The sequence below is a fragment of the Daktulosphaira vitifoliae genome, unplaced genomic scaffold, assembly GCF_025091365.1.
Source record: "Daktulosphaira vitifoliae isolate Bord-2020 unplaced genomic scaffold, ASM2509136v1 Scaffold_5, whole genome shotgun sequence".
Lineage (NCBI taxonomy): Eukaryota > Metazoa > Arthropoda > Insecta > Hemiptera > Phylloxeridae > Daktulosphaira > Daktulosphaira vitifoliae.
Window position 1 is genome coordinate 17,106,332 of NW_026099576.1, and position 72,089 is coordinate 17,178,420.

The following is a 72,089-nucleotide window of genomic DNA, read 5'->3' on the forward strand; positions in this document are numbered from 1 at the left end:
TTAATTAAGTATTGGTATAGGTATCCAATGGAATAAAAAATAAAATAAAATCCAACAATTTACTTATTCTAAGTTTTCGTCAGTGTAATTTAAGATACTATAAAAAGTAAATATTAAATAGTATCCACTTAAACTAAAAAAAATATAAATCATTAAATAACTATTGAAAAAATACCATGAATGATATTTGATCTTATAATTTTTTATAATAAATTATACTTCAATAAATAATTAAAGATAGGATTTATCATTTTTAGATTATATATGTATTAACAATTAGCAATTATAATTTACAAATTAATATTTTCTTACGTGTTTTAATTATCATAATACGCAAAAAAAAAATAAAAGTAAAATTGAACAACTAGTTCTTTTTACAAATAATAATTAAGTGATATAAAAAGTTAACTAATATTAAGAAATGTATTACTTAAAAAAATTATTTGCTTAAAGGAATAGTAACAAACGATAATTTACTATTATCAGTGTTGGGTAGTAACTTGAATTACAAGATATAGTAACGAAACTACTTATAAAGTAACTTTAGTGTAATTTAATTATTAAAAGTAGTTATATTTTATTTTTAATTAATTATTTAAGGGTTATTTTAAAAAATTACTCGTTACTTTATTTTAAACGATATATTTTAAAAGTTTGCNTATTTAAGGGTTATTTTAAAAAATTACTCGTTACTTTATTTTAAACGATATATTTTAAAAGTTTGCACTGCTCTTTAGTGGTTATTTAGAATTTTATACCGAGGTGTAATTTAAAAAAAGTTCATACCTCTTTTTCATTGTATCAAAATTTAAGAATTATTTAAGTCCTTACTTCTAGGTAAAATTTTTTTTCTAGCAATTTTCCTGTAAATAAAATACAAAAAATAATAACCAAGACTCGAATAATACTATTCAATTAAATGTTGAAAAAAGTTTTGATGGTAACTTGTCACTTAATAATTTTATGTATTCCTAGTGTAAAAATCTAACATAAAATTTCATATCTAATATAAAAATAAAAAAAATATTTTCATTGTAATTAATACTTCTTAACCTTAAGAGTAATGTAACTTTATTATTTTTTTTATTGAGTAATTTTTAAGTATTTTAACTCCTAATCAATTGAGGAATTAGTAATTTAATTTAGTTACTAAAAAAAATTAATTTACCATAGTTCAATTAATTAAACCCTTATATTGTATTTCTTCGAAACTATAAAATTTACGGAATAATAACCTAACATGTTATTCCAGTTGAAGCCTTGGCTCAAATTAAAAAAAAATTAAGAATATAATATACAGAATTATCAAAAAGTAAGGAAACAGGTCAATAGTTTAATCAATAAGAACAATAGTAACCGGTTTCCTTACTTACTGAACACTATATATCACCCTACAAAAAAAAAAAAAATTCAGTCTCTCACTTCTGGATCTTTTTATATCAAAACTATATCTGATGTAATTTTTTGTGAAAAATTTAGATGATGATGATAGGATGAAATTATAGGATACTTCCATTTATCATTGTTTATAGATGGTTGAAAATCAACTTAGTAGGGATCTTATATAGTAAATATTTTGCAAAAATCAAAAACTAACAAAGATTTATATCACTGTCAAAAAATGCTTCAATGCGAATGTACATAAAAAAAATCGACATCTCTCACCAATGTATTAACTAATTCATACGACTTAAATAATTATTTGTTACTTGTATGTAGAAATTTAGAAACATAAACAAATACGACACAAAATCAACTTTTTATAAAATTCCATTTTTACGAAACAAAAATTTTTTTTTTTACCTTTGGTGGTCATTTTGTTAATGAATGCAAAGCCCTGTTAGAAATTTTCTTTTAAATTTTAATTTCAATGCACAAACTTTAAATATTGTGGCTTATAATTAAAAACTAGTAAATTACAAAAGTGAAGTTTTAAGATTATTGGTATGTATAGAGAAGTGTATAATTTATCATACAGCAAAATATATTTTAGATTCCATGTGAAGTTGAGAAGGTATTAGTTTTACTATGATGTGTTTATTTTTGTGTCTGTTACCACTTTTTCTCAGCTCTCACCGAACGGATTTCTTTCAACGATACGTCAAAAGATCAAAAATCAAATCTAGTCGAAGACATTACCCTTAAAAATTGAAAAAAATTCCCTCGTTCCCAGTAAATAGGGGAAATCTTCAAAAAAATTACAAATTTAAAAATCACTAATTTTCGACATTTTTTCAATTTTTTTTACATAAAACTGCCATAACTTTTTCAAAATTGAACAAATCAATATAAATTTTTTTTTAATAGATGCATAATGTTGCAAATAATTACCTATTAACTAATATCTTCGATATTAGTTTTTGATCAGACTATAATAAATGTAACAAAACATAACACTTTTATTGTTCTGATTTTCTTTATTACTACTCGTATAACTTAAAACATATTGGACCACTTCATACTATCTGTTATATTGAGTTGCCGTTCAAAAGGAATGATAACAAATACTACTTATTTATAGTATTTGATAAAAAGATTTTATAATTAATTGTATGTTTACATTTCAGTAAAAAAATAAAATAAAAGGAAGATTGTTTTAACAGAAAATCATCAGTGTTCATTGCACAGTAGTGTGATCAACTGTGTTCTGTTCGCTATTGATTTTTGTTATGTTTATTTATGTTTGTAAGTATTTACTTTATTTGCTGATGTGATCCTTTCAATTTATGTAATTACATTTTCTATATTAACTACGCAACAGTTTAGACATAAATTATTTTTCCATTCTAAGTTTTTCATTGTTATTAGAATATTTAAATTTTACTTTAATTTATTTTAAATATTATGATTTTACGTATATATGTTTATTTGTTTTAATTTAGAATTTCAATTTATTTTAAATAATCTAATAAAAAATGAAGTTGATATTCATAGGCATTTGCCTGTGTTTAGTATTTGCTTCAAGAAATGCATTTTCTAAAATGGTAAGTAAAAAAATAACTAAGTTTTTTACGAGTAGTAAAAACATTATTTTTTAAACAATTACATTTTATTAGATAAATTCCACAATTTTTCTTGTTATAGAATTTTTTTGTAATACAGATAGTAAAGTAGTTTTGAAAAAATCATGTAAAAAAATGTTATTAAATTAAATTATAGTTTTTGAAACAATATTTTTGTTTTGTTCTTCAATAAAATAGAAGTATTGTCCCAAAACTTGTAATTCAATAAAAAATCAAAATTTATACTCATATTTTTGTTGTGAAAGTGCCTAATTGATTGTAATATCTAAAAATTCTACTGTAATAACCAACACTAATGATTATGTAATTATAATGAGTAAAATGTAATTTTTTCAATAAAATATTTTCAATATCTGGTTTTCTATTGGCTAAGCAATTTGTTGTTGTTTGACAATTAGTCTTTATACTTAAAATTAGGTTTACAAAAAAAACAGTCTTTTTATTACTAAAATTTGTTTTAATATTTACGAAAAATCTTAACAATACAATTTTATTTTAGATTCTAGAATTTTATAATTTTTTCAATTTGAGTTACAAAATTAGACCTCTCTTAAAAAAATATAATAACTTTTTTTGTTTTTTTTTCTCAAAAATTATTTTTTATTTCTAATAGATTTGATTATTTAAGAAAAATTCCACTTCTATTTAAGAAGATAGAAGTTATTTTTTTATTAAAAATAGTTATAATGTAATTAAATTGTATTATTATTTTTGTAGATTTCACCAGCTGGAGGTTACAGTTCATTAGATATCAACAGTGATGTAGTTAGGACAAAAGCACTATTTGCTCTTGATTCTATTACTCAGCAAACTATGTCAAAACGTTCTTTAGGTTTGGTTAAAATAGTATCAGCTAAATCCCAAGTAATGATCGAACATGTCTTAGTTATATTTGTTTTTTGATCATAATTTATTTTTCATTTTAATTTATAGATTGTTGCAGGAGTAAATTATAAAATTGGCTTACAAGTTTGTGAAAAAGATTTAACTAATACTGACCAATTAGATTACGAGGTTAATATTTCATATTATTATTTTTTAAATTAAGACATTGAATTTTTATATTTTTATTTATAAAAAATGTTTCTATTTTAGGTTTGCCATGCATGTGATGTAACAATTTGGGAACAATCTTGGTTAAATCGTATAAATGTTACAAAAGTTGCTTGTTCTAAACCTAAAAATTTGGCATCTTTGTCAAAAGTTTCTATAAAAAAAAGAGTATGAATTTTATTGTGTTTTGTTTTCTTATTTTTTATCTTACTCAACTTAAATTTTTTTTAATTAAAAATAATTTTACTCAAAAATAGGTTTTCTATTTACATTAAATAGTTATTATTAATATTATGTTTATGTCTATAAATTTTTGAGTAAATATGAATTGATATTTTTTTATTATATTTTAACTTTGGTCTTACTTAGTTAAATAAAATTTATTGAACATTTAACTTACAATAATATTGATGAGACAATGTTTATTGAAAAGTATAAATTTTAATTTGTTTTTATCAAATTGTACAGAATAAGATACAATTATTTATTTTTAATTTTTGTTTTAATGCTTATGATAGTGTTGAGTATTTAAGTAGTAAATATTTATGCAAATATTTGGTTATCAATAAAACAACTATGAATAAATTATTTTCTATGATATTTCTTAGGAATTTTTTTTTATTACTAGGATATACATGACAGTGAAAATTCACCATTTGGTGAAAGATCAAGTCTAGACCCATATGATATGAAAGTTCAAGAAATGGCATCATATGCACTAACAAATATTGATAATCAAGTTGGATCCGGTAATTCACATTTACTATCTAAAATTTTATCAGCAACAAAACAAGTAAAAATAAAAATTTTTTATTACGTATATAAAATTATTTATTTATTAAATATGTTATTAGTTATTAAAATATGTTTATTTTAAAGATTGTATCAGGAGTTATGTATAATATCAAAATGGAAGTTTGTGAAAATGGATCTATTTTGCCGGTACTGAATATGATTATTTTTATTTTAAAATGCAACCATCCAATTTTCTACTTAATTTAGATAATTATTCTAAATTAATTTATTTTGTAGAAATGTAGGATTTGTTCTGTCAATGTATGGGAACAACCTTGGTTAGAAAGAAAAACTACAACTAGAGTAATTTGTAATGAACCTTATCAAACCACAATAGAAATATCTGTAAGTTGTATAAATATTCAAAAGATATATATTTTGTTGTTTATTGATATAGTTTAAATTAACTTAGTTAAAATTTTTTTTTTAGGAAATATTTTCTTATAAAATATAGCTATTGCTTATTATTCAAAAGTTAACTAATGATATTAGTTATTTTAAAGATTTTTATTTTATGCATAAATTCTAGGGTTACAATGTCAATTGAATCAATACTTTTAAAAAAATGTTAAGTAATCATTTTTAAGATTTTGAGGAAAAACTAAAAACAAACAGGTTTTTTGTAATATTGTTACTGCAATACTTAGTAAAACTACACTTTATGAATGTGTTAAATTTTTCATGGATATGAAAATCTTGTTGCTAGAAGTGTTTAAGGATGTATTCATGTTTACAGTTGAGTTCTGATGTTTCGGATTCAACTGTAAACATGGTTACATCCTTAAGCACTTCAAGCAAAAACTATACTTTTAACTAATTCTTTCTTTTTTTATACTCAACTCATTATTACTTCATTATATCTTTCTATATAACAGAATAAAGAAATAAACGCTCTTCTGGGAAAAATTACTTAGCATGCTCTGATTTAAAAAAAAAAATTTTCAATGAAAGTACTTTGTCACGAAACTGAGAAAATGATTGCCAATAATTTAAAAAAATGTTGTTGCTCATCAGCAAGAGTTTTAAAATATCAACTGTTTTCGAGAAAAATGCTCACTAAAGCTATATAAAATTTAATATTTTAGTAATATTTAAATATAAATTTTATTATTGATAAAAAAAACTAACTGGTTTTAATTATTTTATTAAACATTCAGTATTATTTATATTGTTTACAAAATTATATGTATAGTATTTAAAAGTTTATTTAGTATTGCATATTTCTTTACATGTAGCACACTATTCAAATTGTAGACTGTAAATCTTTTAAACCATAGTAATATATGAGTGAGTATTCAGAGGGTGTATGAAGTAGGGTTTTATTTTTAATTTAATGGGTTTTTATACTGAAAAACGTTGAAAACCAATCAAATTACTTTATTTTATTAAATTTTAAAATAAGTAGTACCTTACCTGGAAGTTATATAAAAAACTCACAATTTTAGAGATAAATAATAAGGCTTTATTTACACCCACCCCTCAAGATATTTATTCATAGTTTACTATGATTTAAAAGTTTTATATCATATAAATAAATATAATTATTAATAATTACTTTAATTACATAATTAATAATAAAAAATTCTGATCAAGTTAATAAGTTTTCTTATTATTGATAAATAATAAAAAAAAATGCTTTAAATCTAATATAAGAAGACAATAATTATTTAAAAAAAAAAATTATTGTATCACAATTTATAAGAGTTGTGTTATTTGTCATTGTCATTGTAAGTTATGATGAAATAAGACACTATACGTACAATATGTAAAATGAGTATAAAACCACTGAACAATTTTTTAATAATTTTGGTTTCGTATAACATAATTCTGATAAATTATTTAAAAATAAAATAAAATTGATAAATGATTCCCAATAAACCCATTATAAATAAGGATGTTAACAAACTAATGTCAAAATTGTATTCAGCAGCCTAAAAAAACTTATAAATCAGCTTCTTTAATACTCTAAAGCACAAATTCTAAATCTTATTAATTTTGTCTAAAAATAAATTTGGTTCTATTTTGTGGGAAAATTAAAAATCATATAAAATGTTTTTTCAATTTTTTATTATGTTCCAATAAACTTTACATCTTTAAACTTACATCAAATTAAAACTAATACAATGTACTTTAAGATAATAAAATAATTACTAGATTTTATTAGTATGGACCTTTGAATTTATTATTTATTATTTCAGAAAACATTGTCTTACAAAAATAATCGTGTTGACGATAGATTAAAACTTAAAAGTGATTTCGAAAATTTTATAAAAACACATAAAAAAATATACACTTCTACTGACGAAAAACAAAAACGTTACCGTATTTTTGCAGCAAATATGAATAAAATAAAATTATTACAAGAAAATGAACAAGGAACAGCAATTTATGGAGCTACTCAATTTGCAGATTTAACTAGTAAATATTTTATCATTATCATATTATAATGAGTAGACATAACTTAGGATATAATTAATTATATCCTACAATTAGGTAAATTGTGAATGTTAATTATTTATGGAATAATATTTGTTTTATATTATGAAAATTATCAATACATATTATAACAACATAAATTAAAGTAAAATAGCATTTAAAATTAGTGTCAAAAATTTTCCATTAAATGTAAAAATTGTTTATATTTGTTTTCCTAAAATATAATAAATATTAAATCTTTTAAATGGTGAATATGTAAAAGATATAATACAGTAGATACTTCAAATCTTAAATAAATGTTTGAGATATTGAGTTTTATGAAAAAATAAAAAGTAGATAACATAAATTCTGAGCAAATTCAATATATGTAATGAAAAATATAACATAAAATGAATTTATTGTAATAGATTATAATTTATAAAAGTAATAAATACATATAGAAAGACATTCATTCATTTACACAATTAATGAATTTCTAATGATGTTATTATGAATAAATTGCAACTCTTAGTTGTGTTATTATACCTAATTTTTATTTTGGTTTATAGGTGAAGAATTCAGTCAGAAATATTTGGGTTTAAATTTATCAAAAAAATCTAGCAAAGTTCTTCCTATGGCTGATATTCCACAATTAAATTTACTTCCTGATGAATTTGATTGGAGAAATCGTAGTGCTGTTACTCCAGTGAAAAATCAGGTGAAAATTGTATTTATGTTTTTGTAAGTTTAATTATTTACTAAATAAATTTGTAAATTACTTAAATTATAAAAGTAAAAGATAAATAGATGGATAGCACATGGTAAGGATGAGACCTGCTCTAATGTTTAAACTGGGAAATTAATTTTGTATGAGCCATAATTCTTTTCATATTATTATCGGTTGTAAATTGATTGTAAATTATATTTTTAATTAAAACTTATGCATCCAAATTATCTGATAATTCCTCAGCTAGTTTTTAATGCTACTTAAGGTAGACTATTTAGAATAACTCCATGTTTTCTATTTTCCATAGTTCACAAAAGTTGATTCAAATAACTTTTCATTGCCCTTTTGTCTTATATCTACATTATTTCTGCAATCTATTGGAAAAATTCCCATCATCCCTATAGGCTACTCTGCACATAGTTTATGATGTTTAAGGGAGTAAGTTTTCATTAAGTCCATTTTAATATCTTGACGACCTCATTTTGTTTATTACCTATATTTTAAGTAGTTTAAATGTGTTACATGAGTCCCAAGCATAACATTTCTAGAAGGTACCATTTCTCATCTTGTCATGTTGTCTCTGTATATAAATATATTTATATTCATAGGCGTAATTTAAAGAAAATGCTTAAGGGATCTAATTCCTTGGTAAGATGAACTACTATCCTCCTATGTATTGACAAACTAACTATTCTTCATTATAATAAAAGTATGTTGAGAAATATGTCAGAAATAACTCTTAATTAAGCGCGTAAGCTAAAATGTTAATTTAATTAGAAATTAATGTGATTTGACAAGTTAGACTTTTTAGAACAGATGTAAAAATTTTTTAATCTTTAAGGATAATAAAAAAAATTGTCATACATTTTTATATTTGTATTATTTCTAAATACTTTAAAAATGATCATAGGGAAACTGTGGATCTTGTTGGGCATTTTCAGCTGTTGCAAATATAGAAGGTCAATATGCAATAAAATCAGGAAATCTTGTATCTCTTTCTGTTCAAGGTATTCTACATTTTTTAAAAATATTTTCAAGATTAGATCTATTAAACATATTAATAAAAATGTCATTCATTAAGTTGTATTTTGATTTTTATCTTTATTTTGTAAAATTCAATATTATTTAAATATATGTTGTAATTTAATTTTACAGAATTAATTGATTGTGATAAAGTTGATGAAGGATGCAATGGTGGTTTAATGACTCAAGCTTTTGAAGCTGTTGAAGAACTTGGTGGCTTAGAAACTGAAGCTGATTATCCATATGAAGGTCATGCTGATAGGAAAGGTTGTCAATTAGTTAAAAGTCAATTAAAAGTTAAAATTGATAGAGCTGTTAATGTATCTTCTAATGAAGAAGATATTGCAAAATTTTTAGTAGAACATGGGCCTCTTTCAGTAGGTGTGAATGCTAATGCTATGCAGGTATGTAATATAATTAATATTTAATTTAAACATATCAACAAGAATAGAAAAAACTCATAATTTTTTACTGAATTTCGTAACAATATGGATTTAATATACTAAATTTTAAGTCAGGAAAGTTTCATTAATTTGCTTGACTATTGTCTACTAGAGATTCATATTCAAAATAATTAGTAATTTTTTTTAATTGTTGGACTTACATTACTAAAGTAATTTTTTATTAAGTTGAATGTGGTTTTGTATTTAATAATATTCTTAATGAATTTTCAATTGATTGAAACTTTGTATTTTTTTTAGTTTTACTTAAGAGGTGTCTCTCACCCATATCGTGTATTATGTGATCCAAAATCTTTGAATCATGGAGTTACAATTGTTGGATATGGAGTGCACAGTAAGATACTATAACATTAAAACAATTATTAAAAATTTTGTATTTTCAGTTCGTTGGTAATTAATTAGTCTTATCCTTAATTTCCTTATTTTTTTCAAGTTTTATATTGTCCAAATATGTTTACTTTTATATTAGCCTATTTACACAAGTTTTAAAGAAAAATATTATCTATATCAANCCCATATCACAATAAAAATTGCATATTGTTTAAGTCAGTGGTCGGCAACCGGCGGCCCGCGGGCCGTATCCGGCCCGCGTGGCTATTGAATACGGCCCGCTTTAAATTCTAAATCGACTAATTTAATTGAATATCATTTAGTATAAATATAATTGAACGTTGCGTTTTTGGTACGGGTATTTTATATAAGTCATATTATTATTTTAAGTTGTAGATAGTATTTTTTTGCATAATAAATAATGTAATTATAAATTTTTTTTTTTTATCTGGCCCGCGAACTCTTTTTAATTTGTAAATGTGGCCCGAGAATTAAAAAAGGTTGCCGACCACTGATCTATATCATACTGTGTATGATATGAAGAATATTTGCATCTGTTAAAGCCATTAAAAAATGTAAATTTAAATCTATTATGTATTGTGCAGTAGGCCATTATAAAGTTGCATATTTAGAGGAAGCTAAAAGGGCCCATTGGTCCAACCAAAAAATGTCAAATATAACTCATATGTTCTCAAGAGAACAGAAAATTAAATAGATGATTTTTAATTTTTCTGTAATTTTTATATGAAATATTTAATTTTAGGAACCAAATATACCAAAAAAAATCTTCCGTATTGGTTAATAAAAAATAGTTGGGGTCCTAGATGGGGTGAAAAGGTAAGCTAAACCATTTAATTAATTTATTTATTTTTCAGGCAATCCTAATTTAAATGATACTGTATTACCATATTGGACCATAAAAAATAGTTGGGGCCATGAATGGGGAGAACAGGTAAAAGTTTTATACCAATATGTAACTGTTTTTGACAAAGTATATTAAACACTAAAGAAATATTCAAGACTTTCTTACTTAACTAAAATAAATTTTTTAAAAATTTGAACAATCAATTTTAAGTTTTGATGCAAAGCTGAGAATGTATTGGTTTTATGCACATTTTTAATATTTTAAAATTATGCCACCATAAAAAATGGCATTTCCAAAATTGTTTTTTCTAAATTTTAAAACTGGTTATAAAGATGGTGTAAATAAGAAAAATTTTCACTATCCTTTCAAATGAAATGATTGTATCATCGTTATGTTGAATTTTTTGTTATGTGGAAATAAGACACCCACATTTTTCATAATTAGTCAAGTGTTTCTGTATACAGAGTACTTCATTAAGGATAAGACACTCATTTTCTTGACAACTATTGAAAAATTTTAATTTTTGTAAAAATATGTAATTCAAAAAACTATTATATATATATAAAAAAAAGTTTTAATTTTGTTCTTATAATTGTTTTTATCTAATCAAGATTTTGTTTTAAAATTGTTTGAAGAATTTGATTTAAAGTACAATTTCAACATTAATTTGGTTTTCGAAATACCGGAAGTAATAATAATCAGTTTTAATTAGTCATAAATTATTTTTATGGTAGTTATCTAAAAAATTTTTCCACACCAGTCTTTCAAAAAAAATAATAACAAAAAAAGGTTTATCGGTTAAAAAAACTAAAAAAAAAATAAAAATATTCAATACTCTTCAAGAAAAGTAATGTCTTACCCTTAAATTATCCTGTATATCGATGACTAATATAATTATAGGTTATTGTAATTTTAAGCATTTTTCAAGAGCTCCATTTAAAAATGCTTACTGCTTTAAGATTTAAAGTAAATTCTAATTTTTAAAATACTATAAAATAGTGAATTTTTAAAATTCAATTCACCAACTATAACAGTTGCTGTTCAAAAATGAACTGTTTTCTATATTTATTCCTTTATCTCATTTTTTTTTTAAATATTACTTATCTCTTTTGTTTGTTAGACCATTAATATGAGAGTTGATTATTATAATCTTAATAATATTGAATAAAAATTTTTTTTTTCTAGGGTTATTATTTGCTCTATAGAGGTGACGGGTCTTGTGGTGTTAATACCATGGTTTCATCTGCTATTATTGAATAAAGGAAAGAAACCATCTAGGAAAATTTAGTTTTAAATCTATATAAAATATTACCATTAAATGTCATCAACATTTTTTATTGTTCATTTAAAATACCTTGTTTATGAAACATTTTATCAATGTTGCTGCTACTTAACCCTTAAAAGCCGATACACTATTTTATGAAGTATCAGATAATGAAAATTTGATAGCACCAACTTTATCTTAAAATAAACTCTTGTCGAGTAACCATTAGGGTGCATTAGTCTTTTAAGGGTTAATGAAATGTTTTTTTAAATTAATATGGAATAAATTAGAATAATATGATTTTAATAAGTAGTTTAGTTATGTATTATTGCAAAATAATTTTTATACTTAATTTATTAGAGTATGTTTTTGATTGAAAATAAACTTTCATCAACATTGTTTTCTAAGTATAAATTTATGAGTTTTCTCTTTTAAAATCATACATGTAATAATTAGGGCTAGGAATTTGTAGCATTTGCATTTTTTTTCACATTATTTTAGCACATATCTTGTGAACAATGAAAATTTTATGTAAATGTACAAAAAATTAAATAACTTTTATTCATAAAAAAATATAGTATAACAAAAATTTGTAATACTTGGATAAGAAGAGTGGTTTGTATAATGTTTACAAATGTATCATAGTAGTAACGATAGTTAAAAAACATTTTATTAGATATTTTTAAAACTATTTATAGTTTTTCATTCCTAGATTAAGTCCTTTAAGACTTTATAATACCATAATTTTTAGGTCTTTTTAAGATTTTTTCAAGTGATTTCTAATTTACCACTTTATAAATGAAGTTCTTTGAAGCCAAATTATTGTGATTGGAATTCAGGTAGTAAAATAAAATTAAATAATAATTTTTAGATTTCTTAAAAATGATTTAAGATATGGTCAGAGAAATAGCCAAGTAGGATTTCAAGGTTACAAACTGCATTTGAATATTTGCTGTGTGATATTTTGAAACAAGTTAAATACTTGGTCATTCATTTTTTCACATAGATATAAAATTTCATTCAAGTATTCTAAATATTAATATTTATAAACTCAAATGTGGTAAGTTAGTAAATTATTTGTCAGTTGTAAAATATTATTTTTGACTAAATATTAAATTTGTAAACTATTTTTCACATTATAAAGATATTTTTAAAAGCATAATTGATAACTTTTTTAATGTATTAAATGTAGGTTTTTAGCGCATCATTTTTAGCCCTAGTATTATTTAAGTACTTCTATAGCCAGGATAAAATTTTTAGCTGAACTTTACATTAAATTAAACCTTCTAATAAATTATTAAATTAAATTAATAGTAATTTTTTTATTATTATGCTAAATTAAAATTTATTTATATATCTACATAGTAAAAAATAAAACTTTTATAATTCAATAATAATAATAACATATCTTAACACTTTAACTCAATACATCACAGTACTAAGTCTGGAAGACATAAACCCTGAATAAATCCACTTAAATCAAGTAACTTTGTACCATTTTAATTATTCTATAATAATTTTAAGAATTTAGAAGTTCATTTAAAGCTTCAGTGTCATCTTCTATTTCAATATCCTCGAGTGAAACTTCATCACGTCCACTATTATCTATAAGTAATGATTAAATATTAGAATTTTATCAGAGAAATTTTCAATAAATTTTTATACTTTTCATAACAGGAATAATGCCAGATATAATATACTGACGCATATCTTGTTGGAATACTTGATTGAAAATTTCTTGTCTTTCTTTAAGTTTAATATTAATTTTTTTTTCCAATTCTTCAACTTTTTCTATATGTTCCGCCTCCAATATATCTAAAATTTCGGTGTATGCAAAATTAAAAAATGATACAATATTGTATAAATTATAAATATAGGCTAAATTAGTAAATTTGGAAAATCAAATATTTTTTAATTTGATATTATTCAGTGTACAGAGGGCAAATATTTGGTATTATTCAATGAAGAATATTTAATAATTTTTATCATATCTATTTATTAAATTTTATAATTACAAAATATCAACTAGATTTAAATAAATCTTTTTCAAAAAAGTCGTCTTTTATCCCTTTTCTTACAAAAAATTCTTATGAGTTGATAACAATTTTAGGACAAGTATTCATTGAGATATTAATATATTAATACATAGAATGGGTATATAGAGAAGGTGAGTGCTACTTGTACTGGTGTATGTATAACATATTCACTCTATATATTAAAACGTTTTTAAGTCATTAAGTACTTGTCTTAAAATTGTTATCGACCAACTATAATTTTTTGCAAAAGAAAGGCTATTTTAAATGTTGAAATAAATAATAACAAATATGTTTTGAAAATTATAATAAGGTTGTAAAAAGGCAATAATTAAAAAAAAAAAATTATAATTTTATCAAAAGTTATGTTGTTAATGGGGTGGTCTGAAACACTGTGTGTAACTGTACATAAGGTCAAGAATGGTCTCTTTATAAAAATGAAAAATTTTTTTCCTTTATTTTTAAATAACTATTATAGAATTCTTAAGTATGTAACAACATGACGACGAATAACCAAATATAAATTACTACTAAAATATTAACCTACTATGGAGAATACTGGATAGTTTCTAAATACAGATCAAATTAACTCCTATAATTTTTGATACAATTGAGATTTTGTTGTATTTTTTTATTTGCATTCTTGACTGATTTAAAATCATATTTTTTATAATTGTTTTTAAAATCAATAAAGTTAATCTATTTTTAATTTTAAATTTTAAAATAGTATATTTTTAATACTTAACTTACAAAAGTGATTAATGGATTATATCAATTCTAGAATGAGTAATTATTGAGTTACCAGCATTTTAGAAAACATTGAGTAGGTAAGTAATACGAGTCGAAGATGCATTATAAACATACACTAGTACGAACTGTACCCACATGTGCAATATATCCTCTATACTTGTAACTCAATAATTACTCGTTCTATAATTGTTATCTGTTAATCATATTTGTAAGAAGTGCTTAAAAATGGTGCTTAAAATTTAAAATTTAAAACTTAAATTTTATTTCATTATTGAAAACACATAATAAAATATATGATTTCAATATAGTTTAAAAATTTATTTTAAAAAAATGTTAATTATAGCAAAAGTTATGAAAGTTGTTAATCAGATTTGTTTTATACTTAATATATAATTGTTATATTTAAAAAAATTTTACTGCTTGTTTCTTCTAGTTCTTTAAGCTTTTTCCCTCTGTACACAGCTAGCTGAAATCTTTCATTTAACATTTGTTCTTGCAACTCCTGTTCTTCAACAATATCTTCAAGTTTTAACAATTGGTGCTCTACATTAATGATTAATTTTTGAATGCAATCTGAAAAAAAAGATAATTGTTAAAATAGATTTTGTAATTAATTACTTAAAAAAAAAATCTTTTCAATGCTGCAAATAAAAAGGAAATTACAGTTTCTAACATAAAATGTATATAAAGCAAAAAGAAAGTTATTTATATGAAGATCTATTGCTAAATTAAAAATATTTATTAAATAATTATATATTAGAGAACTTTTATTAAATCTATATGAGATGCTTGGTGTGGGAACATACAGTTTTTATTTTATTTTAAATTTTTCATTCAAAATAGGTCTTTCACATTATCTTAAAAAATAAAGATATTTCTCTAGATTAAAATATTATTTAGCAAATATTAAATTTAACAAGACAGGCATAAATTAAAATTTTTTCTAGGAGAAGCATGAAATATTTACATTAGACAGGCCAGTTGGGAGCTCTGTCCTACATCCTTCATACCATACCAATACACATATGCTTATATTTAAATGCAATATACCTATAATACTAACTGTTCTACATTATATTAATATTATACATATTTTTTCTTAAACAATAAATAATAAAATATTACAGGTGTCCCACCATGATTTACTAATTTGGCTAATTAGGAAATATTTGAATTAGAAAAAGAGGGTGGGACACCAACATTTAGATAATATATTTAATATTATTATTATTTTATAAATTATAAATGAAATAATTGCTGAAAAGGCATTACAAATTTTAAATATGCTAAATATTTTTAGTAGACCAAGCCTTCCAAGCCCAACAATTTGTGCCTATGTATAACTAATCAATTAAGTCAAATAAGTATCAAATTTACTATACAAAATGTTTGAAATAAGGAATCAAATTGCTTTTATTATTGATAAGATAAATAAATTAGAATTACCCATGTCTTTAATAGCATTTTCAATATTGTTAACTAGAGTAGGTACTGATTTCAAACAAGAAGTCATAATATCCATTTGTTTCCACTGCTTATTCATTTGATGATGTAACACACCAATTAATTCACTAACTTCCTAAAGATATATTTTACAAATTAAAATAACTTTATTTTATTTTGGCTTTTCTAACCTCAGCTTTATGTGAGTTATCTTCAGCTAACAAATGCAGTTGGTTCCATTCTGTTTGATATTTGTGTAATAAATCTGCACCAGCATCAAAATTAACTAAACATTCATCATTGTTAATAGAAACAATGTTAGACTCATTAGTAGACAAGCCCCTTAAACTAAAAATAATTAGAACTTAAATTAATTTTTTTAAATGTAAAATAATACATAAAACTGTTTTATATAAAAATTAAAATTATAAATAAAAATATTTTTCCGTAAAATAGAGGTTTACAATAAATAAAATAAAAAAAATATTTATCTATAAAAGTTATTAACGAATTATTAATAAAATTAAGTTGTTTGCCACATTGACTTATCTATGATTTTTGAAGGGTTATATCACAACAAATTTTTTTACCCCATCCAAATTGTATTCAAGAATTTTTTAGGATAATTACTGAATAAAAATACAGGGCGATTGATTTATTTTTAATCACTTAAGAACTTAAAGGATCAACAGTTATTAAAGTTTTTAGTTAGATCTGAGATATATTAAATAAGCTTTTAATTCCATATCATAGTAATACAAAATAAAAATAATAATTAAATAGCAAATAGTAATTCATTAGTTAAAAATAGTAGTTTTTCTACTAAATTTTATTTTATAATGCACTTTCTAAAAATACAATATACTTAAAGATTATTTACATTTAATAATATTAATTTACTTGTTGTCAAGGATTAGTAAAATGTTTGAAATCTATTGAATAATAAACAAATTCATATAAAAAAATACTTTCAAAATAAATAAAAAAAAGTTTTTTACTAATATTCGAGAATTTAGATAAAATAATTAAAAGTACTCTCTACACATTTTAACAATAATATCATTTCATTCAATAATACTAGAACATTAAATTCTGTCACAAAATTAAGAAAACTGAGACAATAATTGACAACAGGTAAGTAACAAACATCATTAAATTAAAATATTACTATAGAATATAGATTAGTTACAAAATTAAAATATGGAATTATTATTAAGGTACTATGAATTAAATACATATAGTCTTTAAAATCATAAGTTTAAAATAATTAAAATTATGAGCTAAAAAAATAAGTATATTTTTATAAATAGATTTTGTATTAATATATTTTTATCATAGTTTTATTAAAATGTCACATTAAATATTTTAACTGGATATTTTTATTAAAATCAAATAAATACCTTGCAGTTAAGCCTTCTTGAACTACACTTTGAAGCTTTTCTCTAATTGTACCAAACATTTTAAGCCTTCTTTAATACTAAATTAAAAAAAAACTAAATTTTAAAGCTATAAATACAGACTAGTTAAATACGGTTTAAAATAGATAAAGTTACTTTTTTTAATTTAAATTTTTACGATTTTACGTCGAGTATTATATTTATGTAAAAATTAATTTTATAAATTTGGAAATAACAAAAAAAATATGACAATTAGAAAAAAATTTGATTATCAATTTTAATGATAACAGTATTATCTGTTTTGTTACTTATGAAGTCCGTAACACGTACCTTACCGTCACCAACATATTATGATAAGACAATATTTAAACCATAGAATATATAAAAATGTTAAACGTTAAAAAAAGTTTCACAATATGTTTTTTGATTAATTTCATAATTTACGTTTGACGAATCTTAAAGCAATTTATAATAAAATACAATTTGTTACGTATTTAGTATTGAATTATTTAAAGGTTTAGTTTTATTTTTTAACGTGAGTACCTTGGTAGTTAGTATTTGCTTAACATGATTCATAATAATTTGGTATTTGCTATATATTACATCATCGGTTCAATTATAAAAATTTACCTCAGGTTTCATTCATTATATCAAAATTATTGATTGTAACATTTGTTTTATATTTTCAGTATCACTAAATTTTATACCGGAATGGAAAATAATGGTATTCAAATAGAAACGCCAATTTCACTTGGAAGAATTGAAAATAATGTACCTAATGAATTGGATACTTTAAAAAATGGTGATAACTATTCTTCTGTACCTATGCATCCAAAAAATATAAGGTGGTTTTATAAAAATGATTCAAATTCCAAAAGATGGACTAAATTTGATGGTGCAGATTCATTAGGCATTGAAAATAGATATAGAGCAAATTTCTGTGATGAAGAACCTAAAGTACAATTTTTTGTTGGTAAATACACTGTAGTAGTTAGAGGAGGACTTTATGAAGCAGATCTGCGAACAATGAAATGTACATCAATATTTTGGCCTGGTAAACATGAAACTATTCTATTCAAAGTTTGTAGATTGTTTTTTTTAACAATTATCTGTTAATTATAGGAGAAGAAACAGAAATTTTAAGAGGTTCGTGGTTTTATGATGATTATCAACCTCATGAACATGGCAATGAGATAGAAAATATACACATAAAATTATTGAAAAATAAACACATATTTGAAAATAATGATGATGCAAAAAAAACAGGTAATGAAGTATGTTTATATAAATGTATTGATATTTTATGATTATAATAATTTTAAATTTAATTTTATTTAAATTAATATTTGGGAATATATTTAAAAAAATCTTTTTATATTTAGTCATTCATACTGAAGAGTTTGTTGATGCAAATGTAGTTTGGTATTCTGCAGATGATATATATTCGTTTAGCAAAAAAACACATACAAAAATTATGAGAAGTGTTACACAAAAATTAGGATCATACTTCCAAAAATGTGAGTTGAAATTTTTGTATAAGAATTCTAATATAAAATAGTGTTCAAGTTATAAAAAAGTAAATAATAAAAACCAAAAAAAAAAAAAAAAATGTAGCTAATGTGTACAGCTTGTACTAGTGTATTTTATAATGCATACTTAATAAAAATGCTTGTAACTTTATAAATGATCATCTTAAAATTATATTTGAACCATTAAAATTTTTTGTAAGGAAACCTTAAATTTTATTTTGAAATTAAAAAAAAATTACTTTTTAAGAAAAATAATAATAAATATGATTTTAATGTATTCTAAGAATACATAAATTTAAAAAAAAAACAAGTAATGTAAAATATTTAGTTCAAAAGTTATTATTTTTGTCAAAAAATTATAGATCACACTGTGTATTTTCTCATATTAATCAACTAAACTATTAGTAATATAATATAAATATAATTTTTTTGTTTTTATGTTTAATGTATTTTCAACTAAAAAGCTTAATTCTTGTATGAAAAAGGATGGCAAAATCTATAAAGTTTGGAGGTACAATGTGTATTGTACCTCATTACCTGTGTATTGTGTATATCATTACCGAGGCATAACACGTTCCTAACCATGCTAAATAGTTCATCTTAATATATAAAAATTCTTAATTATATATATTTTTTATTTTTAGCTACAGGAGCCAAGTTAAATAGATCATACAAAACAGAAGCCACAGATGATGATAAATTAAATGATATAACTCATTTAATATTTATGGTTCATGGCATTGGCCATAAAACAGATAACATGAAAATTATCAAAAATACTTCACAGTAAATATATTATTTAAAGCACCTAGAATTGAAAGGATCATTTTACTTTTTATTTTTGTATTTATCATAATTTTTCTAAAATGTAATTTTGATCCCTTCAGCTGTTGCCTTGTATATATTAACACACCATTTGATAAAAATATTTTATTCTTTTATATATCTATCATTAGTATTATTATTTAATTTTAGGTCAAATTTTTTTAATTTTATTTAGAATAAAAATATTCTCAAATTCTTTCATGTTATATTAAAAATGGAATTTTTATTCACTTCCTGAATTGTAAAAGTACACTATTCATTATCTACACTTGTTTATAGGGTAACTGATCCAGTTACTTAATACCCCTCAATAAATGAACACCATTAGTGTTACTTGAAAAATTAACTCTAAAGCATAAAAGTTAAGTAATTTTGTTAATTTGTGGAACAAAACTTCAATAATAAAATTTAAAACACTTATGATGATAATTAAATATTCTATGATCAATCAAAATTTTGTTCAATTACAGAGCCTTTTTGGTTTTTTTGAACTCAAATTCCATTTATTAGGTTTGATTTTTATTTAATATTGCTAAAAATATTAAAATTTAAGAGTTGATATAATTATTAATGTTATATCTAGATATAGTTAATTTGTAATAATTAATCTGTCAAATAATTTTGGAGTTCAATAACTAGATGAGTTACCATACATATATATTTATGGAAGCAATCTATCAAGTTTTTTTCTCTTTTCTTCCCTGAACATTAATTGATCAACTAATTATCAATAACTAAGAAAAAATTAAAAACATTAGTTAAAAGAAATAAAATATTTAAACTATGTGTTTTCAATATTTATTTTAGATTTAGAGATTGTGTCAAGTGGATTAAGCAAAAGTATTTCCAAGGATCTCAACAAAGAGCAGAATTTTTTCCAGTTGACTGGCGATCAACCTGTAACTTTGATGGAGGTTAATATATGATATAAATTTAAAAAGTTTAGAACTATATTCTTTCATATTTCTTATATTAGGTCTTGTTGAAAAAATTACACCTCTAAATTTAAAAAATATACGTCAACTGCTTAACTCATCTGCCATGGATATTATGTATTACACTTCACCAATTTATGGGCAAGAAATTCAAAATAGTTTAGCTCAAGAACTTAATAGATTACATTCTAAATTTATGGAACGACATCCACAACATGATATAAAAGTTTCAATAATGGCTCATTCTTTAGGTAGTGTTATTACATATGATATCATAACTGGTTGGGAACCATTTGTAAGTATTACAAAATATTTTGTTGTCTCAGTATATATATATATATATATATATATATTATCATGTATTTTTTTTTAGACATTAAAAAGAAACTATCATAGTCCTAAAATTCATTTAAATTTTGAAGTAAGTATTTTATTGAAAATCATGGTTATTATTTTTATCATTTACCTATTTTAAGTTCATATAACTTCATTATGTTTTAGCTTGAAAATTTATTTTGTATTGGATCACCATTATCAGTGTTTTTAGCCTTACGAAAAACCAAAGATTTTCAAGATAATGATGTATTTCCATTATGGCTGGCAAAGCGTGTGTATAATATTTATCATCCTACTGATCCTGTTGCTTATAGGTAAAGTTTAATATATTTGTATATAAAATCATTGTAATTCAAAGATCTTATGTATTGAGGGTATAATTAAAAAAGAAAAAAAAATTTTAAATACCTTTTAGATTTGAACCATTAGTTGCTAAGGATTATAGTCGAATAAAACCTGTTGGAATTCAAGCTTATGGAGTTAAAACTGATTATTCCAACATACCTATAGAAACAATAGGTGATAATGCTGATTCGCCTATTGATGATACCAATTCAATGGATTCTAAAGTACCTGATAGTAAAAGAGGAAATGAAACTTTCAAGAAATTTGGAATTTGGTTTAGTCGATCTGGAAATATTGAAAGTAAAACCAATTTAAACCTACTGGATAATGGTTCTTGTTTATCCTCCAAAGATAGTTCTCCTATTGAATGTATGATTATTTAATTGATAATTACTGTTAATATAAATTATTTTTACTAATATAATTTAATTATAGCTTTAAATCATAGATTGGATTATATTTTGAGGGATAGTATAGGAGGGTCAGCTAGTAATTATCTTTCAATGTTATATACACATACATCATATTGGTCAAACTATGATGTAGCGTATTTCATTTATACACAGTTATTTCCAGAGTCAGAAAAGATTTTAGAAGATTCTCCAGAATCACTTAACATGACTGTAAACTTCGAAAAATTGTCTGAACCTGAACAAGGTAACAAATAAATCATTTTTCAATTTTCAACACTTCATTTAATATTAATCATTGTTTCTACTATATATTATTTATTTAATAATCAAGATATATAGACACTTTATTACTTAGTAAAATAAATACAAACCTTGGATTTTTAATTTTTGTTAAGACCTAGACTTCGGAGGTCTATAGCCAAATTAATTAATATTTACTATGGTTACATTCAATTTTGTCTTTAATTTGTATTAAATTGATAAATTTTAAGATTTTCACTGTTATGAGTTTAGTTTCTTAAGTTTTAATTTTAATTCTAATAGACAGTTTGAAGTTATTCCTTTTAGTATCATGCAACAGCTTTCTAATATAATATGTTTTACTGAGTTTTCAGTTCCACAAGGTTTGGGATATTTTCTTTGCATTAGATGATTATGTATTGTGTCTGATTTTTAAGGGGGTTAAGATAATATTGTATCTTCTGTTGCTGTTTATTATATGGCTAAACCTGTTTTTTGTTGTTTATTTTATTTCTCGGTTTTATATTTCTTGATGGGTTTCATTTTGATTTCCATCGGTTATTACTTTTATAATGTTATCCTTGTAGAAGTAATCCTTACTATAAATGGTTTAGGTGTTCTGCAATGATTTCTTCTTATGTTTCTTTAGCTACAGCAAAAAAAAAACTTGTTTTGATATCTTTGTTAAAATGTAGTGAGTTATGAGGATATGAAAAATCAAATAAATTTTTATTCAATTATCATTTTGTTGTTATATATTTGAAAATAATTATAAGAATATGTATAAAAAAATTAAAAACTATTAATATACCTTTAATGATTTTTGGTTACTCTGTAACATTAAACTTAATTTTCTTCAAATTTGTCCATAGATCTGCTATAATTAATTAAAAATACATTTTTAATAATTTAATTTTTATCATTTTTAGGTGAAGATGTACTTAAGACAAACTTAAGCTGAAATGAAACAACCTATGGAACTAATATATTTTATTATTCTATGATTTTTAATTTGGTTGAAGTATAAATATGTAAATTGAGTTAAATTTAAAATGGTATTTTTAAATAAAAATATTTTTCCTGATTTTAAAAAATACTTAACTTTTTATACCAATTAAAAGGAACCAAAATTAAGTATAATGTTACCAAATACTACAGGGTAAACCAAATCTTTAAAAAAATTAAATTATTCGTTGATGTATGTTTTTTTAATTTTAAAAAGTTTAAAAATTAAGTAATAATTTATTAATTTTATTAAAAAAATTTGTTTACTTAGTTTTGAATTTATGAAGAGATTTCTAGTTCATACATAATTAAATTAAGTTTGTTGATAGAAAATAATAACTCAATCTGTTGTGATATTAAATTTTAAAAAGTTATCAAATTTTTATTTAAAGTTATATAAATTTTAGAGTATAGTCATATTAGTGTTTAAGTTTATACACAAGTTATATTTATTTTTTCATTATGCATGATAATATTGTTATTTGACTGGAAAGCTGATTTTTTTAATGTATTAAATTGAATTGTAGTACTATATTTTTATTCTTATTACTTGTAATCACAATTTTGAGACATGTTTGGTTGTTACAATTATCTTCTAATTCTCTGAGATTAGTTAGTTACAAATGGAAGAAAACTGATGTTAATTTTTTCTCATTTTAAAAAAGTAATAATTAATAATCAACTGCTAAATAATGCAATATAAATATAGTGAAGTATTAAATCATAATATAACATTAGTTAAAATAGTTCTAAGCTTACATTTATGGTCAGTTTTCTCATAAAATATTTTATAATTTATTAAAAATAATTATATATTTTGTAAATTCATTATGTGTTTTACATATTGTTATATTGTTTATTAATGTCATAATTACATAACATTTTTGGTTGTTACTATCAAGACTTAAATTTTTAAAATCAACTTTTTTATTGTTGTACATTATTGAGTCATTTAAAAATTTTTGTTAAATACTTATTATTAAATTTTTTTTTACAGGTTGTAATACTGTATAGTTGCAGGTTAAAATTATAATTTATATTATTGTGATATTATAGAATTTAATCAATTTTACTAAAATGAAATATGACTTGTATTATATGATCTAAATTTTTCATTGATTGTGTAAAAAAGAACTTTGCATAAAGAAGTTTTGTTTTTCTGTAATGTCCTACTAAACCACCATCATTGTAAATAAATTAATGCTAAAAAAATAACTTAGGTTAATGCAACCAAAACTACCATTTATTATTATATTTTTTTTATCATAGTAAATAATTTAAATATTTAATTTTATGGTTCTTTTATAAAAGCTGTTAAATTACAAAATGGGATGAATTTTGAGATTATTGATGATTTGTATAATGAAGGGTGTTTAGTATCTATGAAAATACCTAGTCAATTTATAAGAAAACATAGGCAAAAAATACAAATTTTTTTTAATGAATCTGAAAAAAATATGGAAGCTAAACTGAAGTTCTTCTACGCTTGAAAAATATTTGAACATAATATAAATGTAATTTTATCTTTGTAGGTAGGGAAGTAAGCTCTTTATTTTAGGTCTGTATATGGATGATTATACATTCCAAAAATGTTAATTATTAATTAGACACTCTGAAAGTTAAGCTTGTAAAATTTGTGGAATTAACAAAATTATCGTTTATGCTGAATGGTTTGGACTTTTGTAAGTCACCACAACTTAAATAACACATCAGCAAAACCAATACCTTCTCTGTTACACATTAATGTTGCTTGTTCATTAAAAGTACAATTTACTATTGAATATAAACAAGAATATATCAAGAAATACATTTCCTATGTATGTAAAATAGATTTTATTTTAGAAGTAAAAAAGACTTAATATGTCATCTATACAAATAATGTTGACTCTGTTTACTTTAGATTTCTAAAAATCAACAATAAATGTAAAAAATAAAAATAAAATAATAAATAAAAATTCATTTTTACTGTACATAAATTTAATACTTTATTTTTTAAACTGAAAATCATCAATATAATATTTATTTTCATTTAAATAATTTATTAATCACATAAACTCTTAAGTATTCATTAATATCAAAAAAAAAAACCGACTGTCTAATTATTAATACGTCCAATAAAATTCTAAATAGGTAGAATAAAAAATGAATTTTGTCAAATATATTTTAAATAATAATAAGATTTGGTTTAAAAATAATTTGGTTATAAAATATTTTACTACCAAATTATTGTAAAGTTTGAACAAGTTATTCATAGTTAATAAAAATTAAAACAATTAATTACAATCATATTATTATATCTGTTGAATAAAGTTATGTTAAATTTTTGTAACAGCCTTTTTTTTTACGAATTAAATCACCCCAGAGCACATGAATTCCACACGTCGGGCAATTACCATCTACAGGAACAATATGATCAGAGCTACCAAGAAAATATTTAGCTAAACAAATAGTGTGAGATACCATTTGACAATCTGGATTTATACAACATAATATATTTTCTATTGTACATTTTTGCATACATTGAACACAAGTCAAAATATCACTATTGTCAAGTATAGAGACATCATTTGATGAAGCAATCTTTTTGCAAACTACTGGTCCATAACATATAGGCATGTGTAAAGGTGGAAGTTTACTAGTCTAAAATAAATTAAATAGCATTTATATTTGTGATAATTTTTATATTGGTTTAAATTAAATTATTTTTGTCTCTTGAACAATTTTTTTAAATATGGAGACAACAGATTACATTAGACCCTTCAATTAATTATATACTAAAAACTAAACAAAAATTATTATATCTAATTTTAGTTTTCTTGGAATTGTACAAAATTAAGGCTACAGGATATCTTATTTTCACAAAATAAAAAATTACACATGAAAAATTTAACTAAAAAAAAATTGTTTTTCATATTATTATTGATTTTGGTAATTTAATATATTAAAAATAAACTATGTGAATTTTTAATCCAAAATATCATGTTTAACCTAATTTCTTGGTTCTTTAAAGTTAATATTTACAAAAGTTTAACTTTTTGAAATAATTTTATTTGACTGAATAAAAGTTTGAAATAGATATTATTAAATATGAAATTTTATGAGGATTTAAAAAATTGCATTAATTAGATTCATATGCCAGATGTCAATAAAATTGTTTTGTGGTAAGGAACTTGTATAAATACTATTAATAGTAAGTTTATGAATAAAGACAATATTTTCAAATCAATTAAAAACTGAATATATTCAATTCCTGCTTCTTTTTTAACATCAACTTCAAAAAATTATCTACTATGAATCTTTATAAAATGATTTATAAGGAAATAATAGTGACTTTTAACGAAATTTTGACTTCACTAATAAATTTACTATTAAAAGTATTTATATATGTTCCTGACCACAAACTAATCATATTAATAGCACACATATTAATATAAATAATAAAATTGTTTAATTTTTCATAAAATTTCCTATTTTATGATGTCAATTTCAAACTATTATGTTCAGTAAAAAAAAAAATTATGTTAAAAAGTTAAACTTGTATTACTATAAATATTTGTAAAAATAAAATTTAAAGAACTAACAAAATAGGTTAAAAAAACAGCTAACCATACAGTTTTTACCATACTTTAATTGATACTTAATTTAGTAATATTTTTACATTAATAACACATTTTAGAAAATTACGTTTTATCAATCAATTAATAAGAGTAAATATGATCTAATAAATTGTTGATATATTTGTTCAATAGGTTATAAAATATGTAATTTGAACACTGTTTATTGATATATATGTCTTATATTTAACAATTTAAAACATTAGATGTTTGAGATATAAGGATAATGAGTAGCCTTAAATGTGAATTAACGAGATTCTTGAAAAAATATAGCTATATTAATCCTATTTAGGAATTTTATGCTCCAGGTAAAAAAGAAAAAAATCCTCCTTTAATCAAAATTTCCTCAGTAATGTATTTTTAAAAATAAAAAATACTTTATGATAAAACCAATGTAGTATTATTACTTTTAGCATCAAAGCATTTGAGAAATACATAAAAATACATTCACTTTTAGACATAAATGTACTAATAATTTTTTGTAAATTTCACAAATCAATAATAATTTTTTTTAAAGCTGATATATAATAGAAACACTCCCAGGTCACATTCCCCTTCCTAAATGTGTCTCTGATATTACGGAATAAATGAAATGCAACAGGTTTTGTTAAAAATTTAATAGTTACTAGAAAAATACTTTTAACATCGCCATTATAGTTTGTGTAATGACAATTTTATTTTTCTAACAGTTGGTCAATAGTAAATAAAATTCACAATGAAGAATTTTAAATAACTTTGTATTTTTATCTTACATTAAAATCTTTTTTATAAATAGTATTGAGCCATCGTATATTCAAAGCAAGTCTATTCCAGGGTCCACTATGCAGCATTTCAGAAAGTAATCTTATGCAATAGTCATAAGCTTTTTCAGTTTTTTTCTTTGGTTCTACATGCTTTAATCTTCTGGATGTTTTAGGATTTTGCCATGCCCACTCAAACTGAAATCAAAATAAAATTAGTTTAAATAGAATAAATGAAGAGTGAATGTGCCAAAAACATATTTGTTCAGAAAACACAAAAAACAATGGTAACATGGGTATGTCTCACACAACGAACACCATCTATGAATGCAATTTTGTACAAGTAAAAAATTTAATTGACATTTGAAACACATACAAGATTGTGGCCTTTGGCACATAGAACATAAATCAGAAATAAAACAATTTTTCACTTTTTTGGCACATAGAACGTTTGACACATTCACTCTTCAAATATTGTAATACATAACTGTATAGTGACAAGTCATAATTTATTATTGTAGTTTTTTAATTTTACAGGACAACGTAAAAACAAAAAATATACAATTTAATCAAAAATAATTTATTTTTACTAAATAGTCACAAACTTACTCTGAGAGCTGATATATCATTTGGAAAACCATGCACAATTAATACCATTTCCCTAAGAAAACAAAATACAATTATTTTGATGATGAATTTATATTAATATTCATATCCACTATCTTGTTCAAGGCTGCAACAACTTAAAAAAATAAATAAACAAAAAATTGTTGGATATAAAATTTTACCCAAATGTGAGCCTATTAATATATAAAAATGATCTTATAAAGTATAATTTATATATGCTGATAGCATTTTTGATCTAGCAACTTTTGAAAATGGTGTACAATAAAATATTTATAATTCAAACTCTTTTATAGGTTTTTCAATCTTGAACATTCAGATTCAAGTCAATAATTATGGTTTCAAAATTACTTTATATTGAAACAATTAGGGATGAAAAATCCATTTCAACATGTAAAATAAAAATTGCAATAGTATGTAACAATCATGTTAGTTGTATAAATTTGAAATAATTTCTTAGAAGTGGATATATACTTATACCATATACTAAAGATTATTACCATGGTCCTCGTAAACTGGTTTTTCGTGCACCTCCACTTTTAACACCTTTATTGTGTTGTTTTATACGTCTATTGGGATCAACTGTGAAGCCAATATAAGTTTTACCCTTATATTTTTCATTTAGACAAAATAACAAATAGACACCAAAAAAATCTTCTATTTCTTCAGCCATAATTGAAACTGTACAGTAATTAATTTCATTGAAAATTTTATCATTTAACTAATAAAATTAAAAATGGTTTTAATAAAAAAAATGTTATAACTCACAATAATGAATCTGTAAAAAATTCTAAATCTATGATAAAACAGTTAATTTAAAATAGTTTACCGTGTTTATATCTTATTTACTAGATAGCGTGAGTAGAAGGATGAATGATTGTTTGATAACATTAATTTAATAATCGTATTGACATTCAATTAAAAATTATACAGCATAAAAATTTGTGAAGTAAAATTCATAACTTGAACCATTATACTAGTCAATATGTATTTAGTGCTGAGAAATATGAAAATGCGAATTTGCGGATTTTATCATTAATAATTTAGTGGCTTTTAGAGTTATTTAGCTTTGATGCTAACGTAATAAGGTAGAGGGGTAAATAGGAGGATGATAATCAGTCGGTAGTCATAGTTTCCTTGTTTTTACAAATATACAATAACTAAAAATCTGCTAATTATGAAAAATAATTAATTTTGTCATCAAATCTTGAGATTAACCTTGACAACTTAATTTCTGGATATATTCTGGAAATACTCCGAGCTTCAAACAAATGTTAAATCAAGATTTATTTTACATACTATAAGCTAAAAAATTATCCCGACAACTTACTTTTTGTGGTAAAATGGCCGCCGAAATTAAAAACATGCTAATTTTATATTTTATTATGTTGAACTTAAAATTATTTAATTTATTATTATTTAATAACTTTTTCAAAAATGTATGAATTAATACAATTTTTTTTTATATATTTATACTTTATACATTTCCTTTCATTCAATATACTCTATTTATAGAGTAAATAATAATCGGACCATTTCCCTTTATATTAGAGGAGGGGATTCAAACCTTACAACAACGTTTAAAAAATAGTACTTTTTCAACTAAACTTTTAAAAATGTTTCATAAATACTTCAAGCTTTAAACATATATTAAATTAAAGTTTATGTTGCTTACTATAAGTTAACAAATTTGGTGGAAGTAGCTTAGAGGGACTTAACCCCTTCAATATTTTAGAAAAACAATATAAAATTCTATAAAAAATACATTTTAGAGAAAAGGAAGTTAGATNAATATAAAATTCTATAAAAAATACATTTTAGAGAAAAGGAAGTTAGATATATTAAGCCTCTCTATTTTTTTTTTTTTTTGAAATTGCGCCTATGAAACTATTTTATAACTTATTTTATTCTTTATAAATCCTTGAATAACAATTCCTTACTAAATTTAATTACTATAATAAGTATTTATTCATATTTTATACTTATAAATCATAAAATTTGTAATCAGAATATAATTAATGAAATAGAATTCGATATTGCTTTTGGAATGGATTAACTATTCCTTTTAAAAATTATGCACCCTCTACAGATAGCATCAAAGTGATTTTTATAGTAGTGATTCTAATCACTCTCAAATACAATCTATACTTGTCTTAACTATGCTACATTTCCATTATTACCGCGATATCACTGTTCTGAGTTTTTAAGTCTGGTATTGTTTAATGTACGCTTAATATATTTTTTTGAATTATTAAAGTTATTCAAAATATTAATTTGATTTATTTTTAAATCGTCATTTTTTCATCTTGTTTTGTATACAAATTTATACATCGGTTATCTATATACATGCTAAGCCAAACTACATCATCAAAAAATTTTGTACACTTCATTGTACTGCATAGCGCTTACTTATTTGTTCAAGATTAAAGCCATACAAATTTCTTATTAAGTAACTATAGAACAAGACAAATCTTGAATATTTTTTTATTCGGTTTCGATACATGACGCGGAAACATTTTATACTCTCTTATAAACTTAAATGGATGGCTATAAAAACAATGTATAATTTATCTGGAGGCATAATATTCGTGTTGGGTTTAGCTAGTGGCCACTTTCACCGAGTGTCCTTTTATCATCTTTTACTGGTGTAGCGGCGCATCTCTATTTCATGCTGTGAAAGCGCATGACCCTAACTATTACCCATCAAGATCAACATCCTTGAAATGATGTAAATAAGCTTGAAATAGTCATTATCAAGCATAATTTTTAAATAGTTTGATATACCAATTTCCATAAAATGGTTAAAACTCGTACATAACTCTACCTTAATGTACAATGTCGATGTATAAAATACTAGTTGTACATATTTTCTCAAATATTTAGAGCTTAGCTGAGACTCGATTTAATAAAAATAAAAATTAATCAACAATTGTAAAGAAATAAAGTATAGTAAAAGCATTTTGGTATTTAATAAATTGTATAATTACCGTTAAATCTTTAAAAACAATTTTGCATTTTCAACGCTAAAAAATTAATGGGACAAACATGTTGTGGCAAAAATCATTGTTTTGTCTCATATTAATTGCAGAATTCATCACGAAGAGGAAAGTATAATAATCCATCCGCGTGCTTTAATCAGTTTATCATTCAAATAGTTCGTGACGTTTTCACTTTACGCAAAAAACTGAACGCACAAGTCCGTCGTTCAGTTTGACTTACACGGTGTAGGCTGGATACTAAGTAGTTAGTAAGTATTTCTCAGAAGAATTGAACTTATTGACAATGATTGAATGTCTAAAAGCACCAAAAGTATACATCAATGGCTTGTTTCAAAAATAATTTCAGTAAAAAATAATCATATTACTGTTGTACTGATCTAAATGTACAATTTTATATTTACCATATATGTGATTAAACTTTTATAAAAGTCTTCTTAGAACAATCATTATTTTTTTTTAAGATTTTTAAAGCCAAAATGATATTAGATTAGCCCATGTCTGTGGGCTAGAGGTTTAATTTCAACAAACAACCTATTCGTCTGTCTTTGCATCAAAATGGCAAAAGTAAATTGGCCACCTCTAGAATTTTTCAACCGACAAGGTTTAGTTTATCAAGAACCTTTTTTTGATTATTATATAATAATTTTAAAAAAGGTCATTTACGTTTAAATGCTGCTTGTTATTTTCGGCTTATGGCTCATAACAAAAATAATGTTTAATTAGATTTCAAACTTAATTTTTTGGTATTTATTAATCAAAAAATTATAGGTTAGTTAAAATGTTTTATTTTCTTATACAATTGTTTTGTTGTTTATTTTAAAAAGTAATTTAATATGCTAAAGAATAATTGTTCAGTATTACACCTTATCAGTGGTTTTAATTATATATTGATTTTTACTAATCGATCCTAAAAAATCAATTCCTCATTATGTGTCAACATTTGTTATTGTTTTGATTATAAGCTTACATAATAATATGATGAACTTGAAAATGTATACTATCTTTTACATTAAACCAGTTTATTTTTAGAAGCTATAAAATGTATAGCATGACATGATTTTCGACCTACGATACTATAAACGTTGACATTTTTGCATAAATAAGGTGTAGTTCAGTATAAATCCAAAAACCGGAATATAATCATTCAAGGTTACAGTTATCATAATTATGCAATAAGCTATACGCAAAGATGAATAATTTCTACTTTTTAAATGGCGGTCAACTCAATGTGTCGAGGATTAGAATATTTGTTTACAAGGGCATTATTTCTACAGTACGTGGAAACGTTTGAATGCGCTTTTTACCGATATAATTATCTGTAATCTTTTTTTCAAAATGTTAGAAAATTATCGTATGATGACAACAAGTGTTCGATGGTTAGCCAAGTTAAAATTGAGTACAATTATTTATTTTTTTTGCGTGATTCTATCATTGATCTATCATATTATTATAGGATATTCCTTGTTAGGAGATATGATAATAATTGCACTTATGCACTATTACTTTTATAACATGTTTTACATAACGTTTTTACAATATTTTTATAATAAACTTAATTTTACTACTATTTGTTTTTTCATGTCAATTACAGATGCTTATTCAAGTATTAATAATTTTCATGGAAAAGAAATCGCATTATCTAAAAAGATAATGTTTAATTCCGTCCTTTACATAATATGAACTAATATTTGATACCATAGGAAAATCGTAAAAAAAATCAAAATTTAACAAACTACAAAATGCTGTATAAATGTAACTACTCAATTAAAATAAGTGTTTTTGGTATCAATGTTTTTCTTTAAAACTTACCTATATAATGGCTGTCTTTAAATCTTAAAATAAATTTAAATTATTTTTAAATACATTTTTTGTAATTGCGAAAATAACATGAAACATATTTTAAATATAGTCCTATATTGTAAAAATTGATTTAAAAAAAGTATAAAATGTTTTATACTAACTACTTTTTAAACAAGCGGAGATATTTAGACTTATGTTAACTTAATTTTAACCTTACTTGTCTTTTGTTCAATAATTAGATATGACCAACTTAACTTTTAACTTAATTGATTAAAAAAAAAAAAAAACTGACTAACGTTAACTCTTAACTTTTTTAAATTTTACATAATTTTAACGAGTTAAAAAAATCATTAACATAATCAGTTTTGAAATAGCTCAGTAACCAATTGCCATACGACAAATCTCATTATATTATTGTCTAAGTGTAAAAATATATATAAGGCTCTTAAATATTTTTTTTTAACTAATCAGCAATATTTTCCATACGTTAACTATGATCAAAAGACATGCATGTCTTTATTTAAACATAATATATTTTTCCTCTTTCCTTTCGTTTTCTAATAATATTTTTATTAAACGGCAAAGCTCACCCAACAGAGGCTTCCGGGTACAAGAATAACGCGTTCGAATAATAAATCCACTCACCAGTTTTTCCATTAAAAAAAAAGTGGTCGCCACGGTAATTCTGAATTTATCGCCGCAAGACCGTGTGCCCGAGCCCTTTCGGTTCACGCTTTCCGGGCAATTTCATTTTAATTTACTACCGCACCCTAGCCAGATGTAATGTTCTTATCTTAATCTACAACAGGCTTAGGCATTTTTTTACCACTTTTATTACTGTTTCATTACACATCAACTAAATGTAGTGGATGATTTTCACTGTGATGGAAGAGGTGTTGAAAGAAAAATAACTAAAACTTACAAAAGTGGAAAACATACCATTTTAAAATATTATTAAATAGAATGTTATTTTTTGATTGTGTAAAATGTTTACAAAATTTTAAAATGAATCAAAATTTTTTACAGCCCTACCCATTGAATTTTTTTCATCATAAAATAGTAATTATTTGAGTATTCTTTAGGTATAATTGTCTATATTTTTATATTACGATATGATCATAAAAAAAGTTTTACATTATTAATTAATTTGTAACGTCATGTCTAATGTCATAAACAATGTTTAGCTGTCATAGAAAAAATACTAAATACATCACTACTAAAAATTCATTATTACTGTCAATTTATTGAAATTAATTAAAAATAAATAAATTAATTAAGATCTTTATTTTAAATTTTTTTACAATTTAACATAATACAAAACGTAATATGCATAAAAAATACACATAGTTTAGTATTTAAAATAAGTCATTAAAATAAAACTAAATTTGTAGGCCTTAGGTACTTATTAAAGAAACAGTATTATTAATTATTGAACTATATTGGTATTTTAATATGAACGTTAAGAAAAATAAGTCTTTAAAAAAAATTTGTAGAACTTAGGCACAGTACTAAATTTAATGAATTTACGATCAAAGTTATTTAACTTAACGTTAATTTTATCAAATACATAAATTTTATAATTTTAAAACTTAGAATATATAAAATAAATTGACTTAATTATAATTAATTTCATTATTTGTATAATAAAACTATTATGGATTCACAATGAAATCAAATATATTCATTTCTACAAAATATAAGTTGAATATTATAATGTAAATAGTCATACACACTTTATAATTTAAGTGCTTTATCTTTTTATTAGTTAAAAAAAGAATAACTACTTTCATTTAGATTATTGTATGTTTTAATATTGATTGCCTTAGTCTTTAGTGGTCAATTTAACTACACTTAAGACTTCTAGGCAAACAGAAAAGTATTTGTTTTTTACAGTTATACTTAAGTTATCTTTAAGAAGAGCAAATGATTTTTAAAGCGAATGAGTAGAGCTTTTCACTGTGTACATTAATATTACTGTATATTAATATTATCGCTCAACAAACATTTTAATACATTTATAAAAGTAATTTTTATTATATTGTTTGTTCAAAACTAACTAGTTATTGTCTGTTATTTTGTAATGGTAAGGTTTATTCGACATGTTGTAACACTATATACTAGGTGCTTCTAGTGTCTGGCCTATTTTTAACAAATGTCCCTAAAGTATAATAAATAAAATAAATAACAAATTTTTTTTTTTTTTTAGGTTTTTTATTTAATTTACTTGGTACTTCTTTGAATTTTCAAAGAATTATTATTGAAAATAAGCTATAACTCACCATGCTTCTGATCTCTCCATTTTGCTATGCTTCTGCTAAAGTTATTTTTTCTAATTTCTTTATATTCAGTTTGGCCCTTCAAACTTAAGTATTATTTTAATAGATGTATAATTTACTGCTATGCTATGCATATCCAACATTTTTAATGCGACGAATATTTAACTGATGACTAGTCAAACAATCACGGAAAAAACTGTCTGTATACTTTTTAATATGTTAAATAAACGAAATTCTTAATTCGTACTTAAATTTGTACACTATAGTAAAACTATCTCAAATGACATTTCTTTTTAAAATAGTGTTAACCTATTTTTGAAAAAAATGTGACTTATATTTGTTTAACTCTGGTATATAGAAATGTGAATGTGTATTTAATTAAATGTTATCATAATTTTTGTTTTATGTATAATGATTCCTTAACCGTAAGTTTATGTTAACTTTTATTTACGTTAAATTGTTCGTTTATGTTTGACAAGGAAATTTAGGAATAGAGGTATAATTAAACCAGTAGCCCCAAATTTAGAAATTACTCAAAAAACTTGGAACATACATGTTTATTTGCACTTTATTTAAACTTATAGAATACGTACAATAGTTTACTTGCATAAGAAAAAACTAATAAAGGACATCAATAAAACTTATTTGTATTTAGAAGATTAATATTTAGTGTAGTTATAGTTAATATTATAGCCGTAGGTATAACTATTTAGAGTGTACATCAAATTCTGGCAGTGTATTAATAAAAAACGCCATGACAAATAAAATAATAATCATTGTTATAATAATGATTATAAAAAAATAAATCTTTAGTAGAAATTTTTAAATTTTTAAATCATTGTGTGTTTTTGTATTTGAGTAATTTTCCATAGAAAACAAGTATTCTTGTAAAAAAAATGTTAATTAATGAAGAAAAGTTCTGAATATGGTCAACTGCTCGGCCAAGGTTTATTCTTATAGAATAAACAATCACCGTAAGAACTATTAATTTTCTCACGGTGTGGGAGGTTTTCATGTTATACTGTATTGCTTAATGAATGGTATATGAAGAAAATCGTTGTTAAAAAACAGCAAAAAAAAAAAAAAAGACTTCTGCAGACTAACTGTTTCACATGTGTTGTTACGAAATGTCTTATTTATCATCTAGAACATAATTTTATTGCTTTAGTGCACTCGTACACACGAACTGATTAGACAAACGCCTATTGTGTATGGGTACTTGTAGTTTAACGAGATAGTCGGGTGTTTTTTACAAGCGCGAATGACACACACGCAGTTATCGAGTGTGATTGCGCCATCAAATAAATTTTACTGGATCCTTTCAAAGACCGAAAAAGCGGACAAAGAAAATACAATACGGTCAAGTTGCGTTGGATGAATCGATCGCGTAACTTCTATCTTTCCGATGGCACTGGCCTATATTTGAACGTTTGGAGTTTTCCCCCAAAGCCAAACGTTTGACAGCAGCACAAACTTTTAATGCGATCACAATATGGACTAATTTGTATTTACTGTTTGCTGTTATACTATAAACAGTGATCCGATGAGAGTTATGCGGACGGCGCGGGCAATGAAATGTCTACTCAATGCTTATTGTTGACTTTCACCTTTGCCCTGACGTCATTGTCTAACCCGCACACACTTATAATAACCATTTGACTTGACACGTTCGTATTGTGTTGTAGCGGCGCTCTCTTAGCGCATTTCGTTTATGGAGATCGGTTTACGAATAATTATACGGAATTATTGTGACGAACAGCGGCCGGGGGGAGCAGGGCCTGTTATATGTCTAAGTAATAATATTATCGTTAACGTTTAAATGGGCTTCCATGCTGAGGTGCACATCACGTTTATGAACCATATCGAACGGCAGTGTTCGGTTTAAGTGGTCCTCTAGATGTGTTAATCGTTTGTTATTGAAATTTAATATTGAACCCCAAGTGATGACAGATAAAGAGGTAGTAGTACACTGGTAACCTGACCAGGAGCCTGTCAAAATAAATACGCTTTTTAAAACAACATATCCACTTATGGTCTATAACAATTGTAGAATACCAGGTGTTTATGCGATCGTCTCTTTTTATCAATAAATATACCAACTTTAATTAATAAATAAAATCAATGTTGTGTATTTAAACTTTATCAGTTCGGTAACTAGTAGTTCAATATAAATCAGTAAACGAATTTTTTTTGGTGTTGTGTAAACTTGGCCAAGTCCGGATTAAATAAAAACAAACTGTAAGCAATAGTGTATATATTAATATGAGGTCTATGCGTAAGTCGTATATTACATTTATTTGGGTAGAAATATTTTTGAAATTACAAAATATCAAAAAAAAAATTTATAGTGATATTAAATCTTTAATTTGGTAAGACTGCAAAGGACGCCATTGGAAGAATTTTTTGGAGTTACATTCTTCATATATCTGAGTTCATATGTATTATATGGCGTATATTAAGTTTGATTTATCTTACATTATCATGATATCAATATTATGACAACAACTGTATTAGATTTGATATATTTAAAGTTAATTGTTAAATAAAAATTTGATCAGATGTTTTGATTTATAATCGTAAGCATCTAATAGTTATAATGGACAAGGTCATTACAATTTTGATATCAACTTATTGGTACAAATAAAAATGTTGATAGTAAAACAAAACATGGTGTAAACGAAAACCCGTGTGCTATCTCTCTATATTTATCCCTCTTTTGAACAACTATTCTTTTAATTCTTTATAGTTCTTTACTCTAGAATAGTAAAGAATCGGCTTTTGTTAATCGTCCAAAGACACATTAAATTTTTGTGTTTTGTATGAATATGCAGTTTTATTACAGTATGAAACATCTTTGATGGCAAAGCTAAATAACACTTTATTGTACTGTACTTATACTTCATACTAACTTTAAATATTATAATTAAAATACACAATATTTTTTTGGCAATTATATTACCTAGTTGAAAAAAATTCAAAGGAGTCAACAAAAAAATTGTATGTGTTTGTATGAAATATAAATAAACAATATTTTAAGCTATCATAAGTCATATCATACTATCATAAGCTTTCATGGATTGTTCTATTATTTTAAATGTTTACATAAGTATCCATGTCTTCATTTACTGATAACGTTGATGTTAATTATCTGATGTTGTTTTTGTCATGTTGTTGTTGATAACAACTGTCAGTTTGTTGTTTTCATCTGATTTTTTTATTTGCGGCATTCTTGGCAGTTAGCTCTTCCTTTTCTACATCACGAAGACATGGAGACATCTGTAAACATTTCATATAATATTGAAGAACTTTTCTTTTTGTTGAACAATTTATAATATTTTTCGTTTTTATTATAATTTTTTTGGAAACTTTTTATAATATCATTTTTTGAATTATTTTTTTTGGTATATATATGTGTAATGATGGAAAATATCTTTAGACTTATTATAAAATTGAACTTTAAGTCAGTATAGTTTAATTGCTTCAAAACCGAATTAATGGTTAGTTTTACATGTTTTGTTAAGACTTTGTGGATTATTTGCTAATATCGTAAACATCAGAAATATTTTACGTGTAGTATATTTGCTTAGGCCATCTTTATGGTGAACAGTTTTAAATTTAATTATGTAAATTAGATAAATGTATACAATCATTTATAAATTTTCACTTTGAGAAATTATTTATAGCACTTCCTTTTAAATAGTATTAAAAGCAATTAATTTTATTTATTTATGATTCCGCACAGAATAGGTCATGACCGCCTATGAAGTCATCGCTTCAAGTACGTTCGTATGAAAGTTGATAAAATGCTTTAGTAAACATGATCAAAAAGGACAATATTGCACAAGAGACAATTTTTTTGAAATACGAGTAGATACTATATTAATGCTTAAATACATAATGATGTTCTAGAAATAGAAATTTTTGAGGAAACAATTGACGTCAATTATTATATTATACGACTAATTTGGTAATAATTACTGTAAAAAGTACATGATTACTTAGGCCGACCAATGGCTCTCACTGACAAGGTCGTCGTCAACGACTAAGGTCAGAAGCCCTATGGGCAAGTGAAATTATTACTTTCATCGATAACAAAAAAATACATTTTATCCGGACAACGGACAATACGCTTCCGAGATGCTTGAGGCGGATGCCTTTCTCTGTACGAAAGAGTCAACCGCACATGGAATCGTGATATATGCCAACGGAGTGGGTGCCATCCATCAATTGGGAAGATTAAACTTTTTTCACCCAGGATGTCCGCTGTAAAAAGCGTTTTCACATGAACCCATCTCATAACAAAGATATAGAATCACTTGGCTTTCCATTTAACTGCTTAGAATGATAAACGATTGGGTAATATCAATAATACTCAAATTTTATTTTGCATTATCCACTTTAGGAACACGAAATAATAATAGAAAGGCGTAGTAGACTTCAGAATTTATATTTAATTTGGATATTTACCTAATTTATGTGAAAAGACTGTAATTTTAACGTGAGCAAATATGCTCTAGGGTATTTGAACATTCTTAAGGTGCCATAATTGATAAGTATGAATATTGTTTTGCAATTATTGCCATCATTTTAGGAATTGATAATCGCACAATGATGTACAGTATTTTCTTTCGACATTTATTAGGTAATTCTCTAATAGTCAACATAATAATTGTTATTAACTAAAAACAACAAATCTCAAGTTTAAAAGTTTTGAAATACACGAGACCATTAATTTGTATATACACTATATTTGATAAAACGGAAAATATCCATTTACGTTTATCTAGCAATTATTTTTCTAAGTTAAATTATTTTATTTAGTTCCTGAAAATTATTATATTTCGTTAATTTCAAAATTATAGACTTTAAAATTTGAACGTGAATTAAATATTTACATATTTTTCATTGATTATCCATATAGTTTTATAGAAATTCGTATTGACCGGCATTTCCCACGATATGTATTCAAGAACGTCATATTCTATGAGGTGAATGTTCATTTAAAACTGAAGTAGTGTATTTCAATGTACCCAAAGATATATTGTTAAACGAGAAAATAAAAATAGAAAACTATTTCAATTTGCAAGTATGTTTGGTTTCACGATTAAACTTTAACTGTCAATAACCTCAAAACAGTAGAAGTTTAAGCACCGATACGTATTACACTGTCCATAGTACCTCAATGTCATTTTTATAAAGTATCGTGACAATAGTAGAAGAAAAAAAATTTTCGTTCTCTTGATTATGATAGACACATCTAACTTTTAGAAAAATAACAACACAGTACATAAATATTTTTATCTAATGCCATTAGAAGTGACAGCATAGTCGTGTCATGTGATAAATTTGATTTTTTGAGACTTACTTTCTAGATGAAGGTGAATTAGGGTCGTGCATACCCTTTTAGTTTTGATTAGTTACATAAACAAACCTATTTGTAAATAAAGTTTTTAATTAAAATTTCATCTTAAATGAAAAATTGTCTTAAATATCATTTTGTTAAATAGATTTGTATTAAATACCTCGAATGTCGAACAATAGAGTGAATGATCTTTTAAATTGGTGCGATGATAGCAAATTAGAGAGTTAATCACTTAAAAATGATTTACGACTGAAGACATTGTTCTCGTTTATAGTTCTCTTCTCACGCGCTTGGGTGTAATTAATACGCACTTTAAGTGAAGTTTTGAGAACTATCCAAAAGAAGTATGCGAATGTACACATTTAGATGAGACATACATCTCATCTGATAGTCCGCTGTGGGAAATTTCGTAGACGACTGGATTGGTTATAATTATTATGAAACAATAAAATATACAAAAAATATCATTAAAATATACTCTATGGAAAAACCCATGTATTGCAGTATTTAAATTCATTTATAATTAAAAAAAAAAAAAATTAATTTTCAATCAAGAACTTGTAAAGTCATAAAATGTGTTTGCACAGAAATTATTTGTCATTTTGAAAGTAATTACACAAACAAATTTCTCCCAATTGTCTTGCAGTATTAAGAAGTAGAGCAATTCTAGTTATCTTTTTTCACCTTAAACCTATTGTTTAGCACAGAAAAAAAAAAACTGAAGATGTATCGAAATGACTAAAAGTTATGTAACTATGAATATGTTTCAAGGTAGTGTTATGTTTTCTGTGGTCTCAATTTCAAACGAATAATCCAAAAATATAACTTGATTTGAAATGCATCGTTCACTCATTAAAAATAATTGCGGGTTCGTATTTGATTATTTTGTTAATATTTAAAAAGTCCTAGTGTGACCGCTAATGGATGACAATGTTCCTTAACCAACAGCGTGTTGTCAGTTATGATGCATTCAAATTACACCGCACACGTAGTGTTTGTTTTACCTGGTCGAAGAAGGTTAAGCGTATGATAATTTTATTCGTGTCGCCGATGCAAAGCGTGGGCGCAACATCACAGCTCAGAGCGCAAAAAATGCGCGGACCAGCAGCGCTTTAAACCACTCGGTGTTTATCCGTTATTTATGTGTGTCACTTATATTCCAACACATGCCAATAGACTAGTATATTGGTATAGGTATAATATTTTCATTTGATGCACTGTGAGTTATGAAATGGTTTACACTGTCACGCCAGTGGACCTCCGCCATTCGTCGCGGTTACGTTCATTAATGTTCTGTTTGAGTTTATGTAAACCTTGTGGCATAATACCAACAGCCAACGTAGTAGCCAACAAACGGTTTACTGCACTGCATATAGTCTGAACCGGCGAGAGAGTGGAAAGTCAATTATTTCTAAACTCTAGTGTTGTACCGTTATTATCTCACTCAGTTTACTGTTTTACAGTAAATTTAAATCGTCTGTAAAACGTCTTGCCCACTTTGTTTGTTGCAACGTCATAGGCGAAAATACGGCTTGGGCCGCCGACCGGGCTAATGAGACCGTTAATTATCGTTGTAATCTTCATTATTAAAAATATTAACGTTATTAAGAAAATTTTAGTTTTCGTTTTAACGGATACAAAATTAATCGCTGTTTGTGTAAATAACTCCTTTCACAGTCAATCAATAAACAACTTTATCACAATTATCCCCATGGCGTTTTGTTATAATATGTGTCAGACACACCTAGGCGGGTAAAGGTCAAAATCGGCTAAGGTCGCATGTATACGGTGGGGTTGTAAAAATCTCTTTTGCATATATCCACACCCATCATAGAAGTAAGAAAAAATTCGGAGACAATGATAACTTCTCCGTCCTAAAAAATATTTTTGTACAGTGTTATACAAAATGTACTAAAGTTTTGGATGGGTTCATTTTATTTTTGGCAAGGCTTAGCCCTCAAAATCGCCTACGCTTTCATGGAAAATTCCTAAGTACGTTGAAAAGGTATCAAGGTGCGCGCACAGTCTAATAAAAATATCTAGTTCTGCTTATGACAATGGCCGTTTAAATGCATTATATTTACGGTTCACCAGACACGGCGTAACTATCAACCGTTTGAGAGAGCACCTAAACGATTACAGAATCAGGACGAATAAATTATTGTAAAATGATGATCTGCTATTAATTAACATAACAATAAATGTAAATTATATTTATTACAAATTGCGATTCGTTACGTGGTAGCATTAGAGTGTGTCCAGTCAAAACAGACGTGGACCATTGAAACACGATTGTTGGATAAATTACACGATACATGAGAATGGCTGTGTTAACGAGCATGTTATTAGCGGTGAACGGGTTAAAGTACAATAAATAGTAATAGTATAACGTGATTGTGTGTTTTAATTGTTCAGCTTCTTTTCGCGTTATGATGTGAATATATTTCAGAGCACTTGTATAAATGTTAAAATATTACGAAAATCTGAAAAGTAAAAAACAGCTTAAAAACTATCCACACGGAAAACACGTTCGGGGTCGGCGATAAACTTCGGCACGCGTGTATCAAAGTCGCTTTTTAAATAAATATATATATATATATTATTAATACATTCACTTGACTATGACTATTGTCAAGTGTCTACGTCATTATGTTAATCGTGTAGTCAATGCACTCAAGTTAAATTAAAAAAAGGCTACCAGAAAACTGAGCCGTAGACTCATTGCTATTACAATTATTTTTATGTAACGCGACGCTAATTGCGTTATTATTATTTCCATAAACCATTTTATTGTTACTCGGCGGTTAGTCGTTCTTAGATTAAAAAAAAATCCAAAATAAATTACGAGGCCCAGTTAATGATCCGTTTACTGTTAACGAAAATCCAGGACAGTAATAGATGAATTTTTTTTTTTAACTATTCATTTAGTTGTTTTGTCTGCGTATGAATAGTTGCGCGAGCCATTTTATTTTCCTATACTTATATTCTAAAAACTCAACTGTTTTTTAAACGCTATGTCATTCGAAATTTACGCGAAACTATCGGGTAGTCTATATTTTTTTATGTTCAAATGATTGAGCACTTATCAAGTGTTCTAAGTCGACTGACAGTTTTAAGTACGCGTTTACTTTTGGGTAAATTATTTCTATAAGTTATATTATTCAAAGAAAAGTTTTTGATTTGACAGTTTTAAACAACAACTTAAAGTGTAGGTAACCGTTCTGTTGTGAGTAAATTGACAAGTTTGCGTTTAAAGTTTAACATTCAAACGCAATAGAATATATTGATAATGAATTGAATGATTGGTTAAACATATTTTTTTATATCAAATATTACAACGTTAATATTTTAGTTTGAGAAAAATAAATTCTTAGGCGGAGTTACACAAAGGTTATATTTTGACGAGCAAAATCAATTTTTTTTATCGAATCAGTCACTTAAAATAATGTTTACATTGATAATACTTTTATGTATTAAAAATTAAACATTTTTACTCTTAAAAATGTTTATAGTTCGCACATTTCTGCCGTCCAAGTAAATGTTCGTATCCGTAACGAGTATTTATTGATTCGGACAATATTTTTTAACGATACCATCGCATTGCATGCGGCAGGGATGTTTTGTGCAAAATCGTATTAGTCACAGCCGTTTTTGCGTCAGCGTATCGGCATAATTGTTCATAATAGATAAGCAAATACAACGAGAAAGCTCTTGGCTAACAATGGTAATTGCAAGGTAGGACTCGAGAACATTTTTACTACTTCTCAATGTACGTTGCATAAATGTAATAAATACCTTTACACCGAGACGTCTGTGAACGGCCAATGAAAGCGAACCGCGTGTGTTTTTAATGTTTGCACATTTATATTTACACGGGTGCGTACTTTCTCTTGACAACACATATTACACAGAAAAAGTGTATACATTTGAACTTTTAATTTTGAAAATTGAAAATCGTGCGTCAAATAAAATACGCACGGCGAACGCCTTTTTTAACATCATTTCATTAGGCGGTACGATTCGAGAAGAGGAGTTGTGTATATATAGCGGTGTTGCATATTCTGATATTATTAATGAACACGCGACAGGGGCGGCGGCGGAGGGGACTACTTTGCATTCAACACACCGACGTGTTTACCCGCCTGCCGCCGACCAACGACCGCCGCCGCCAAATTTTAAATAAATACCCACCCTGGGCACATCGTTATTATTGGACCCCGGGGCTAGCTATAAATCGTTCGTTATGTGACAGTCGGGACCAACGACATTTTTCAACGGTAATCGTTTTTTTTTTTACCCGAAGGGATAAATTTTAATTTTACACAACAAAAAAAAAAACACACACACAATAATAATTACTAATCACATATTTTGTGGTCTGTAGAGCGACTTGCTTCTTTACTACACGTCAAGCAGAATCGTTAAAATAAAAATATTTGACTAGTGTAAACATTTTTGTTGATCTGTTTTATGAATTAGTGTTTTTTTTTTTTTAGATATGTTTATACTATGCACAATGCATATAATACGAAAAGTTGTGCATTAAATAACTTTTCATTCGTTAATGGGTTCACTTGATAATTATTAATAATAATGTACTACTATTCCATTTCTTTTTCTTCTCATTTAGCCCAACTACTGCTACCCTTATACTAAACTTTCACTTGACAAGATCTCCCGTATAAGCCGTCCTCAAATGGCGCATTCAATAACATCTCTCCATTTCTTTTTTGGTCTTTCTTTACTTCTTCCTCCTTCAACATCTATTTCCATAACTTTCCTTAAAGCTTCCGATTCTTCTCTCCTCATAACACGACCAAATCATCTAAGTCGATTTTCTCTAAATGTATTACCAATACATAAACCAAATTTAATTAAAAATAAAATTATTCATTATCCAATGGTTGCGTCGATTTCAATTCTATATGTTAATATAGTTCTTTTGAACTATCAGTCTATTGTAAAAAATATTATATGATAGATACTTGCAAGTATATCTTTCAAAATTGGTAGTATAGTATTTCAGGCTTACATAATATATTATTTACAATACATTTCGTTCATTTTGTTTTTTTCTTCTTTACCACTTTCTTCTCGGTATTTGTTTTTTATTACTATTACCATAAATACTTTTTAATTAGTATTAAACTTTAACTAATTTCCTATTTATCTTCATAAATTAACGATATAGTTTTAAAAATATGTATACGAATCATGTTTATTTAATAAGAAAATATTTGTCCAATCACTATTTATTTATTTTAAATTGATTATTAACAAACATGAATTAAGTACTTGAAATTTTCTTTTCTCGACTAATTTTAACGTTTATTTTTTTAACCAGCATTTAATTTTCTACGGTTCTACGAAGAGTGAAATTTTAAAGTATAAATAAACTTAAATAGAAATATTGAATAATAAGTATGTATCGTGTAAAAGAGAAAAACTTTTTTAAAAATATTGTATTACCTTATTAGTTATATTACCGGAAATAACTTTTTCGGTTTAAAGAGTATATCTAATTTAAGTATTATACTCATGAAGTTGCAGAATACTAATCAATTATAATAAATGGAATAGAGAAAACTATTAGACAATTGCTAATAATTGAGTTAAAACAAAAAATTAACAACTACCGTAAATAACATTGCACTTTTAGACCATATACTTAAAACGCATAATAATATAATTTAAATGAGACATTTATTCTCTTTTTTATATTACAATGAACAAGTACTTGTAAGTGAAACTAGCGATTAAATATTTATTACAAGTTTTAGATGGGGACGAATAATGTTTATTGTTCTCTAATCATTTGCTATACATAATAGAACGTTCTAAATAATAATATAATGGTAATATTGATTTAGTGATGACTAAACATGATGCTGATTATTGGCTACACGTATTTACTTTTCAGCATTACAAAGCATTTTTTTAAATATCTACTTAATAGATATACATTAGTAGTAGACCTATTTCTTTTTTTGTTACACCTTTGAAATTGTTAAATGAAAAATTATTGAACAACGAATGTGTCAAACGAGTCATGTGACAAAAAAGAAATTGAAATGTTATTTTTATTAACATTATATTTTCGATAAAACCTTATACCATACAAATTTGGTAAGTATATTTGTAACCGTACCTCTTTATGCTATTTTATATTTAATAAGAATATTATTATTTGAATTGGCACTCTCATTATTTTTAAATTTTTCCTTTCAATCTGAGTATTAAATAATCTAATTAATTGTTGGTATTTTCTTTACGATAGTTTTCTAAGGATCTTTTGAGTCATTCTAAGGATAATTGACACTTTATTTATATAAATTTCAATTTTGTAGATTTTGGTTTTCATTTTTTATACATTTTTTTTTGAATAAATAAATTAATACATTTTGAATACTCGTGTGATTATTTTTCTGTTTTGAATACACTAAAGATTATGTAAATAATTACTCAGCTTTCGTTGATTTGTTGAAAATTTCTTCCAATAGTTCATACAAACGTAAATAATAAATGTCTGTAACACGTGATACATTAGCAGTTGAGTTTTAGTTATTGCAATAGATAATAATAAATTGATTTACATTTTGGTAAATCTTGTCAGATTGTGCATAAAATCACAGATATTTAATTGTATCGGAATTCATTTCCGTTATCAGGAAGTGTTGAATATTACGCAATAAAATACACTGCAGTGTACAAGAGCTCTAAATATGAAGATGATTATCACTTGTGGTCGTTGTTAGCACCTTACCGACTGAACTATGAAAATCTGCCGATTCATCGTTTAGCGGCAATGACGATAAAATATAATTATTGCCATTATAATCATCGGTTTTCTTGATTAAATTCCTTATTAAAAAATACAAAATTGAATCAAGGAGAAAAAACTATTAGCCAAGAGATCCCGGAGCGAAATTAAAAACGTGAGTGTTTTTCTTCGATTACACAACACATTAAGATTGATCGTCGGGTAACATGCAAGTCCATCGCTTTCAAGTTGACTGTTTGTAAGAGTATTACTAAATTTGTATCTTAGTCGAGCTAAATTAATGTAATAAAAATATAATATTGTTTTTATAGCCGTCAACTTATAAGTTATGTTTTTTTGTTTTGTTCTAATTAAAATTTACCAAATAGAACTGGAATGATATAGTCAGTCAAAGTCGTAACTGTTAAATACCGTGGAAGGTATAACTTATTTAATTGTATTAATTTAAAACAACTATATAAATTAGTTCTTTGTAAGTTTGCTCAACTCATTCTAGTATAAAAAGCCGTATTTGTGTAAATGTGCACATATTATTAGGTAGGAAACTTTGTAAACTTTCTTTATGGATTCTGGAGGCTACGCGTTACGAATTTAAATCATATACTTTTCTAAGTAAATCTCAAATAACTTTCAGGTAATTTTTAGAGCTTTACTTGGTTTTTAATAAACATTTTAAAATACAATTATTTTCCATCTAGTTTCATTTTGGGTTCGCGGTGACCATACAATTTAAAGAATCAGCTCTTATTTAAAATACAAATAAAGATCATTTATACGGAATATTTTATGTGTAAGTTTTGTAAGAAAAAAAAAAAAATAACCAGTTTCAGTGTTATAAACTGAATTTGATTTTCTAAAAGAAAATTTTGGGCTAACAAAATTTACTCATCGTTGTACATTAAGAAAAAAAAGAAAATAAGCAATCAAGATTTAATCGCACAATTTAATGTGGTCCAGGAAACACTTGCGTTAAGATATTTTAAAGCCTATTTCTATTAGCAAGTCATCAAACTATTGTTTTGATATTAATATACGTGATTTATTTTAATTGTTTTTAGGGAAATTGTTTTAAAAGAACGTGTCGAGAGTAAAATCACATTCGCATATCATTACATTAAATGTCGCCCGTAAATTATTGGTACTTTCTTATCGTGATTAAATTATTAGACATCCATCGACAAAACCCATGATCCTATCGGTTTCTTTGATTATTCTCAAAATGATTTCTTCCTCGTCCTTAAACAGCCTTAAGTTTTCCACGTTATTCATGATTCAGTCTTTTAGAAGTATTATTTTATTTTTATTCACGGTTTCATGACAGCTGTGTTCGTGTTCAATAATAATGGTTTATATAACCAACGTTGTTTTGTGCATTGTAGTTGTCGTAAACTAATCGTCCAGAAGATGTCGAGATTATAATAAGTGAAAGCACATGGGCTGCAATTGTGTAATTATAATCTTCGGACATATCGTTGGCATCTGAAAATTGAACCGTGAAGAGCGAGACATGACTTGTGATTTATAGTTTTTTCTTTTACAGCTACTAAAATAATAATACATTATCCCGTTATCTTATTTTGATAATTATGAATTTTATTCTAAGCGCCTGGCAGTACTTGAAATAATTTACACTTTTTTGTCTTTTAAGGTACTTTGAATGTGGGTATTTGTTATTTAAAATTAACATCCATTAGATCCTGTTTCCTAAAATTTAGATGTTTTAGACAATTTTTCTATGTAAAAATTCAGTACAGTTATCTTAAGTTTTTAGCAAAATACACGACGAGACATCCGTTAAATTGGCCTTTAACATGTAATATGATTTTGAGTAACAAGTAAAATTTAAACTTACTGAGAAATAATATTCTTGTAAAATTTAAAAATGATTGTACATCTAAAAAATGAATTTTTGTATTTTTCTCACATAAAAATAACAACTCCCGCGAGAATTAAAAGTGCATTACAAAAACAATAGGCAAATATTTCAATTAGATAATTCACATTGTTACTAAAAATTATTGTGTCCCTTTTGCTGATGAAACACAAAGATAGCACTCACATTTCATTTTATTGGGTTGTCTAGTACCTATCTACTATCTACACGATTTATAAATAAATTCTAAAGACACGTTCATTTAGTAAATACGAGAACACAGTTTGTTGATGATATCACACCTCGGGCGTAGATTAACATATCTATGTTTTAAGAACAGTATTATTTATATAATAAATTATTTAAGTAAAAACGGGATTAAGCCACCCTAATAATAAAAATAAGTAGTCTTAGCTACCCTTTTGAATTTTTATATATAGAATATCAATTTTGGATACTGTTTGAAAATTGGATATTATTTAAAATATTTTTTAAATTAAAGTTATTCATTAAATATTGTCATAACCCAGTCGCCACATAAAATTTGTATTATGTGGTATTTGTAATAAATTGCGGTCGCTGTCATTTAATAGCCAGAAGCGTTTTTATCGCATTATTTGTTTTTCACGCTGCCATCTAAGTATCTTATTATTAACCACTTTTCTCATATTGGTAAAAAACTCGATTTGAGATGGACAAAATTCTGATTTTGATATATATATATATGTTTTTTTAACTTCGTTGTGTGCACTAATAATAAAATGACATGTTTTTACATGCATTTTGCAAAGCAAGTATTCCATATTCTAAAAAAATAAAATTTGATATTTATTCAGAAATTTATAATTTTTATATTTTATAAAAATTACTTTGTAATTATTAGGATACGGATTTATATGCAATTTCGTTGAGTTATTCTCCGAACACATTATCAGCCAATATAAATTTGTTCAAAATATGTTCTAACTGGAGTTACAGTTAGTGGAGATTAGAAGGATTTATTTCTCTCTAAAAAGATAAATATTTCTACGTTACTATACATATTTGATATTATGTATATTCCCACAATAAGTTTGCACAAACTTGGATCCTTTTAAAATGCTTCAAGCAAAATTCATAAACCTGGGCTCTAGTTATAATCCTGAGTTTAATTTCAGCAGATTAATATTAAAAAAAAAAAGTTTAATTGCTTTTATCATTGAAATGTATTGAGTTTGTATGTAATAATTACGTGTTATTAAATTTTTCTCATCTGATAACAGATTACAGAGTGTTAAAATAATCCCACCAAAACTGTTAAAAAATAATTTCACTAGTAATAAATGTTTTACTTGAGGTGTAAGACAGGTGAATTTAACGTGACACTCGTGTTACGTAACAAGTAAACAAATAACAAATGATAGGATAAGACAAATGGAGCACACCTCATCGCGACACACGATGAGGTGTGAGAAGAAAAAAGCCAAGTCAAGAAAAGTCCAAAGCCTATCGCTTTAATCAGTAGCGCATTCATTGAGATGAGTACACGTTCTTACTGATTTGTTACGTGTCAGTGTTTGGGCGGTGTAGGAATGCAGAATAACAAGCCGGCGGCCTAGTCAAGGACAAAACCGTCGCTTTCTTATTTTCATCCGCTGGAAAATTATTATGCCTAAAATTCATTTCTCCTTAAAGACTGTTGACCGTGAAACAATCTTGTGTACATAAGTTCTATTTATATTAATATTTTACTGTGGATACACGCGCACGTGCACAAATATACTGCTAGTAATACTTAATGTAACCATAGTGGTTCTCCAAATAAAATATTAATGGAAAATTAGCTCATAATCAGAGTTGTGAATATTATGTATTTGTTAATTTTGTGTGAGCCTCTTTGAAAGGTCCCAAGCTCATGCAACTTTGTCGTAGGATAATATGAAACGCAGAAATATTACTAGTTTTGGGGAGATAAACCTCCCAAATCTCTCCTATAACTCTAACATCGGAAACAACACATTGCTAATTTTCCAAGTTAATTAATACAAATTTGTACCAGCTGACGGCGTGTTCGGGTTAACTATGTACGATTTATAAATGCATATAATTCACACCGCTTTTTAAGGAAAGTTTAAGCGTAGTAACACACACTTCATGGTAGATCATATTACTTTGCCGCGTTTGTTTTAAGAAGATTGTTAAAATTTTTCGAGTTGTTCGATTGTGATTACACAATGCTATATGTGTAATAATTAGTCATATTGAAATGCATATTGCATTGTGTTTAAAAATTTCTATTTAGTAGGCCATACGAAGTACGTTATGTGATAATTATGAATAGTAATTACTTGAGATTTGTCTCCCATTAATGTGTTACTGCAAAAAAATACTTAAATGTGCTGTTGATAAACGCTATTCTAAAATGCTAAGTTTTGTGTCTTCGGAAGAACATGACTGGCAAGCCTCTGTTTTCGAAAGTGAATTTAGTTCGGTGAAATTTCATAATTTTGTTAACATATTTAAATAACAAAAATAATTTTATTATTTTCACAGCAAATCGCTTACATTTATGTCACTCGTCAACAAAACAAACTTTAAGTCGGCTAAACTTTTTTTTGTATAGTCACCTTGCTGTTACTCTAAGTATGAAAAATACAATTTTCTGAACATTTTATTTAAATAATTGTGTTTAAATGGACATTTTAAATTTGAACTAAATAAGAAAAGTACATTTAGAACAATTAGATTAGAGAAACTAAAAGATGATTTTTATAGGTTGACTTTTGGTGCGCAAGATTCAATTTTAAATTCAATTGCATCGAGCTACACTATTTTTTGCCCACATCAACTAAAAAAAAAATGATATATATATTCCAGTAAACGAAGAAAATATTTTTTTAAATTGTAGAATTAACTATTCTTAAAAAATTTTTACTAAAAAATTGTTTTACATCATTTCAACGATTTTAAATAGTTATTACAGTAACAGTGTAGGGACCGACAGATGAAATTAGTGATTGTACAAATATTTTACTATATTAAGCATCTTATACAAGTTAACATTTAAATTATATTTTTGTGGCACACGGATAAATAAAAAATACTAAGATATTATCTTATATTTTAAGCTACAGTTTTTTCCTTTTTTAGTTAATCGCTTTGTTTTATTATTATATATTTTTTCTAGAATAATTTTAATTTCTCATTGCGTAAAATAAATTGAACGAAACAAAAAATGTTCAAGTTTTTATCTGAATTAACCCAGTGTTTATAATTTAAAATGTCGTTAAATTGGATAATTGAATTTATATCACCCGTAAAGTATTACAATAACTAACTTGTATACGACAAATTGTTTAAATTTTAAATAATATTGAAATTATTCAATAAGCTATTCGTTTTAAACGGTTAAAAATGAAATGTGCAATTTGTGAGTATTTTTCAAAGTTTTTTTAATCCAAGTAGGTATAAAGTATATTTGATTTATGTTCAATTAATTAATAATTATTAACAACCATTAGTGATCGAATGAGTAGTAATTCATTAATAACATCTTTGAAGTCGTCGGCATAGAGCTGATGAAAGAGGGGGAATTCATGTGACTAATGCAGTCGGTTTACTTATAAATGAATGAGCGGGTTTTGGTTAGACGTACCCGCTGTGGAGGTGATAGTCGGCAGTGCTTATGGACTTTTTCATGCAGCCCACTCAGTTTCCCATCCACAAGCGGAGCCGGTTATTCAACGGAATCGAGTACTACAAACGGTAAATGCAACAACGACAACAAAAACATGCCCTTGCCGCGTTGCCTAAGAGTATATCTAAATGTGTGCACCTTGTTCCGCATGAAGGAAAAGATCAATGTTAACTCGTTAAGGTGCCAGAGGAAAAGCGAGCAGTTTCCACCGAACGTCTGTTAGCTTTCCCCGCCCACATCGGTAGTATTCTCACTGATGGACTATCGCAGACCATAGTGACGCCCTCGTTTAATTAAGCTTAAGCCGGTGTATCCCAATTATTTATTTGAGAATATCGTCTACCTTAGTTCGCCGTTTACATCATTAAACGGAAATGTTTAGTTGATATTACTCACATGACACTGCGTCTAAAAACCAAACATGACTAGTTAGATTATTTACTTTGTTAAAAATATAGAAATATTTTTCTTTTGTCTTTGAAAACGGGAATGAAGAACTCTGTTTAATTTTATTTTGACACAATTACTCTGCTATCAAAATGCTTTATAAATTCAAATACATTATGAACTCCTATTGGGTTCAACATTATTTGGAGTTTATATTTAAATAATTTTAAACTAATAATTAGATTGTTGAAATCTGGTTCTTCGTTATTAAAAACGACAAGCGTTATGAATTATATGGATATAAATATAGCCAAGAAGTTATTGTTTGTACAAGTTAGTTTTTTATTAAACTTTATTTATTCATCGACAAAATTATTCATAAACACGTTACTATGGTTAAATATGTTTTTAAAAAATAACAGATAAGTATAACAATTGGTTTTCTTAAAGACTGGCTAAATGAACAAAACATAGAACAGGATAAAATAAATGAGCTTATTGATTCAACAAAGTTATATTTGGGTCAAAATATTTTTAAGTTTAAAATAAATTTAATGAGGAATTGAGGGCACAGAAATGGAAAATCCGCTGTCACTATTTCTAGCAGAATTTTTCATGTTAAAATTAAAAACGAATTTAAAAAACACCTATGGTGATTTTCCGGAAATTTGGATAGATATTTTTGTAGTAATAAACAAGAATTTTAATACGGAGGTTTCCATTCATCATTTAAATTATTTTTACCTATCAATTAAATTCACGTACGGACAGGAAGTAGATAGTAAATTGCTTTTTTTCGATTTATTAATTAAAAGAGTGGGGGAGAGTAAATTTTGAAATCTTTTGTTACTGAACATTTATTAAAATTTAATCACTCTATTAAAACCAATTAAAATCGTAAATAATTACAAAGAACTTAATATAAAAGAAGCAATAGAAATGTTTAAAAATAACAACAATTTAATTAATTGTGATCTTGACCCACTGAAAAATTCATTATTTAACACTTGTATAAATTAATAATAATAACACTATTTGAGATTTTTGAAATCAGATGATTTCCCTTTATATATGAGAGTTTAAAACATGAAAATTACTAGTAAAATTTTTTCAACTTTTCAATATGTTCTTCCGGAAGTACTCAGGGTTTTAAACATATGTAAAATTAAAGCTCATGTTACATATGAAGATCAAGTTCAAAAAAAGATTTGTCCTGATACCTTATATTTTATGTGAAAATAGCTGTCGTATTTAAAAAAACATGAAATTTTTATGTTAAAATTTTCGGTTTCACATTTAATTTTAAATTGCAATAACTTTTTAAAAAGTGTATGGACACAATAAATTTTTTTTTGTATATACATTATGTTTATTTTTTAAATTCGAAATACTTTTTTTTGAAATCGGACCTTTTCGTTTTATACAGAGGGGGTTCATAACTTGAAACATATAACATAGGACACATAGAACTTTTCAAACTTGAGTTATGAAAATGTACATGAATTCTCCGAGCTTTAAACATTTGTTAAATTAAAACTTATGTTATACACTATGTGTTAAAGAAAAAAATTGCCCCGACGATTTAATTCTGTTTGTAAACGGTCTCGAAGATAGACAAATAATATTATTTTGGTATACAATTGAAATATTTAAAACTGTATTTATATATTATATAGTTATATTGTATACTATACTAATAATTAGTAATATTCATATTACATAATTATATTACAATATTCAATAATCTTGGCCTAGATTCACCTATGATTTTGTACACTGATGTTTTGTTGAATTTAATTTTAACCAAAATTTTTTTAGCCTCGATTGGAATTTGATAGGTATTATTTTTATTGTGATAATTTTTTTAATTTAAGTATTAATTTTTACTTATTAGTAATAATCTCAAAAATTAAAGGTGATAGAATATGTAAATAAATAACTTTGTTAATCAAAATTGTTGAAATTTTTATGTATATCCACCTTAATATTAATAAAAATTGTATTTTTTTTCTTAATTTTTATTGAAAACTACTTGATTTTTGTTAGAATTTTGCATTAAATGTACTGTACGAACTAAGCTCCCCAGGCGCTCCTTCGAAAATGGGTCTAAATTAAAACTGAATATCTAATGAGTATTTAGGAATAGCTTCAAGCTTTTATAACTGGCTGTTTTTTAAGTAATAAGCATTTATAATTTAAAATGATAGTATAAACCATTTACTTCTCAATATTTTATGATTTTTTTTCTATTAATACAAATATAACGTTAAGTTACATAAAATGTTGTTTTGATGTGGCGTTTAAAATATAAAAATAACGAAAAATGAATTTAAATGTCTTTGTTATTGATGGAATTTCAATAGTATATCATCTTAAATTACTTTATATTTAATATATATATAATCATAATATAATAGTAATTTTAACGTTTTCAAACTATTTCTTTTTTTTTTGTTTTCTTTTAGTAACCAAATAATATTTATGAATGTTTTAAAGTTTTAATGGATCGTTGTATTACTTCGAATATTTACAGATATATCCATGTCTTCAGTCTTATGCTAATTTTACACACTCGTTGTAAAGTTCATCTTCAGACCCGTGACAATTTGATTTAAACTGTAGCAATTTGATACATATGTATTAAATTTCTCTCTATTGTAATGTTTTATAAGTTAATACTTGTATTACATGATAAAATGAGTTCTTTATTGCTGTTTGTTTTGCTTGTGGAAATAAAATAGAATCGTGTTTGGAAAGTTTTCAAAACACTACTTTTAATAAAGCCAATGTAAAACTAATATTCTATATACATAATTACAATATAAAATTAAAACACGAGTTAGATGGAGATTTATTTCGAATCAAATATATAATTTAATCGAAAAAAACTTGTACACAGTGTTATTTCCGACATTTCATAGATTCATTCATGTGTATTAATCTCTGTATCAACGATAAGTTGAGTAGTAAAGAGTCAACAGAACTACTGATTTTAATAACAAATTATGAAACATTCAAACCTGTAAAACCGGAAAATTTTGCTATAATTTACTATCAATCTTTGATGAACTACTGATAATATGTATCATCTATTGCATAATGTTACTCGCAACTAGTTATAACAAATCATATCTAAAAGTAATAATTTTAAAAACTTTTCATATATTTGTCCTACTTTCTTTCTGATTTACTAGACCCTATAAAAACGGTTAAAATGGCTTTTTCCTCGTTGTATAATTGATTGCGAACTATATATACTTTAAATTAGAATACTCATCACAACAAAATAATTAGCATTAAATTATTTATAAGCGTATACATATATACGAATCAATTAACTTATAATGTTTCTGGAGCTTAGATCTAAAAGAATTATTGTATAAAAATGAAAAATAATTTTAATTTTTAAATTAGAATTTTTTTTAAGAAAACCAAAAATGGTAGCAACGTGGCTTAGAAATATCCCTTAAAAAGAATTCTACTTATTTTAAAGGGAACATTACCAATCTATTTAATAAATTTTTTTATTATATGCTTTTTCTTAGGCTTTCATTATTCTAAAAAAGGTAAAAATAAAGCCGGTATTCAAACTTTACTTAAAAAAAAAAATAAGCATCGAAAATGAAAAACTAAAATATGAAGTTATTTAATTTTTAAATAAAATTAATTTTTGTTGTTAAATGAATTGGCTTAAAAATACTGTAATAATGTATGTACTGTGTTGTTATGTGAACTTATTTACAATTTAGTCTGCTTAAAAAAACAAGTATTTTGTTTAGTTAGTTTGATTCGGAGGAACTTTTCATAATTTTTCGTTAAATTTTGTGCTACATATTTCGAAAAATACTTTATATTTTTCATATTCAAGTGTTTATAAAAACCTTAAAATTCATTATGAGTTCATTGCTTTTGACCGAGACAGTTAATTTTGAAGACACCATCTCAGGTATGTAAAAAATTCATTTTCTTCAGCCGTCCGTTAATTTTTTGTATTTATGAAACTAAAATTTATTGATACTGTCTCATCTTTTCTTTAAGACACTTACATTCTTGATCTTAAAATCTCCAAAACTTGGATCCGTTCAATTGTTGATTGGGCGAAGCCATTATCGTTTGATAAAAAAGTATCTAAAAAACGTTATATCTATGCAAACAATATTATTAATTTGTAAAGTTTAATTTTTATTAACAGTACGAGTTTTATAATTCGATTCGTACTATGATGGAATGGTTGACTTCTGTTGAAACAGATATCATTACTTTGACATCAGAGCCACCGCAAAATTTGCTCAGCAAAAAAGGCTATCTGTTATATTTGCGTAGTCTGATGCGAAAAATTAAAGACAATAAGAATCTGAAAGATCGCATCATTAAAAAAGGCGGCAAGATTATCAAAAGATTAGATTATCCACCAACTATAAAGATGGTTAACAATTGGATAGCACGTATTCAATCAAAGTGGATTGTAGTTTGCAACTTGGCTATTCAAGTAATTATTTATTTGCGTATAACTTACATTTTTAAGAATATATTTTATTTTATATTTTAAATTGAAAATATATAGAAAAATTAAAAAATATGTCAGCTAGAAAATAATACTATATTTTTTTAGGCGGAAAAGCAACTATTAGAATATTCTGAATTTTTTGAAGAAAATGTCTTTATTAAAGATTCTGTAACTAAGGAGACAGCCGAATTGTGATTGATGTTTAAAATAATGTTATGTTTGTTTTTTATGAAACTTTTTTAGCTTTATGGTAATTACTGCCAATTGTACTTTCATACTCTGCTTAGAGAAACTTCTATAAAATAGCTAAATTCTACTTTTTAACAGACAGCTGAATTATGATTATTTAAAATACGATATATTTTTTTATTTGACAATTTGTTGTTTTATGGTAATGATATTAATATAGTTTTTTTATGTACTCTCATTAAACGTTTTACAGAAATCATTAATAAATAATACATATTTCTATAATTGTATTTTAGCTCTATTAGATCTAAATTCCAGATATAATTTTCTCTAAATATATTGTTAACAAATCAAATACCTCAACTATTAAATAATAAAATTATCTGCCCAGAGCTACTTGATCAAATTTGTTTTAAAATACCAGCTTATAATACCCGATCTCAACAATTATTTTTTACTATTCTAGGGAAAAATAATTTCATTAAATATAGCCCAATAAACCGTATGTTAATGTCTTGTAATAATATTTCCAACTTTGATTTTTTTTATGATTGTCCTAACAAATTAAAATGGGTAATAACTAATAATAATCATTCTAACACAAATATTTAATGTTATATTCATAATAATTCATTACTTCTAATTTATATTATTTTTATACTTAATATCTAATTATTGTTCACCTTAATTTTATAAATGTATCACTGTATATTGTTAATTTTCTAAAATTGTATTTATATTATTATATTACTACCTGTACTACATTGCCCTTCGAGGGTGTTATCTTATAAATAAATAAATATAAATAAATGTAATATTTTAATTAAAATTTTTAATTATACTGTATATCTATTATGGTGCACTATAAAATGTTTCTACATTATTGTGGTTTCTATTGTCTTGTATAAAAAAAGAATACAGGACAAATTAATAATAATTTGTAATTAGTATGTCTTGGTAAAATTTATCTATGGTTGATATATTTTATAAATATTTGTTCAAAAATAGTTTGTACATTTTGGCAAAATATTTATATTTTTCTGATATTATTTAATAAATAACTTGTTCGAAATTAAATTGGTGCATAAAAATATTAATTAAGATGATAAAAACCACAGAGTTTTAAAGCTTACTAATATTTATTTCTCTTAATAATTGATGAGTTAATAGCTATTATATTCAGAGTTTATGATTTTTAATTGATAAATTATATAAATAAATTTGGAAAATTAAAGTTTTTCATTTTTTACATCTTTATGTAGGAATACATTGGCAACTAAAATATTCTTATAACCTGATTGAATTATGTAATGACATTTTTTATTTTCGACTGAAATCGTTTAATCTTAATAAGTTATGACATATTTATGAAACATCATAAAAGTGATCGATAGTAATTTTTTTGTACATAAATATACATGTTTCTAGTAATAGTGCTGCAACAAAAATATTCACATCTTTCTTAGTATGACCTCCTATCGATTCTGTTATTTTGAATTAGTTAACATGGTTTTTACAATATGTATTTAAACCAATATTCATAAGTTGTCGCGTTTTATGAAAAAAAAATGTTTTGATGTACAGGTGAGTCGCGAAAATATGATAAATCCAAAAACTTTTGATCTAGCCAATATTTTACATGACTTTCTTTTTAGAATAATTTTGAGACATTGTTTACAATTTTAAAATAGTAAATAATATTTTCTTAATTTACGCAGAAGAATACAATTATTAAAAAATGTACGTGAAATGTGTTAAAAAATATTAAAATAATCATTTGGTAGACTATATTTTCAGAAAACATTTGATGGTTATCTACCTATATTTTGTATTAACGTTTTATAGTTGAATTTCCAAATTTTTTTTGGGTATATTTTACGGTATTACGTGTTAGTTATGAAGAAAATGATAGAAGTGTATGAACATATTTATGTTAAATGTTAGTTATTGGTTTCAATTTTATCCATGACAACTAACATTGTTTCAATATACGCTAATTATTTGTAAAATTTGAATTCAATAACATCAACTATTAAGTTATCGTAGACATTAAGATACATGACTAATTGTATTCGTAAAATTAAAGCATATGACTAACATTAATCGTCGATAATATCATGTACCTCTATCTGCTTAAAAAAATGTACTATCGTTTAGTACTGTAAGATATACATGAAAAAATCCAAATTAATATTAACTTTAAAATGCTTTAGAGTTTTAATTACAAAATATTAAGAAGATATTTTGGTACAAAATTTTTCTTTAAAGTTTATTTTACACTTTAACAGTTTTTTGATTTTTTTTTAAACATTTCATGTAATTTTTTATTTTTGAACATAAATCAAAAAATATTATGATTTTGGTTAATGGTATAAACGTTATAAGTAAAATATGGACATTTTTTACTAATTAAGTACTTTTAGTATCAAAAATCTATTGAATGTTTATATTTTGTTGGTACAGATCACGTATCATAATTGCTACACAAGTGATCATGTCGAAATGTGTTAAATAATATTTATTTTTCACAAATTATGGAAATTAATCAAGTTTAATTTAAAATAAAGTAGTATTTATCCATAAATAATTTTCTTTTGATTCTATTCTATAAATAATACTCTGAAATACGATTTTTTGAAATTAGAAAAATTATAAATAACATTAAGCTTTTGTGTATTTATAATTTTAGATATTATTGACTACCATTGTGTTGTTTAAAAATATTTTATTTATAAACGCGTCTTTTCTAAATACAATTACACATGTCAACACATTTATTAATACATTATTTTGTTGAAATAGTCCTATTGAAGTTATATAACGATAATAATTGATGGATAATGAATATTTAGAATTAAATTGTATTACTTTTGAAAACAAAGTTGAAGGTCAAATTCTACTGTATAACAAACAAGGGCTATTAATTCTTTTAAGTTTTCCATTCAGCATTTTCTCCTAATTATTTATTACGTTCGGAAACCACTACAAATGACAAACGAAATTAGGCAGTGCATTAAAAAAATAAATTTAAATCCATTTTATGCACTCTAGCCACATAGTCACCATGTGCATGCGCCTCTGCCGTTTGATGTCTAGTTCAAGGTCGGGCGGCACACTCCTACGAAGGCCGTCCGGTGCTTTCTTCTTCCACTTTCTCTTTCGCGGTGATCCCATCCGTAAGTCCACATCGAAGTCTGACTGTACCATCACTACCCTCTCAATGTCCCCTCCTATGTGCGGACACCAACAGAATCCCATAGACTGTATATATGGCAATTGCGCCCGTGGTGACCGGTTCATTTGGTCTTTGGCCGCAATGTCCGACGGATCGAGGTGTACGACGAAGATATATAAAAAATAATACGAGTGTTTCGTTAGATATTATTTTAATTTAAGTGCTTTTACATGTATATGGACGTACGTATAGGTGAACGTTGTTGTTATCATTCGTTTTCGTACTGATTAATCAGTGGTCCACGCGATCATCTTCAACGGACAGGATACATCATGGATACTCGTCTTACACAGGTAAAAACTCAATTATTTAATGATTATCCTTTGCGAAAAAATGACAATACTATCACCAAGTCAATATAAAAAACATTCATAAATTTTTTTTTCATCAATTACTTGATATTAAATAGACATACTTCCTATTTAATATTAATAAAATGTTCTTTTAAATCAATCGACATGGAAAATTGGCGGTACGTAGAGAATATCAGTCATTTGCTTGAAAACAGTAGTTAGACGATTAGAAATACAGTTTTAGTTTTATCGTTTTGATGCATTAAAAATACTCATAAGAATTATTGGTCGGAAAAAGCGGTTGGGTACAAGTGTTCATTGTTTATTCAACCAGTTAAGGGTCGCCAGACCTTAAATAGGTTAATTAACGATGATGTTTTCAAAAACATTATACAAACGCAAATTTTAAGAAATTGTCTAAAATTAGGATTAGATTTCGGACGATTTATAATAATAACTAAAACTCCCGTCTTTACAATTATGTACTACAATACACAATGTAAATATATTTTATTTTTTTTTTATTATTAAATGAAATTAATAGCAATTAAAAAAGAATAATATACATATGAATTATATACGTATAATAACGAGATTCAATAATTTTAGTAAATAGACCGAAAAAGTATACAATTTTTTAAAAATCATACTTCTGAACGAATTTTAATTGATAATATTTTGTTTTGTCTTATAGTTTCCAAGTTGTAATAACTAATAAATAATAAATAATGCGTAGAGTTCTGAAGCAATTATTTGCTGGTTATCTAATTATAAGCCAAAGAATAAAAATGATTTACATAGTAATTTTCCGCTTAATAATATAATTTTTAAATTTAAAATTCGAATGCTTGCATTCGAAAGTAAATATGCTTATAATGATCTTATGAGCTAGTTTTTTCATTATGTAGCGTAACTTATTATTTTATAATGACGTTTATTTTTTGTCGCACTTGTGTCTAGTAATAAGCGTTATATAAATTTTTTAAAATAATAACAATACCGATAAAATGTGTTATTAGAAGTCAAGTACAAATGCAATAGTTGAAATTATTGTATTTGTATTTGTATTTGATGCGGTTATTTGAATATTATTTAATGTATAAATACACTATTTATTCAATTCTTACTGTTAAATTAAGATTTGATAATCAAAGCGATTTTAAAGTAAAATTATGATGCAAACAATAATACATTAATGTTCAAGAAAAGGATAGATTATTTAAAATAAATACATTGTAAAATATTTTTAAATTTTGTGATATTAAGTAAAATGAGACCATAATGATTTTAGTTATTTTAATAAAAAAAATATTCTTTTAATTAAACTAAATATTTACAGGTTAGTTTTTTGTTTTATTATCATATTATAATATCACCAAATTATATTGTAATGTTTCATTTGTCTTTACTATCATTATACAAAAACTTGTGATCAACTGATTCAAATTTAAATTATTCTAGAGCTCTCATTTATTTTATACGATTTGGATTTTAAAATTGATATTTTTTAATTTATATATTATTATATAAGATAAAATATATATAGAAGTATGTCAGTATGTGTTTAGCGTTGATAATGGTAACATTGTTTTCGAAATACGTATTTGCGACTTTTCAGTAATTTCTTGTGGCTTTTGAGTTTAATATTTTTAATATATTTTAGTTTTTAAATTAATAATATTTTTAATATAGTTTTAGTTTTATTTAATATATATAAAAGAAATATTGAATGAATTTGTTTTCTTGTATTATAGAGATTCATAGGTGTAACTGTCGGGTTAAGAGAGATTTTAACATTAGTTGAAGATTAATGAGATATAAATATTCATGAGCTGTTTAAAAAATTAATAGTTTTTTTTATGAAATGAAAAATATAAATAGATTAGATAATAGATTATTTATCGGTTGAATAAATAAATGAGTAGAACAAATTAAACAATTATAATACGTCATTAAATTAAGGGTAATGCAAAATAAGTAGTTTTAATTAATTATTGCTAGAAATTTATGATGACATTATAAAATAATAAATACTAATGAAATTATTTAGCATGGAGTAAGTTTATGGGGCAGTGAAACTTTAAAATAAACCAGCCTTTAATAATTATCAGAGAAGTTTACGATTTAGCTATCGGACTAGGTATATTGTTAAAGTACTTAATAATAATAATAATAATAGTCGTTCATCAAAAAGTTTTATTTGCTACTTAAATGACTGGATTTTTTATGAACTTCTCTACTCAAAAACAATATTAATGGAGAGAGAGAAAAAAATTACACTTACCATCATATAAATTTCTTTAAGTACTTTTACTCACGCTGTGAACATTTAAAGTTGAAATTCTTTTCATCGTATAAAAATGTATACATAAAATTTATAAAACTTTTTTACTAGTGTAAATATTCGGGGCTTTAAGTTAAAAAAAGGCCCATGATAACTCTTTTCGCTTTATTATTTTGAGAGGTCCACGTTTCTGTAGATTCATATGGTTAAAATAGCAGGTCTTAAAGACACCATTTTTTTAAAGGTTCCATTTTGGGTAAGTTTTTATACAAAAAGATTAGTGTTTCTGGTGAATTTCCAGTTTTATAAATGGGACGCTTTTTGAGAATTTCGAGTGGTATAAGAACTACAGGATCACCACAATTTGAAAATTGTGGTGATATGTGTCTATAAATATAAATTATACAAGATAAGTAAATTTACTAGTGAAAAAATGAAATCATACTACCAAATCTTGTGCAGCACAACTTAAATAAATAAATACATGTACTGAATTGTAAATGAACTAATAACACAATTTTAAAATTTTACAGACTCTAGAGATTATCATTGAGAATAAAATCTGATCTCCATTTTATTTAGTTCTGCAATTTATTGTTTACTTAATAAACTTTTATCAGTGTGATCTGAGATTACGTTGCTGTTGTGGTGGTTAGCCTACAGATAAAGTCAAGTCACGTTCCTTAAGACTGACCAAAATATTACCTCTCAAACATTTTTGATATAAATGAAATAAATTTGTTTGGTTTGTTTGTTCTTATAATATTTGATCTAATTACGTAGATTTTACTTTCCGGCAACATAAAATAAGGTACCGTTATTTTTTACGCTTTGAGGCTATTTTAAAAATATGGTAATGACAGCAGCTACAGTTATGGCGTGGGACTAGCCGACAATTCCTTCCAATCTTGCCGGCGAAATTAATAGCAATCATTGAGAATAGAAAGTTGAGGTCAGCTGTGGTGGCGATTCTTGTGGAAAATCTTCGAAATGATTTGTCGGTTCTAAACGTTGTATGAGATGATCGCAGATTCGAAGAATTCGCAAGACATACGCCTATGGATAAATTTAACGTTGAATGGCGGATCTAACCTAATGGCCTAAAAATCGTATGACTTATAACTTTAGACAAAGTATAGTAAAATACTTAATTCCAATTTACAATTTTCAAGTAAATCATTACATTCTTACACATTTCTGTAACTTAAAATTTGATGATATAATCTCAAGACAAACCAAGTTTAAAAATATTGCTCTGTAATTTACATAAAAAAATTAATTAATATGATTCAAAATCACATTTCAGTTTTTTAATCTTCGATTTTTTGAGCAATTAAGTACACTCAACCAATGAATAAATATTAATTATCGGTCAGCTAATTAGGGAGAAACTGGTTTAAAATTATTGTTACTATTATTAATTCATTGCATTAGGTTATTATAGAACATGATATATAATCAATAATATGTTAAAATGATAAAATAAATATTAAAATGATGTTAAAATTCAAACCATACGATCATTTCATTTCTCATTTTGCTACGATATAAATAGCGATTTATATTTTCACACTAATTAGAGTAAAAACTTGGTGTTTAACCAATGTGACAAAGATGTTTTATAAAAAAAATAATTGAGTTCGCTTAGAAAGAACTTTCTTTAAAATGAAAATTTTTTACGTTTTTATTTAAAACGAATTCTCATGGAAAATACTTACATAATAAAATTGTTTTTATAATAATTTCGATATGCGATGTTTGATGAATATTGATTTTGTACGGATTGAATAAGTTTGCTTACACATATTTTTATTGTGAAGAATATTGATGACGAAGAAGAATTTCGTTAAAAAAAATATGTATATATAAATTTTTATGAGTCACATAACTGATTTGCTAGAAATTGAATATTTTTTACTGTGTAACGAATGAAGAAATAATCGAGTCATGGGCGCACAATGCGATAATTTGTGGAAGTCGTATAATGATTTGGGGGAGCGCAATTTAGGCATACTAATTGTTTGTTTACCAATAGAAACTATGCACTACTTGTGTTGATTCTGCGCGACTATTATGTTGACCGATATTTGAAAATGGAAATATATTGTTGAAATGGCCAATGCGATTCGTGTAGTGTATTGGTTGCAGAAGGACTCGGTTTGGCATTTCGTCTGACAAGTACACAATTACTACAATGTGTTGGTAGAAAACCAGTGTTGTGATGTGTCGCGAGTGAAGAGAAATCACTGTTCGAGTATTTCGGTGACTACGCGTTTTGCATGTGGAATGACTTACAAACATTGTAATCGTGTGGTTGTCTGTAAACGTTATGTTTGAGTGATGACCGATTGTGTCGTATGAAATCGACGACGTACAACATATGCAGCTGTCAATCGTCGTTTAAAAAAAATAAACAATTTCACTTAAAGTTTCAATTTTAAATTACGTATTGAGTTGTTATTCTCCATGTTAACTATATGTATATGACACTTTAGAGACCATTAAGTAATGCCTACACCAGAAATATTTCTATTGAAATAAATAGGAAAACGGTTGCTAAAAAAGCAACCGATCAAACATGAATTACATTTCGGAAGTCTTAAATTCTCAAGAGAAGTATAAAAATCGCTGTACTATGACACAGCAAAGTAAAATATACTGTCAACATAAGAGAATAATTGTTGGCTTAAGTAAAGTATTCTTTTCGCAAATTTAACTTCAAATTGTCAATTGATTCAAAAAAACCAAGCGTATAATATAAATACTTGTGACTTGTTTGAACCTTGGCTAATTAGCTATTTGCAAGATAAACTAACATAAAATAAGTATAGCCTGTTTTTTGAGAAAAAATAATAACAATATTACTGGTAATTTATTTGATTAAATTCTTACCTATTTTTAGCACTCTTGTTGAATGTCAAAAATAAAAAAAAATTCAAGTAATCTGATGGACAAAATTCTCTTCTTATCTTTTAAGTAATCATTTTGCTGTGTTAACATAGAGTATATGTTGCAAATAATTATATATAAATTGACTACGCATTATAAATTCAACAATATCATTCGAATTTACGGTAACCTGTTTAAATAACTTATTAAAAATACAAAATATTTTTTATTTAATGCTAAAATAATTAGTGATAATTACCATGTCCATAAGATGTTAACTCAACACAAAATTAAATTATTAGCTTTTTGAAGACTGTAGGATCTAGTATCTTTATTATTAAATAGATCTGTTAATAGAAATCATTATAAAATAATAATTACTTATAATTTTATTATTACCTATTCAGTAAAATAAATTATTAGTATATAATTATTATGATTTATATATGACTTATGATTCGGTGTTAGCGTAGGTGGGATTGAAAAACTTGGTCATTATTATATGATAAAATTAATGGTTACAAATGATAATATTAATTCAACACATTGATATATTTAAGGGCTAAGTTAAGTGGCTATTTAAGTGCTAGCAGAAAAATATTTAAAAAAAATTGACTGGATGTGAAAGTTTTTTTTATCAAACTTTAAAAAGTTTTTTTAAATATTATTTTTATCACTATAATACAATACAATAATAATTTAATTAATAAAATTACATTTATTGAAGATCGAATCACCAAAAAATAGTTCTTATGAGAAATGTCTTTAAATAAAAATATGAACATTTTCATAAGATAAATTAAATTATAAATGAGAGTTTCTCAATAATTGAGACTAACATCATTAGTTATATCGTGATTAAAATAAATGTATTACAACAATTTACGATAAAAATAATTCCTGTATTAGTTTTATGAAAGGTATACTTATTATAACTAACAATAAAATATTGTTATTATTTCTATTGTGCTGTTGCTTTTCAATGTGTACACTTGGTCTGTATAATGGCCAGCGATTACCTATTATATAATAACAATTTATGGAAATCAAAATACTATACACAAAATACTGTTAATTCTAAAACTAATTTCATAGCTGAGGTTTAAAAAGTATTAAGGACTATTAATACAAGTCAATTATATAGTTTAAAATAATAAGCTCTATAATTAACTAATGCATATCTTTGGGAATACTAAATATGATTAAATACTTCATTAAATTTTAACTTTACTAAGATATTTAAAAGTAATATATTTCATTTATAGTACACAAATCATGTAAAAATAATCTTATTTGACTTGTATTGTCATGATAATATGTTAAATTTTTCTACAATAATATTGTTTAGTATTATTAAAATAACTTCATTTTTTAAATTATCGTATAATAATTGTTTTGAACTTAGAACACAAAATTACAAATAAATAAACTGCAATAATCTAGATTTTTCATAGAATAAATATAAACAAGTGATCATATACACTTTTAAAATAGAACACCCACTTAAGGCAACGGTAACGCATTAATAAAGAAACTAAGAGTTTTTACGGTTATGAGAAATCCTAGGTCAAACATTTCGATTGTTTTATCAGTTCACATGATAAATTTTACTTAAAACCTTTTCTTATATTTGCGCAAACTCATTGTTGAAATAATGATTTCAACTTCATTTTCACTTAAATGATTCTCATGTTTTTCACTGTTGAAATTATTTTTATTTATATAATGTATTATTTATATAATTTAAAAATATGTGAATATTTACATATTATAACACATATGGATAATCAAATTGAAATGACAGAGGGATAAATTTTGGATTTGACTACACTTTTAAAACAAAGTAAGCAGAGTGGTCCAGCATGTTCTGGCGAGTCTTATCTTTTTTGATATATTAAATATTTTGCAATACTTTTATTTTAAACAATTATTATACTTTTGAATTGTAATATTATAATTTATAATATTTAAAGAAAACATTTTTTTTTTAATTTGTGAAAAAGAAAACAAATTTGTTTCTCTCATTTGAATTGCAATTCAAGTTGCATAATATAGCTTGAATTTTTTCATTATAATTTTGAATATTAAGAATTGACACGACTTACGTCGCAATAATGTATTCGACACTGGTTTTAAGGGTAGAGACCCGTGGGGCGTTTATTAATGAGCAACAACAGGTTATGTTTAAAAAACAAACCAACCGAAAAGACAAACACAGTAATAATAATCTTCGCTTAATATCGCGGCACTTTCGCTGGTGTCGACGACTAGGTGTCTGGTATGATTCTCGGGCGTCAAAAGTTAGCAGAGTTGATGGCGACGGTGCGGATCGGTTCGTTGAGTCCGGTCGTGCGGCACGTCCGGAGCCGGTGGTGTACATCCTCGAAGTTGTAACGTTGACAACGGGAAGAAGACTCTCGTATTGTTTGCGGCGGGTCGTTGTCGGCCGTGCGGCGGGTCGTTGTCGGCCGTGCGGCACTTGTTGGACTTTGCACCGTGGCGTGTGGTACACGATGTTGCTCTGTAGGGCGACAGCTGATAAAGGTGGCACGACTCGCGTGGCTGTGTCAGAATATGTATTCTTTGTGTGCTAACTTATGATTTAGTATACTAAAAAATTTAATTAAATACAAAAAAATGAGTAAAAAAGAACTATAAGCATTATTTTTATAAATAAAATAAGTACAATTTGTATTTGATTTTTTGCTTTAAAAAGTATCAAAATATTATATTTTCATATTTTTCATATATTATCAAAGTAATCTACTACTTCTATTATATTCTAAAAGTATTTACTTATAATAAAAATTATTTTATTATATAGTAACACATATTAATTATTTTTGACACCATCGTATTATTTACCAAAAGGAATTATTTGAAGACAACTAAAAAAGGACATCTTTTAATTTATAAATATTAAAAAAAAAAATTGTTTATTGAAAACTTTACGTTATTATTGTTTTTTTACTAAAGAAATTAAACTATTATGCTACTATAAATAATATACAATAATTATGAATTTTTTTTTTTTTTAGATTTTTTCTGTGTGTTTAGTTTTGCTGTCTACGACGAATGCTGTTGTTAATTCTGGTACACATGATGAAAAAATACCAATAAAAAGAGACGCAAGTTTGGCTAGTTTTTCAGATTCTTACGTGGCTCAAACTCCTGATATTTCTCAAACTTATGGACCACCTTCCAACTCATATGGCCTTCCACCTAAACTGGAATATGGTGCGCCTCAACCTCCATCTCTGATTTATGGACAACCTACTAGTGCACCTAGTTTATCATATGGTTTGCAAGCTATACCTAATGCAGTAGGTCCACCAGGTGTTCCTTCACCGCCAACTCCGCCTCATATAACATATCATGGTTGGCAGCCTATTCCTGGACTATCAATACCCTATGGACAGTCTTATCAAAATGGATATAGTCAATCTACCATAAATTCAGCTTATGGCACCTCACAAGAAGGTATTTTGACAAATGAAAATGTAAATTCCCTCGATACTTCCTATGAAAGTTCTCAATCAACCATATCATCCAATGGTAATCATGGTGCATCATTAAGTGAATTGTACAAGATACCCATTATTCAAAACAGTTATGGACCATCTCCAAAAGATTCTTACGGACCACCATCAAGTGGATCATACGGACCTCAACGTAAACCTACATTTCGACAAATAATAAAAGAATCATATGGATCACCGCCAAGTAGCTCTTATGAGCCGCCTCCAAGTGGATCTTATGATTCTCCTCCAAAAGATTCTTATGAACCAAAGGATTCATACGGACCCCCTCTAAAAGACTCATATGGTCCACCACATAAAGATTCATACGGTCCACCTCCAAAAGGTTCATATGGTCCTCCACCAAGTGGCTCCTATGGACCACCACCAAAAGATTCCTATGGACCGCCTCCAAAAGGTTCATATGGACCACCTCTAAAAGATTCTTATGGACCACCACCAAAAGATTCCTATGGACCACCTCCAAAAGGTTCATATGGACCACCTCTAAAGGATTCTTATGGACTGCCAACAAAAGATTCCTATGGACCACCTCCAAAGGACTCTTATGGACCACCGCCAAAAGATTCCTATGGACCACCTCCAAAAGGTTCATATGGACCACCTCCAAAGGACTCTTATGGACCTCCATCAAGTAGTTCTTATGGTCCACCACCAAGTGGCTCCTATGGACCACCACCAAGTGGCTCATATGGACCACCTCCAAAAGGTTCATATGGACCACCACCAAAAGATTCCTATGGACCACCTCTAAAGGACTCTTATGGACCACCTTCAAAAGGTTCATATGGACCACCACCAAAAGATTCCTATGGACCTCCTCCAAAGGACTCTTATGGACCACCACCAAAAGATTCCTATGGACCACCTCCAAAAGGTTCATATGGACCACCTCCAAAAGATTCCTATGGACCACCTCCAAAAGGTTCATATGGACCACCTCCAAACGACTCTTATGGACCACCGCCAAAAGACTCTTATGGACCTCCACCTAGTAGTTCTTATGGTTCACCACCAAGTGGCTTATATGGAGCACCTCCAAAAGACTCTTATGGACCACCTCTAAAGGACTCTTATGGACCTCCACCTAGTAGTTCTTATGGTTCACCACCAAGTGGCTTATATGGAGCACCTCCAAAAGACTCTTATGGACCACCTCTAAAGGACTCTTATGGACCTCCACCTAGTAGTTCTTATGGTTCACCACCAAGTGGCTTATATGGAGCACCTCCAAAAGACTCTTATGGACCACCTCTAAAGGACTCTTATGGACCTCCACCTAGTAGTTCTTATGGTTCACCACCAAGTGGCTTATATGGAGCACCTCCAAAAGACTCTTATGGACCACCTCTAAAGGACTCTTATGGACCTCCACCTAGTAGTTCTTATGGTTCACCACCAAGTGGCTTATATGGAGCACCTCCAAAAGACTCTTATGGACCACCTCTAAAGGACTCTTATGGACCTCCACCTAGTAGTTCTTATGGTTCACCACCAAGTGGCTTATATGGAGCACCTCCAAAAGACTCTTATGGACCACCTCTAAAGGACTCTTATGGACCTCCACCTAGTAGTTCTTATGGTTCACCACCAAGTGGCTTATATGGAGCACCTCCAAAAGACTCTTATGGACCACCTCTAAAGGACTCTTACGGACCACCGCCAAAAGATTCTTATGGACCTCCACCTAGTAGTTCTCATGGTTCACCACCAAGTGGCTTATATGGACCACCTCCAAAGGACTCTTATGGACCCCCTCCAAAAGGGTCCTATGGACTTCCACCAAGTAGTTCTTATGGTTCACCACCAAGTGG

The 72,089-nt window shown here is 25.7% G+C and overlaps 6 protein-coding genes across 59 annotated transcripts in view; 4 read left to right on the forward strand and 2 right to left on the reverse strand.

The window, feature by feature from the left end:
* The first annotated feature begins 2,527 nt into the window (after positions 1-2,527).
* Positions 2,528-12,370, forward strand: LOC126908514 (cathepsin L-like). Of its 3 annotated transcripts, none has more exons than XM_050690666.1 (15): positions 2,528-2,685; positions 2,883-2,984; positions 3,741-3,887; positions 3,957-4,037; positions 4,119-4,244; positions 4,705-4,869; positions 4,956-5,018; positions 5,109-5,216; positions 7,070-7,289; positions 7,856-8,004; positions 8,924-9,020; positions 9,169-9,440; positions 9,738-9,831; positions 10,591-10,664; positions 11,878-12,370. In XM_050690666.1, the coding sequence occupies exons 2-15, from the start codon at positions 2,916-2,918 to the stop codon at positions 11,950-11,952; spliced, it is 1,740 nt and encodes a 579-aa protein (XP_050546623.1). In that variant the 5' UTR covers positions 2,528-2,685; positions 2,883-2,915; the 3' UTR covers positions 11,953-12,370. The 3 variants fall into 3 exon arrangements, with proteins under 3 accessions (XP_050546623.1, XP_050546621.1, XP_050546622.1); XM_050690664.1 differs by lacking the exon at positions 10,591-10,664 and adding an exon at positions 10,703-10,779; XM_050690665.1 differs by lacking the exons at positions 2,528-2,685; positions 10,591-10,664 and adding exons at positions 2,710-2,728; positions 10,703-10,779.
* On the reverse strand, positions 12,071-17,827 carry LOC126908515 (dysbindin protein homolog). The gene is made up of 6 exons (XM_050690668.1): positions 17,583-17,827; positions 16,374-16,530; positions 16,186-16,318; positions 15,157-15,312; positions 13,622-13,771; positions 12,071-13,561 (listed from the first exon to the last, which is right to left on the reverse strand). The coding sequence occupies exons 1-6, from the start codon at positions 17,639-17,641 to the stop codon at positions 13,476-13,478; spliced, it is 741 nt and encodes a 246-aa protein (XP_050546625.1). The 5' UTR covers positions 17,642-17,827; the 3' UTR covers positions 12,071-13,475.
* A 131-nt stretch (positions 17,828-17,958) lies between these two features.
* Positions 17,959-23,678, forward strand: LOC126908513 (phospholipase DDHD1-like). The gene is made up of 12 exons (XM_050690663.1): positions 17,959-18,114; positions 18,269-18,633; positions 18,702-18,845; positions 18,962-19,096; positions 19,753-19,894; positions 20,741-20,847; positions 20,910-21,163; positions 21,242-21,289; positions 21,370-21,518; positions 21,620-21,918; positions 21,985-22,206; positions 23,132-23,678. Exons 2-12 carry the CDS (start codon positions 18,291-18,293, stop codon positions 23,161-23,163), a joined length of 1,875 nt encoding a protein of 624 aa, XP_050546620.1. The 5' UTR covers positions 17,959-18,114; positions 18,269-18,290; the 3' UTR covers positions 23,164-23,678.
* A 1,598-nt stretch (positions 23,679-25,276) lies between these two features.
* Positions 25,277-28,983, reverse strand: LOC126908516 (structure-specific endonuclease subunit slx1). Of its 2 annotated transcripts, XM_050690670.1 has the most exons (5): positions 28,686-28,983; positions 28,171-28,222; positions 27,574-27,759; positions 25,668-25,847; positions 25,277-25,603 (listed from the first exon to the last, which is right to left on the reverse strand). In XM_050690670.1, the coding sequence occupies exons 1-5, from the start codon at positions 28,856-28,858 to the stop codon at positions 25,556-25,558; spliced, it is 639 nt and encodes a 212-aa protein (XP_050546627.1). In that variant the 5' UTR covers positions 28,859-28,983; the 3' UTR covers positions 25,277-25,555. The 2 variants fall into 2 exon arrangements, with proteins under 2 accessions (XP_050546627.1, XP_050546626.1); XM_050690669.1 differs by having other exon boundaries at positions 25,277-25,847.
* Positions 28,984-39,565: 10,582 nt separating this feature from the next.
* On the forward strand, positions 39,566-58,713 carry LOC126907702 (uncharacterized). 2 transcript variants are annotated; one of them, XM_050689188.1, is made up of 4 exons: positions 57,108-57,285; positions 57,378-57,463; positions 57,532-57,828; positions 57,952-58,713. In XM_050689188.1, exons 1-4 carry the CDS (start codon positions 57,234-57,236, stop codon positions 58,039-58,041), a joined length of 525 nt encoding a protein of 174 aa, XP_050545145.1. In that variant the 5' UTR covers positions 57,108-57,233; the 3' UTR covers positions 58,042-58,713. The 2 variants fall into 2 exon arrangements, with proteins under 2 accessions (XP_050545146.1, XP_050545145.1); XM_050689189.1 differs by lacking the exons at positions 57,108-57,285; positions 57,378-57,463 and adding an exon at positions 39,566-39,616.
* A 2,598-nt stretch (positions 58,714-61,311) lies between these two features.
* The window catches only part of LOC126906578 (uncharacterized), a 13,557-nt gene continuing 2,779 nt past the window's right edge, over positions 61,312-72,089 (forward strand). Inside the window, exons 1-5 of one of the 50 annotated variants that reach the window (XM_050687203.1) lie at positions 61,312-61,563; positions 69,775-71,215; positions 71,312-71,356; positions 71,933-71,962; positions 72,059-72,089. The exon at positions 72,059-72,089 is cut by the window's right edge and continues 2,779 nt beyond it. In XM_050687203.1, coding sequence (XP_050543160.1) covers positions 61,543-61,563; positions 69,775-71,215; positions 71,312-71,356; positions 71,933-71,962; positions 72,059-72,089 — 1,568 coding nt within the window. In that variant the 5' untranslated portion in view covers positions 61,312-61,542. Of the gene's footprint in view, positions 61,564-69,774 lie in introns of all 50 variants that reach the window. The other 49 variants (XM_050687204.1, XM_050687206.1, XM_050687207.1 and 46 more) reach the window with 49 other exon arrangements.

Bases quoted from the DNA above. Each gene is read 5' to 3' on its own strand.
- LOC126908513 (XM_050690663.1), top strand. From the start codon at position 18,291: ATGGAAAATAATGGTATTCAAATAGAAACGCCAATTTCACTTGGAAGA. The intron at 20,848-20,909 runs GTTAATATATGA...TTCTTATATTAG, and splicing joins AACCTGTAACTTTGATGGAG to GTCTTGTTGAAAAAATTACA. The intron at 21,164-21,241 runs GTAAGTATTACA...ATTTTTTTTTAG, and splicing joins TAACTGGTTGGGAACCATTT to ACATTAAAAAGAAACTATCA.
- LOC126907702 (XM_050689188.1), top strand. From the start codon at position 57,234: ATGAGTTCATTGCTTTTGACCGAGACAGTTAATTTTGAAGACACCATC. The intron at 57,464-57,531 runs GTATCTAAAAAA...TTTTATTAACAG, and splicing joins CATTATCGTTTGATAAAAAA to TACGAGTTTTATAATTCGAT. The intron at 57,829-57,951 runs GTAATTATTTAT...ATATTTTTTTAG, and splicing joins TTTGCAACTTGGCTATTCAA to GCGGAAAAGCAACTATTAGA.
- LOC126908514 (XM_050690664.1), top strand. From the start codon at position 2,916: ATGAAGTTGATATTCATAGGCATTTGCCTGTGTTTAGTATTTGCTTCA. The intron at 8,005-8,923 runs GTGAAAATTGTA...AAATGATCATAG, and splicing joins TTACTCCAGTGAAAAATCAG to GGAAACTGTGGATCTTGTTG. The intron at 9,832-10,702 runs GTAAGATACTAT...TTTATTTTTCAG, and splicing joins TGTTGGATATGGAGTGCACA to GCAATCCTAATTTAAATGAT.
- LOC126908516 (XM_050690669.1), bottom strand. From the start codon at position 28,858: ATGGCTGAAGAAATAGAAGATTTTTTTGGTGTCTATTTGTTATTTTGT. The intron at 27,760-28,170 runs GTAAGTTTGTGA...TTTTGATTTCAG, and splicing joins ATGATATATCAGCTCTCAGA to TTTGAGTGGGCATGGCAAAA. The intron at 25,848-27,573 runs GTAAGATAAAAA...AATTTATTTTAG, and splicing joins TTTATAAAAAAGATTTTAAT to ACTAGTAAACTTCCACCTTT.
- LOC126908515 (XM_050690668.1), bottom strand. From the start codon at position 17,641: ATGTTTGGTACAATTAGAGAAAAGCTTCAAAGTGTAGTTCAAGAAGGC. The intron at 13,772-15,156 runs GTAAAATTTTTT...CCGAAATTTTAG, and splicing joins AGAACTAGAAGAAACAAGCA to ATATATTGGAGGCGGAACAT. The intron at 13,562-13,621 runs GTATAAAAATTT...CATTACTTATAG, and splicing joins CATTATTCCTGTTATGAAAA to ATAATAGTGGACGTGATGAA.